The sequence below is a fragment of the Oreochromis aureus genome, linkage group 5, assembly GCF_013358895.1.
Source record: "Oreochromis aureus strain Israel breed Guangdong linkage group 5, ZZ_aureus, whole genome shotgun sequence".
NCBI lineage: Eukaryota > Metazoa > Chordata > Actinopteri > Cichliformes > Cichlidae > Oreochromis > Oreochromis aureus.
Window position 1 is genome coordinate 21,265,549 of NC_052946.1, and position 72,089 is coordinate 21,337,637.

Sequence of the window (72,089 nt, forward strand, 5' to 3'; positions counted from 1 at the left end):
GCTGGCCTGGGAACACCTTGGTGTTCCCCTGGACAAGCTGGAGAAGGTGTCTGGGGAGAGGTAGATCTGGGCTTCTCTGCTTAGGCTGCTGCCCCCCAAGACCCGGCCCCAGATAAGCAGAAGAAGATGGATTGATAGATGGATTTCCACCTAATCAAAATAACAGCACTGTCTCTGGAGCATGAAGATGATGTAAGTAAGTAAACTTTATTTTTACTGCACAGGTCACAAACCACAAAATGCTTTAAAAAAGAAACAGGCAATGAAAAACGTATAAGATAAAAACAACATACATATAACATCATGCAGCTTACACACAGCTTATTTACAGCCTTTGACTGGAAGATCTCAGACAAAACAAAATATTATAGTCCATTTTCAGAAATTAGATTACATTTTTACATACCACACATTATCATTATTGGGATTAAGGATCATATTTGTTTTTTTTAATGTAAATAAATAGGATGATTTCTATTCTTTCTCATTTATTTATTGCTCAGTCATTTTGTTTTTAATTTATATATATATATATTTTCATTGTTTACCCCATAACAGGATCAGTCTGCAGTTTCCCCCTTACAATTAAAAGATAACTACAAAAAATGGGCACATTTGAGCTATTGAGCATTGTTGTGTGATCCGTCTTTTCCCCAGATAATCTTCCAGTATTGCCCAGTTTCAGCTCTGGGTGGGTCTGCTCTTGTGCTATTATTCCCTTGTAGCTGACAGTGCACTGTGGAGAGATCTTTGTAGAACCAGACATTTATCCTGTTGGTCTTTAATTAATTTATTTTTTTTTAACTTATTTGTAGTTTTGCTTCCTTTACACCACCTGATTGGATTTTACATAACAATCAAGATTACTTACATACAAATATTATATTATTATTATTTATATCAAGGCATTGAATAAGAGAGTTGCAATAAGTGTTTGGGAATTCTAGACATTTCAGAGTCCCAAAAGTAACTGGACAATTACAAGGCATCTCATAGGAGGACACAGCACTTGGTGATATCCTTTGGTTACAGAATTCAGTCACTAACAGGTGTTTCAAATAGGTCTTGGAAACAATCCATGTTTATAAAATAATCTATAAGAATTCATTTTGAATCGATGAAAAAAGGGACCACATATAAAAATGACAAGTGTCTTTGTCCAATTATGGGCCTAACTTTATGCTTTGAGAATGACCTTTAAGCCAATTCATGCAGCATAGTCCCTCTTCCTGACTAATTACCCCCAGATTAAAAGGTGGGAAGAAACATCTGCGTGAGTCAAGGAGAGTCAGATAAAGCAACATGAATTGCCAGAGAACAGTGATGGAGAGCTATTTGAAAAACCATTTACCTTCTGTTTCAGCTTGGCAGGCTGTACCTGGACAGCATACCAATCTTATTTCTCATTACAGGTTTTATCGCTGAATACACAATGAAGAGAAAACAAGATATCAATATAATTTTAATTGGTTGTTACACTGTTAAACCACTAAACTACCACAAAATTTGTCTCAACTTCACTTTTTATCCTTAAAGATTATTAGTTGCATAGTCAACACTGTATATTTTGATTAAGTTGATTATCAACCTGCATTCATAAACTGGACAGGTATAACACAGACACCGATCCTTGCATCACCACACTTGCCAATTTGAAAAAGCTACATCCTTAATTTTAAGCCTTACAAGTATCAAAATGACTTTGTAATAAATATGACATATGAATGTATTTTCATGAGATTAGAATTCAATTTGTACTGCCAATATAAAAGCGAAGCTCTCGATTTACTGGTCAATCTATGTCCCCACCCTCACCTATAGTAGCAAGCTTTGGGTAGTGACCAAAAGAAAGAGACTGTGAATACAAGCGGCAGAAATGAACTTTCTCAGAAGGATGGCTGGCCTCTCCCATAGGTGAGGAGATTTGGCATCCGGGTGTAGAGCCGTTACTCCACATCGAAAGGAGCCAGTTCAGTTGGTTCGGGCATCTGACAAGAATGCCTCCTGGCCCCTCCTGTTCTCTGCATGTCCCATGGGGAGGAGGCCCCGGGGCAGATCCAGAAAATGCTGGAGAGATTATATCTCTCAGCTGGCCTGGGAACGACTTGGCGTTCCCAGGCCAAGGATAAGGGGAAGAAGATGGATGGATGGATTGCTGATTTTTTTTTTTTTATCTCTTTAGAGTCTATTTTAAAACCTTCTTTTACTGCTCCAAGTAATGTAGGAGAAGAAGAAGCGTAAGAAGCGTAAGCTTGTGAACATAATAATTGCACTGCAAACTCCATTGCAATTTTCTTTCTGTCATGGATATGACCAGCTGACTTGTGCTACTGGTCTGGGATTAAAAGCACTTTGTGGATTAGCTAATTCAACATGGTATAACCAGATGTCACACAATCTCTATCGGTGATTTCCAACCCCTAGACACCAAAAAGTTAGTATAAAAGACAAAATCTGGTTAATTGGTATCATCACATTAGATATACATTGATGTCTGCTACCCTTTATATAAACTCACACTGACCATAAAAAAAAACATAGCCAGCTCTGTACCTGCTTACCATGATGCATCACTTTAAGTTTGTAATAATAATTATTACAACAATTTGTAATAAATAATCTCCTATCTTTCTCTCCTGTTCTCTCTTTAAATCTATTTCCATCTCTGAGAAGGTCGCACATTAAAGTATTCTGTCTCATGTTTCAGGGACAAGCTGAGCTGAGGAGAAACTGGCAATGCCCAATAAGAATTATTTTGACCTGTGAATTATAAAAAGTTGCTTTAGTCCAAGAATAAAAATGTGATACTTAATAAGAGGTCCCCTATAGACCACAATAGGTCCATTTTAAGGGTTGCTCAACCAACTTCAGTTTCCATTAAAAAAAGAGGGAAAAAAATCAGTCAATTTAGTGGAAGCTAATCAATCAAGGATTAGCTTCCACTAATGATGTCCCCGCAACCAGTAGTCTGACTTAGCTTGATCTTGATTTAGTGTTAATTATCATAAGAAAAAGTACTAATGAACTTGTCTTTTTTTAATCATCAAGATATTTTTAAGCACTCCTAACAGATTTATTATCATGTGCTGGGTCAACTGACAGTTCAAGTCTGTATGTCTGCACTCGATTAGGTTCTCTCTGGAATGATTCAAAGCAGCACTGTAATCCATGTATCTTGGAAGCTTTCATTTTTGTGCCATTTATGTGTATGAATTATTCTTTGTTCCCAGTAGTTTCTTTATCACCCAGTGGTTATCAGAGGGGCTGATCTAAAATACACCGTAGACTCTTGCACATTCAAGAGTTGTAATGGGATTTCCACACTGAGATGCTTGGTAAGCTTAAAAGTGGGCGAACTAATTAAACTAATTGTATCCATGTGTATAAAAAAAGAATTCCGTTCTTCCCTGTGCTGCAAAGGGCAGAACAAAATATAGTGCTGTCATGTTGCATGAGCTGAAATATAATGAGCACCTTGTTGCACAGGCTGCCGCACTGAGCCACTGAGCACGAAGTCTGTGTCCTCATCACAGCTAAGGGTTGACTCACCATATGGTGTTTTTTTTTCTTACCTAAACAGCTTCAAAATGTTTTAGGATAAATTAATCAGTAAACCATATTTCTGTATGCTTTTACTTTAATGTAAAAAATAACAGTAGCAGTAAAGCCAGACAGGTCAAAGTGAGGGAGCTGGAAAAAGAAAGTGTAATATAGTGGTGTCTAGACACACATTAATTTAAGACTTTTGAGTTGAAATATATTGGCTAAATGTGTGACACTAATATATCCCATAGCTTTTAGCTAGAGTACGTTTCAGGTTGATGGCAAAATATAAAATGGAATAAAATAACAGGAATACTGTTAAAATTCATGTAATGCCGCATTCTACTTCCATCCTAATTCTAATTATACAAAGCACATGCTACACTGATATTTATAGTATAGATTGCATTTGAGGTACAGTATCAACCTCCATGGTTTCTGATAAATATGAATTACAGCTGTGCAGAGTTCAGATGGACTCTTGAAACTTCTTCCTTAGAATTTACTTGAGCTCAGTCATGTTTTATTGGAATATCTAGTATGAACATCACTTGAGGTATTGTCACATCATTTCTATAGTTTCGGGCATCATTTATTCCCTAAATCTGTGGCTGTTTATCTGAACTCCAAAGAGTTCCTCCTAAAGGAAACTGGTAGCATGTATATGGACAGCTTCTGATACAGTACAGTAACAAATATATAAAACTATGACACATACATGGTTAAAAGGTTTATCCTCACTGATATACTAGTTGCACTCAATTACTACACCTTGTCTTTTTTTAAATATTGCTTTTTGGCATTTGGCCTTTACTGGATAGAGACATTGGAGACGTACCGGAAAGCAGGGAAGACATGCAGCAAAAGGCCATAGGCCAGAGTCAAACCCAGGCCTCAGCTTTCTAGTTATGCAGCATGTCGTCATCTGCTCACCCGCTGAGCTAAACCATATCAGGATACATTTTCAAACAAAAATATCTAGACCTTGCCAGGTATTAAAATTAGACAAGTGCAACCTTGGATGACAACAACATAACATATTTATATATTAAGGTTAAACCTTATTACATCAGTCGATGGTGCTCTTGCATTGCTGTGGACCTACTAGGGAAACTAGCTAGTAGCTCAACGCATGTGCAATTAAAAATTAACAAGCTCTGAGCTGGGCAAGAAGCAAAGTTTGGTCTCCTTTCTAATAGTCGAAATGTCTATAAAACTTGCTTAGATATATCTAAAGTGTTCTACAGCATTGAGTGTGTAGTGAGGTAGATTTGATAGAGTTTGGCCCAAACATGGTGTCTGTGAACGCATCATGAACCTTCACTCCTCCCTTAGCTTCTAATCAGAGTTGGTTTTAAGGAACAGTTTCAGTCCACTCTGAAGCTCTGGCGACTTGTACTCATTCCCGTTCAAGGTGGCAAAGATCACAGACTGTATTGCAGACTGGATGTATTTCCCCTGTCAATTTGTCACTCTGTATAACTGTTAAAGGGTGGTAAGTAGGATCCTTATGGGTTATCTACCATTTGGCATTTAGTAGGGTGGACCCTGGATGACTGTTTTCCCTCTTTTGTTACGGGCGTCATACTGCTGGTGTCTTGTTGTGTCTTGTTGTAGCCCTGTTGTCATTTTACAAACGTTTATGGACTGGCGTTGACTGACTCCTGGTTTTATGGTCTTTACTCTGAATTGTTTGATAAATTTTAATCATGCTTTTATAAAGAACTGTACCTTAGCGCGTATTTGTTTCGTTTATCTCTTTTACTGATTTGTTTAATAATAATAATGTATACTTTATTGATTGCCATGGGGAGATTCTTCTCTGCATTTTACCCATTCACTCAGTAAAGCAGTGGGCAGCCACCAGTGCGGTGCCCGGGGAGCAATGTGTGGGGACAGTACCTTGCTCAGAGGTACCTCAGGGTAGCTGTTCAGGGGATTCGAACCCCCACCCTTCCGATCATGGGGCAACCGCTTTTTCCTACTGAGCTATCCCTGCCCCTATGTTTTGTTTTATTGTTTGTTTTTTTTAGTGGAGGTGCGGCCGCTTGTTGTGGGGCTAAGTATGTGAGGTGGAATCTTTCCCTGTTCAGCCCTCCCTGGATATTCCCCTCCTTGGACTGTGGTATGCCTCTTTGACTGTGAGAGTGCAGAAGTATGTTGATGACTGGATGCCTGCTCCCTTTCTCCTGGAGCCCAGATCCCCAATCACACAGTTTTGTAAATAAAGTTTTGTTGTGATTTCACTGTAAATAAATGTACACTGACTGTGAAAACCTTCAGTTCTGCATTTGAGTCCACTTCAGTGTACATGACATTAAGAGGAATTCTGTGTTTCAACTAGCATGGTGTACTGGGTGCAAATGTTGAGTGTGAAGACGTTATGTGATTGTAAACTGAGCTGTTTTGTGTTACAACTTTCATATTTTTTATCATCTAGCTACAAATATGTGATTCAACCCAAATTAATCAGGATAAGTCCCACAAATGTGTCCGTCCACATATTGTTTTTGGTCGGATATGGAGGAGAGATTGGTTTATGCCCTCCAGTCCTCCAAGATTCTGACTGAGTGTCACTAGAAGCAGATGGCATATGGACCAACACCAGCATGGGCAGGCCCTAGAGTTTAGTGGACAGCAACCATAAATTCCACTTTATTTGTGTGTAAATGTATGTTAAATTCATTTGAAATCATTTATAATTCATAATTTTTCACTTGTTAAATGTTTTAGTTTATTATGATTTACACTCTGTGCGGGTTAAGCGTTGACTGAATGGATTATTTGTAGCTCAGAAACCAGCTCTGGCTAGTGTAAAATGCTGATTTTGGTCTCTTATCTATTAATCCGCTGAAACCGGTAACACCTCAGTTTGTTTACCTCAGCTGTCAAGTGAGGAGGTGAGGAAGTGAGGAAAGGATGAAATAGAGGAGAGAACAGTGGTGATGAAGAGATACTGAGAAAGAGATAATAAAATATAAATGCATAAGACATCAATGTCTTGGTAACCTCTGCTTGCTAGCGAAAAAGGGTATTCTCCAACTTGTAAATATAATGTTGATGGGGATTGCTTGCTGTCACTAGGTGAATTTGACTGTATAGAGGTACACAACGCTGTAATTCTAACACCTAATATTACCCTTTGGGTAGTATTTGTTTATTCATTAATTGCATGGTATCCAACACACAGTATAGGGAGCCTTGATATATGCTAGACGGTGAATTACTCTCGACTCTGTCACTAACCCTGTCAAACCACTTTAAGCAAATGGACTAAAATAGAAATGATCAGTCAAATGTTTTTTACTTTCCTAAACCTAAACTGGTTAAATTGGTCACTTTCGATTTTTAAGAGTTAATGGTTTTTGTTTTGGTTTTTTTTTTTTAAAAAATGTAAAGAAAACTTTAATCTTTATGTTCTTTGAATAACTCTGCTGTGCTGTTATGTAGATGCATCAAGTCTGAAAAACAACTAAGAAATAAATGAAATTGAGATGCAGCAAGCAGCTCGCGGGGAGAGTTACCTTTCTCTGCTGGTGATCATACCTCATTTTTAAATAATATATTCAAAGAATACATGATATGAATAGTGGAACTTTTGACAAAAAAAAAATAGAAATGAGCTGAGTCCAAGGTACAACTCTGGAATAGATACAAGGGCATATTTTTACTATTGTTGTTCTGTGAAAATGTCATAGTGAGTGTAGGGGAAACTTGCAGAGGAAGGAAAGCTAATGCTGCAATAGCTCTTAAAGGTTAGGTTGTATTCAACATTGGGCATAGCTACCATTTATAAAGGTTAAAACACTTACATTATGAACTAACATGAGTGCCACAGTCAAGGTACATTGATAGCAAAAATAGCCACAAAAACATTAAACTACTTTTGGAATGGATGCTTTAGGGATTCAGACAAACAATAAAATACCACAGTAACACTGCCTGGGGTTTACTTTTCAAAGGGTTACCAAGAGTCCTGTGAAACATCCTGTCCTTTTTTTTCGCATGACTTTGTTGCAAATAAAATATAAAAGTCTGATGTACATTCATTAGAAAACAATAACATACCTCAGGACAACCAAAAGCCTCTATTAGACACTAACTGTTTAATCATTTGATTCAAATTACTTATAGCAATGTTCAAACGATTTGTCTGCAACATTTTGCTGATATCCAAATGTGGAGCTATGTTTGGATGATAGCGTTGGTATTTTGGTGGCAGTCTGGATGTGCTGATAGTGTTAGTGCAGCTGTCCCTTTAATAGTTCTGATACCTGGTGACATCAGGAAGTAGTAAGGTTTGGTGAAGTTTGCACATGGCCAAGGAGACTGCCATGAATCCACATGCATCTGCCCTCAATCCTTCGTCTTTTGGAGCATCGTCTGTATGTGTATTGTTTATTTGATATTTATCTGTAGTTCTGTGGTTGTATTTTGTGACATGACGGAAGTTTAATGTGTAACTTTGATACGTTGTTGAAGCCACATGTTTAGAGCGCGGCTATGCTTATTCTTGCAGTTAAAGTGCTACGCTATGTTGATTTAGATTATTGTAGTATGTAGGTGCAGTGTATATGTAAGATTTAAAGAATATACTTTGTAATTGTAATTGTGTTATGTTTGTTTCAGTTTCACACTTTCTACATCATTAAACCTGTGGACAAAGAGTAATGGTCTTCAGAGTCTTGATGGAAGAAAAGTGTTGAACCTTGCTGCCGGTTCCTCTTCTGTGCAGTGTGAAGAGGGAAAGACAGTACAGTGAAAAGACGTTGGGTTACAGACAAGGTAATACAGTGCACAACAGCTACTGCTATCACGCTACATAGCCTCTACTTGCCTACACTATGGATTCAAAGCCATCGTCAGTGAAGACACGGTCTTACGCTTCTATGTCAACCACACGTTCTCATGGATCGGCTACCAGCGCTGCAGCTGTAAAAGCTAGGGCTAATGCTGAAACAGCAAAGGCACGTTTAGCATTTGCAGAGCAAGAAATGAAGTTAAAAATGGAAAAGGCTCATCTGGAAGCTTCTATAGAAATGCTGACCACAGAAAAGGAAACTGCTGTAGCGAAGGCAGAAGCTTTAGAAGCAGCGGTTGGCGTTAGTGAAGGAAAACACAGTTGCAAACTTCCTCTCATTGCAACATCAGTCGACTCTGCTGAGCGTACAAAAGAGTATGTGGAGAAACAAGCTGAAGTATCAAGAGACATCCAGATGGAATCACAGGAGGATTCACCCTTGCAGGACGAGACACAGCAGCCGCTTCCTGAGGCACCTGTGCATAATACGGTGTGCATGCCACGTCTCAATTCGCTGAGTGATGGTCCCCCCAACGCTGCTATTACTGTCTTTGATACTCCACTGCATCCTCCACGTAAACAAAAGAGCCTCAACCCCTTTGTCACATCAGATGTGAATCGCAACTCAGCTCAACAGACAGAGCACCACTACGGAGTACTCAAAGAAAATGATTATGAAGATTTTCTAAGGTCTTCATGCAGTGTAACTGCACATCAGCCACCCTGGAAGACCAACAGCGCCATGGAAGCTCTTTCCCATCACCCATATGGTAACTCTCAGTGGCCTAGTTACTCCACTGATCCACATGTGACAGACTTTGTCAGATTTCTAGCACGACGTGAGCTCGTTACAAGTGGTCTACTACAATTTAACAGTAGACCAGAAAACTACAGGGCCTGGCGACATTCATTCCAGAATGCGGTGAGAGACTTGAATCTAACAAGTGATGAAGAAATGGATCTTCTTGTCAAATGGCTGGGAAGTGAATCAGCTAAGCATGCAAAGCGCATTAGGTCCATCCACATAAACCAACCAGCTAAAGGGCTGAGCATGATCTGGAACCGACTAGATGCTTCTTACGGTTCATCTGAAGCTATGGAGAAAGCTTTGTTCCAAAAACTGGATAGTTTCCCCAAAATTGGCAATAAAGACTACTCCAAACTCCGGGACCTCAGTGATTTACTGATGGAACTAGATGCCGCCAAGGCTGAGGGAGCTCTGCCTGGTCTTTTGTGTCTTGATACCCCCAGAGGTGTAAATGCAATAGCCCAAAAATTACCATATGGTATACAAGAAAAATGGCTTTCTCATGGACCCAGTTACAAACAATCACATTGTGTAACATTCCCCCCATTCTCAGTGTTCGTTTCCTTCATTTGCCAGCAAGCACAGATGAGGAATGATCCAAGTTTCAACTTTGTTTCTCAAACCGAGAGGGTTAAAATGGAAAAACCTCCTTGGAAAAACAGTAGACAAAGGGAGATTTTAGTCAACAAAACAGAAGTGTCACCTGCTGCTCGCTCAGACAACAGAAACAAAAAGAATGTGGAGGATCCAGATAGGAGATGTCCTATACATAAGAAACCTCACACATTACAAAAGTGTCGTGCCTTTCGAGAGAAACACTTAGAAGAAAGAATGAACTTTCTCAGGGAGAATGGCATCTGTTTTAAGTGTTGCAACTCCTCAGCGCACATCGCGAGGGAATGCCAAAGTATCATTAAGTGCACTGAATGCGACAGTGATAGACACTCATCTGCTCTACATCCAGGTCAGGTACCCTGGGTTAAGAACATAAGCACGCCTTTGGAGCATGGCGGGGAGCAATGTTCCCTCTAAGCTGCGCACGTGCGCAATTGCGCACTGCTGGCACGGTCTCTGCGCACAGAAAATCTGCGTTGCTCAAAAAAAAAATCTAACCTGAATTGAAATTAAAATTAAAACTTCAACAATTCTGTTTTGCAGTGTTAGTCAGTAAGTGACTGGCTGCTCCAGTATGGGATTAGAACGATGCCACCTTATCCCATAGTCCAGCCAATAATGCGATTCACATTCGTATATACGCAGTTAATCAACGTCGTCGGCAGGCTATGACAGCGTCCTTATGTGCTGACACCAGTGTTTTAGCAAGCATGGCGTGGCTGATGTTGAGTGAAGCCACGTTAATGACAACGTGGACAACCATTGGAGATGTGAGCAGGACAGACAGAACAATTGACGGAAAAAGTGTGGACTTTATACCAGTTTTTAAATTGTGTTGATCGGCCACGTAACACCGGAGTTATGATAAAAATATACGCAATGTTTGTTTTTCTTCCTGAATACTACTGTTGTTTATATTTACTGCGGGAAGAAACGTTCAATAAGAAAAAACGCTCGAAAGCACTCTCCGCCTGTGACCAAAACCAAAACCAAAAACACCTCCACCCTTTCCTATTGGTTGAAAAAAGTACCATGTCGACCAATCAAAAAATGATATGGCAAGTTGTTAAGAAACGGGGGGAAGTTTTAGGAGTGATGGCGGTGTTTTGAGATGTGAGATTTGCGATGTTTAGCGTAAATCTTGTGTAGTTAGTGTGTAGTGTAGTCAATAGTTTTGTTGTGTGTGTCAGAACAATGAGGCGACTGCTGAATGTTACAGGTGTTACAGGAGTGATACATCTTCTGTTGTCACGCCTGCAGGTATCAGGCTGTTGTTCTCCTTCATCTCATAGTGAACAGAAATTATTTTTGGAGTGGCACAAATAATTTGTGTGGCATCAAATTTCATCCAGAACAGCTGATTGTGCTGTAAATAGTTTGAAATGTTTATTTTAAAAAAACACCTTGGCTGCATTTAAAAAAAAACAGCTGCAAAAAACTTTGTTTGCCAACCTGAGTTACTTTTTTGAAGACGTAACTATATAAGTAATTGCCCAACATTGGTCATTATATACTGTATTTTGCAGACAGAGAGTTACAGACTCTCTCCCAGACCACAGACTCATAATACAAGTCAGAGCTTTATTTTTTATTTTTTTAAAAAGAAGAAAGTTGTGTTTTCAAAATTCGAGTTCAAGTTATTTTTACTTCCAATAGTGTTAACATACTGCACAGGTCAATGACTACATTTTTGTTTTACATTTTCATTGTAAGTGGGCTAAAGCAGTTAATTAAAAGTAGTCTAACATAAATGTAAATGCTATAATTTGATTATCTTGATAAACCATGTAACTTGGATGGATTCGATGCTGGCGTGACCACAGTGCACACGTCTGATGTCGCTCACAGTGGTCCAAGGGACCGCTCAAGGGGTTTGTGTGTTTGCTCAGACACATGAAAAATTAGAGGGAACATTGGCGGGGAGCCAGAACCCACACAAACTTCAGAAGTTACTGCTCAGTGTACCGAGATCTGTGGAGAGGACCGCACTGTTAAGAACTGCTCCAAGATCTGCCTGGCCAGAGTCTATCCCAAAGGAGAATGTGAAAAGGCCATAAAGGCCTATGTTATTATAGATGAGCAGAGTAATAGATCTTTGGCTCACTCAGATTTCTTTGAGAAGTTTGATTTGCAATGCCCTACTGCATCTTACACACTGAAGACATGCTCTGGTATGACTGAGAACATGGGGAGGATAGCTTCAGGCTTCTGTATAGAGTCAATGGATTGTAAAACAGTTCAGCTACTACCAAGCCTGTTGGAGTGTAATGAGATACCAGACAACAGAGCAGAGATTCCAACACCAAGTGCTGCTCTTCATCATGATCATCTGAAACCAGTTGCTCACCTTATTCCAGAGTTTGAACCTGATGTTCCCATTATGCTCTTACTTGGACGTGACGTCATTAGACTTGATAAGGTTAACAAATACCAGAGGTGGGACCAAGTCATTGTTTTGCAAGTCTCAAGTAAGTCCCAAGTCTTTATCCTCAAGTCACAAGTCAAGTCTCAAGTAAAGTCAAGCAAGTCAGAGTCAAGTCGCAAGTCAAGACAGACAACTTTCAAGTCAAGTCCCAAGTCCGAAACTTTGAATTTCAATCCTTTCAAGTCTTTTTTTTTAACCCTCTGGGGTCCCGGGTATAATTGGCCGTTCTTGACTACTTTTGATTTTACTTCTATATTTCACTTTTAAAATATGTTTTTCTTGCCTTGTTTGGTATCATTATTTACAGCACAACCTCAAATATCTGAAATTTGAGTTATTTTTTCATTTTGGTATACTATATTAGCACAGTTGATCTAAATTCAGACAAAAATTCAGAATCAGAGTAGAAAAAGTTATATTTTTTACATGTTTAACGAATCATTTTCATAACTTGAAATGCAAATACAAATTGTACATTTCTAAAAATTATGCACAAGTTTTGCAAACAACAAAGTTATATGGTACTATTTACCTAAAAATGCAGCCAAGGCCTCAGGCGTTTTTATATAACCATTTAAATCTATTTACAGAACAATCAGGTGTGCTGCATCAAATAAGAAGGCACACAAATTATTTGTGCCAGTCCAAAAATGTAGTTTGTGTTCAGTATAAGACAGAGGAGAACACCACAGGCCTAAACCCTGCAGGTCTGACAACTGGAGGTGCAACAGTCCAGTTTTCTATGTGAGAGACGGCGTTTACACTGGAATCTGCCTTTGACAGATTTTTTAGATCAAATATGAAATTCAGCAGTCTAACCGACGCACAATACAAAACAATAACTACACAACAAACTAACTATAGCCTCCAAACACGCTAAACGTCACTAATGTCTCACATATGAAAACTCTCTCTCTCTCTTTCTTTCGCTCGCCCGCTTTCCATCATGGTGTCACTCCTAAAAACTTCCCTTCTCCCTAAACAACCAAATGTCACATGTTGCCTTATCATTTTTTGATTGGCTGACATGGTAAACTCTAACACCAATAGGGAAGGGGTGTTTTTCTTTTCTTTTTCACTTTCGCAAGTGGAGAGCGTATGCTAGGCTGTCTGTAGAAAACGCTGGTTTTGTCTAGCATCCCTGTTGAGAATAACCTTTGCAAATAAACAACAGCTAATAATATAAGATCAAAGTATTTTATTTGATGTATTGACATAAATGACAGAAGAAAAAGGCCATGTATAGCAGGACTACTCAATTATACACTAAGGTGGGCCAGATTTTCTAACCAAAAAAATTTTTTCCTGGCTCAGACATGCAAAAGTTAAACACGACCATACACTAATTGCAAATTAAACACAGTGATTTTGAATTGTGATGTGATGGTAAAATAAATATTTGTCAGTCTAAACTGGGTTAAATCTACGGGGTTAATGATGGGAGGAGACAGAGAGAGACTGAGTACAGCTACAGAACCCACTTTCTGAAACGGACCCTGCTCACTATTCACCGACAATTCTGAGCTAACAAGTTGCATGTTATTCTTGGATGCGCTTGCAGGACCGGATTTAAAATAGCATGACAAACATATCATACCTGTTAAAGCCAAACAGTATCATCAACGTAGTTCGAAGAACATTTGCTAATAAGATGAAGTTAGCTAAGTCAGCTATTTCATCGTAGCAAAAAAAAAGCACAAAAAAAAAAAGCACCACCTACCATTCTTTATGCAACTTCAAATGTCGGACAAAGTTGGAAGTTGTTCCATCTCCGTCTGTGATTCTCTTCTTGCATGTTTTGCATATTGCATTTCGTTTTTGTTGACTACTTAGTAGTTTATGTACCCGAAAGAAATTACTCTTGGAAGCATTTTTGGCTCGAGCGTTTTTTTTTTTTCAAATCTGGTTAATTTGATTGGCTGTGCTACAGCCCACGCCACATACATACTGAGTGTGGTAAGAATGAATGAATGAATAAAGTGAATTAATGGTCCGCACTTTTATATAATATGTATGTTAAATTTTAGATTTGGGTAAAATATCAAGTCTTTTCAAGTAAACAGGTTCAAGTCCAATTCAAGTCCCAAGTCACTGGTGTAAAAGTCCAAGTCAAGTCACAAGTCTTACAACCTTTTTTTCAAGTCAAGTCTAAAGTCATAAAATTAATGACTCGAGTCCGACTCGAGTCCAAGTCATGTGACTCGAGTCCACACCTCTGACAAATACATCAATGGCCCGCCCGATGCCCCCTATGCTGAGAAACTTGACTTGGGATGGGTGATTGTGGGCAATGTCTGTTTGGGACATGTTCATAAGCGATGCAGTGTGAACACGTACTTCACCAATGCTCTTGAACAGTCTCGTCCTACTATTTTTGAACCATGTCCGAGTGTTCTCCAGGTTAAAGAGAGATACAGTCCCAAACATTCAAAGTGTGCCTATGATGTAGAAGATGCTGGGCTAGGCTTCACAGTGTTCCAGCTTACCCGAGAGGATAACAAACGAGGACCATCCTTTGAAGATCTTGCCTTCATGGCAATAATAAAACGAGAGGCCAAGAAGGATGCCAGTAATAGCTGGGTAGCTCCTTTGCCATTTAGGCAGCCAAGACAACACCTCCCTGATAACAGACAGCAAGCTCTTAACTGCTTCAGCTCCTTCAAATGCAACTTAGCAAAGAAACCTGAGATGTCCCAACATTTCTTCTCATTCATGGGGAAAATATTCGAAAATGGTCATGCTGAAGTTGCTCCTCCTCTCACTCCAAACCAGGAACGATGGTATTTACCCATTTTTGGAGTGTACCACCCAAAGAAGCCTGGCAACATCCATGTTGTTTTTGACTCAAGTGCACAGCATGAGGGAGTGTCTCTGAATGATGTTCTCTTGAAAGGACCTGACCTCAACAACCTACTCCTGGGAGTTCTGATGAGGTTTCGCAAGGATGCCATTGCAGTAACTGCAGACATCAAGCAGATGTTTCATTCCTTTCTTGTGAGAGAAGAAGATCGTAACTTCCTACGGTTCTTCTGGTTCAGAGACAACAGTCCTACACATGATATCATTGAGTACCGCATGACTGTACATGTGTTCGGTAATAGCCCTAGTCCAGCAGTTGCCATTTACTGCCTCAGGCAGTCTGCGATGGATGGAGAACCACATCATGACCCCGAGGTGAAACAATTCGTTTGCCGTGACTTTTATGTTGATGATGCACTTAAATCTTTTTCAAGTGTAAAAAGTGCTGTCTGTCTGTTGAAGAAAACTCAGGATGTTCTGTCAAACTCCAACCTGGGGCTCCACAAAATCGCCTCTAACAGCAAAGAGGTCATGGAGGCTTTCCCACCTGAAGATCGCGCAAATGACTTGAAGGATTTTGATCTGAGCTCAGATATTCTACCTGTACAGCGCAGCTTGGGACTAAATTGGAACTTGGAGTCTGACATGTTTGTTTTTAAAGTCAACAAAGAAGAGAAGCCTTTCACACGCCGAGGCATCCTATCAGTGGTAAATAGCGTGTATGACCCCCTGGGATTTGTGGCTCCAGTGACCATTCAAGGGAAGCACATTCTAAGAGAGCTCACACAACAAAGATGTGACTGGGATTCTCAGCTCCCTGAAGGGATGCAGGAACAATGGAAGTCTTGGCGGGATTCACTGAAAGACCTAAGTGGCGTGAAGATTCCAAGACCCTATACCAAAGCTTTTCTTTCAACAACAAAGACGAGAGAACTGTTTGTCTTTTCTGATGCGTCAACAATGGCTATTGCAGCAGTTGCCTATCTCAGGGTGGTGGACGAAGCAGGGAATACTCATACTGGCTTTGTTATGGGTAAGGCGAAGCTGGCACCTAGACCTGAACACACAATCCCCAGACTTGAGCTTTGTGCAGCTGTACTGGCCGTGGAGTTAGCAGATTTCATATCATCAGACCTTGACATGCGCATCGATGCTATCACCTTCTACACTGATAGCAAAGTAGTGCTCGGATACATAAATAATGAGACAAGACGCTTTTATGTGTATGTCAGCAATTGTATTATGCGCATCAGAAGGTCCTCTCATCCTAAGCAGTGGAAGTATGTGTCTACAGGGGAAAATCCAGCAGACTGTGCGACAAGGTCTGTACCGGCTGCCTTTCTCTCAGATACCTCTTGGCTCACTGGACCTCCTTTTCTGACTGAGCCTATGCAAGATTCTCTAGAACCAGACTCCTTTGAGCTTGTGGATGCAAACATGGACACTGAGATCCGCCCGCAAATCTCTACTTTGCAAACACAGGCTTCTCGCACACTACTTGGGTCCCACCGTTTCTCCAAATTTTCTTCCTGGCAAGCTTTGAAACCATTGCTAATCTCCTTCACATTGTGAACAGCTTTCACACACGTAAGGTCAAAGGGACCATGCAATGCAAGGGGTGGCATTTCTGTCAGAAAGCAGGTACACCTGATCAACTCAGTTTATCAGAGCACGTCATTATTCAAACTGTGCAGGAAGAGGCATATGCTGAAGAGTTGGCCTGTCTCAAAAAGAATAAGGTGATCCCTAAAGGGAGTCCTCTTAGGACCCTGGACCCCTTCACTGACGCACACAATGTCCTCAGAGTTGGTGGTCAGATAAGACATGGAGAGGTTCCTCATGAAGAAAAGAACCCTAAGATCATTCCTTGTAAGCACCATATTGCACAACACGTTCTCACTCCCAACTCGTCAAATGTGTGATGCATGGTCAGGCTCCCTCTGCTTCACTTATCGACGCGCAGGGTACCCCCCTCGCGTCGAGAATTGACGTGCAGGGTCCTCCTATTGAATACTATAGCGCTCCCTAAACGTTGTTTATTGACGACAAGAGATTGCCGCGGAAGAGCTTGTTGTCCGTATATTTATATACTGTATTTCCGAAATCACATTGTAGTGGCGTGTACTGAACACAATATATTATATAATGTAAACAACTACCTGAGAAACATCAGATACAGCAGATAAATTAATTATAGGCCATTACTTTTGTATCGTTTATTGCATTTATGGAGGGAGAGGTGTATGCTGGGTAATGGCACAGCTAGCGACCGGGTGACCCGCTTCGGATGTTCAGTCGATCAGGCGTTATTAGCAGAAATCAGTCCCATAGATGTGGGATCTCCACCTGCTAGATTGTTCAGAAGGTTGTTATCATCCATCCAGATGGAGGATCACTAACAGGAGCGTGGGAAGACTCCAGAATCCACTCTGGCTGGAATCCGGTGGATACAGCAGTGTTTACAGGTAAGGCCATTTAAACGGACAGCATTTATAGAATGACTATTAAAAGTCAGCGAGTGTCAATAATGTTAATGTGGTTATGTTAGTAATACAGCGAGTGCTAATATAACAGCTTTAAGATGCATTTGTAGATATTATTACGTGTTTTACCGTCTTTATGGTGCTAGCTTAAAGTTACGGTATAAACGTTAGCTTATATTGTAGTAAAGCTGTTACTGTTTAAACGATGTTGGGACAGAAATATTAGCTTCTGTGATGACTGATGAAGTTACTAGTTAATAAAGTTTCCAGTAAAGTGATTAATCGCAGCCACAGGTTGACAGTAAATATCTCGATTAGCTTCAATGCATCTGTTATAAATATGTGCAAGTTTCAGTGCTTCGTTTAAACTGTATGATACTTATACTGACCCAGGGTCAGTGTAAAATACAATCCTAGCTGTGTGAACAAAGCCTGGCTCCTTTAATCCTGCATGACAAACCTCAGGATGCAGGTTATTATTACTCTTTCCTGCTGGCACACCTGTCACACCTGAGAGTCAGCTAGAAACTTACAGTGACGTGGACATCATGCAAAGACTGCCAGACTCTGTAATACTGTAAATGATCAGTGACTCAGGTTAACACTAAACTTTAAACAGTCCCTCTGTGTCTCTGTGTGTGCTGAACATCTAGAATCAGATTGAGTCAGGCTGCATCAACTGAATGTGTTATATGTAATTATCAGTATTTTTTAATTCAGGTGTGGGGAAAATACGTAAGATTACAGTGAAGAGATGTACCAGATTAATCCCTGGCCAAAGGTATCGTACTTAAATCAGACTACTGATCCAGCCACATCAGCCTTTTGTGAGGTCTGTTTAAAGTAGACTTAAAATGAACTGCAGGTTCCTGAGAGGTGGACTGTGAGCACAGAAACACGTTCATACATACAGCTGCAGCAAGCTTACATTAATTTTAAATCGATTTGTTACTCTGATGTCTGTCTCTGTGTTAGTCCTCTGACAGACTGGTACCTGTCCAGGTGTGCTCTACCTATGACTACTGGGACAGGCTCTAATAGAAAGTTTCTATTATTCTCATTTAAGGTATTTAAGTGCTTATGCATATGCTTAGTTGTGACACTCTTATAGACTGTTCAGTGAAAGTTTCTAAAACTAGATGAACTTACTTCAGCATCAGCAGTTTGAGAAAACAACTCCCTTTACAGGTGCTGATAAAGCCAAGGGCACAAAACAGCATAACCATTGATCCGTTAGGTTTCATAGCGAGGCGTGTGAAGTGTGGTATGATCAGTTTGTAACTTCCTCCCTCTTTCTTGGAATGCAAAGAGGAGTGGGAGCACCACTTCTGTGGCAGAGCTGACATGACTGTGAACTTAGATGTTTGATGTGTGTTGGCTCTCCTGCGTGCAGTAATAAATAGCTTGATCACAGCAGATTTTATTTACAAAATTCCACAACCCCCCCGACACACACACACACACACACCCTCCCACTGTGAACCTGAATTGAATATTCAGAAGAAAATGAATGGATAGACTGACATTTGTTTAAATACTTCTAGAAATCTGAGCTGTTGGTGTGTCCTTGGATTGTGTGGTAATAATATTAGAGCTAGCAATCTTTCCTACTGAATCTCTACTATGAGTCATGTTACCTGAGATTAATTCTATGTTTACCTGACAGCCTGGAGAAATGTGCTTAACTGCTTACATTTAAGGAGCCTGGTCATATTTAATTGTAATATGAACCAATGATTTTCTGATTGCTGATTCCAAGAGAGTCTTTGTGGAAATCCTGTTTGGCTTTTTGTCATTTTAATTCTCTTTTCCGTTTGCCAGAACAGTTCTCCACAGTCACTGTCCACATGGGTCAGTGGGACCAAGAAGCACTCTGCTAATGTGTGGACTCTGACCAGCAACATCCAGCAAGACCCAGGCAGTGTTTTCTATCTCCCTGCTGGAGTTTTTTGTTTGTGACAGGAGAGTCAGATTTTTGTTGAGGCTGGAGGAACAGCCTCACACTTGCAGAGGTAAGTCAGTTTGTAGAGATCCCTCCCACCCTGGCTTTTATGTGGCAGATTTCATATCTGAAACAGTAATATTTCAGTGACTGCTGCTTATATCACAGGTTAATACATGCTACTGATCCCTGATGGGAGAATCTTCACCTCTGCCAACAAAGAAGCCTGGTGGATGTTTGTTTGCAGTCTGATGATGGGACCTCATGCTCTGCATCTTCAAAGTTTGTCTCTTGCTTATTATTGATACACAGTAATGTGAAGTATGCTTATATCTAGTATAACTGGACCAACCTGGTGCTCTTCATTTATGGAGGCTGTTGAGTCTGAATGTTGGATATTGTGTGTCTCGTGTTCTCTGGGCTTTGTTGTCCTCAGTCTTTTTGCAGGATCAGAAAACAAAACCAGGAGGCACGTAAATGTTTCTTCTCCAATTGGATGATGATAAGACTGTGACATGGGATGCCACCTTTAGTCTTGTGATGAAGCAAAGCTCAGGAAGAAGTGTGATTAAATGGTACTCACATGTGTGCTGCTGAGAAGGATGTACAGGGGCACCTGCAGCCAAATCCAAGCCTCCTCAGGTTAGCTGTAGTTGCAGAATGCTTTAGGACTGAGACAGCTGAGGCATCAAATGTTTGATTAAATGGATGAAAAGAGAAGTTTCTTCCCTATAATTATCATTTTTAAAATCTGTAGCAACTTCAGGTCTGTCAGCGTGCTGAGGTCACAGAAACAAGAAAAGCAGCTTGACACTTTAGAGTGTTGTTTACAGTTTTCTGTCATCATGATCTCCCCTGAAGTTTATCAAGCATTAAGTCCACAATACTGTAATGATGATTCTGACTTTGGTCATGGTGCATATAATATTTTAATAATATACAATTATTTTTGTAATTCATATTTTTATGTTAATCAAAAATTTACTTTGTGAAATTTGTATTTGAGAATGAAGAATCTGACAATATATTTTGGTTCAATATTTAATTCATTCAGATGCAATTGTTAAATGAAAGAAAAAGAAAAATATATTCTAATTTAGCAAACTAATTTATCAAATATATATGTATATTACTTTTAATACATTAATTTCACACCTGTATTGACAATACTATATTGTATTCATACAGAATCAGTTTGGTATCATTGTCTGTCTGTTCACTGATTGCTGAAACTAAGAGCTACTTTGATCTATTTAGATCTAAAGTATCCAAAGTTGAGCTCTAATGTTTCTTCACCCTTGTGTGTGTGATATCTGATTTCCTACATGCTGGCAGAGCAGAGCGGCCATTTGTGCTCACAGATGGTGACGGTGTGGAGAGACGGTGGTGTTTCCTCAGAAGAACTAGCAGAGTCACAAAGGGCACGAGTCCTTCTCACCACCTTGACCTGCTGACTGATGCTCGTCTGCACTGCACAGAGGAAATCAACTGACCGAGGTTTGTCCAGTGCAGTGTTATGAAATGTATATTTGTTTTATGCTTACAGATATGTTTTTCTTGACAGAGGCTCTGCAGAGGTTAGACAAAGCAGAGAAAATATGTGCTTTACATTTTACTGTGATTTACTGGGATATTTGTTGCCTGACGTTTAGCAGGAATGGAGAAATGGAATCAAAGGGAGATGTTTTTGATGTTTTTGTAATGATGTAAGTAAACCTTCAATATTATTTATTTGCTTGGTTATATTAGGAGTGTTTCTGAGTGAGGGAGAGAGGAGTCATCATCCAGGTAAAGTGACGTGGATCAGTGGATACTTGTCTCCCCTTTAAAGAAGATACTCTTAGAAAGAGACGATCCGAGTCATCATAAAATGTTAGTGCTTTCAAATACACAAACATTTTTAAAGGACAAAGACGAACATCCAACTTTGACTGTAACACAAAATAAATCTTTGCATGTGTGTTTTCAAACTCTCAGATGGGAAGCATATCAATTTTGGACTGTCTAACCTGCCGGAGCAGCACTGAATGACCACCACACATGAGCATGTTCCTGCAACATTCAGCAGCTTTGCTTTTGGTAAGTAGAGTTACCCAACTACAGTAACTCTAAACACATGCCATCCATTTCTAACGGCCTGGTTACTTCCTGTCAGTTATTTTAGAAACCATGTGGTCACCTGACCTAACACTGTTTCTTCTTCTTCCCCTTAATGTTGAAGTGTCAAACCAGCTGGAGAGGAAACTACACCAGTGTACTGGGATGTTTCAGCAACACGTGCCAGATGCTGTTCCTTCATGGTGACATCACCAGAGACAGCCCTGCCCACCTCAGGACCTCACCATTGATCATGATGATTATAATAATGACAGCGAAGCGGAACTAAGACTGTAAAATCCATGACCAGAATGTTTAGATGCTTTCTAATTATTAATGAATACTGAGAGCCTCTTTCTGTGTTTTGTCTGTTTTGTTTTTTTTACCTCATTTGTTACTAACAAAGTTCAACAAACTCACACAGTTTACATTCTGTATGTTTCCATCTTTACCAGCCACACTCTTAACTGCAATTAAGAAAACAAACCGTAGAAATCGTTGCTTTTCTCTTTTGTAATTGATGATAATTCAGTGAATATACTGCGCTGCTTCCTTTTGTTTTCGTCTCACATCGCTTTAAGTTTTCAGTGTCCAGTTATTTTTTACTGTTGTTTGAATTCTCTGAATGTTTGACCCTGTAGACTGTTTAATGGACTGCTTGTATTCCTGTTTGTAACCGCCGCCTGTTTTTGACTAAAGATTTGGATTTCTGACTTTAACACAGCCTGCGTGTCCTCCCTTTGTGTCCTCTTCCTCTGTGAATGTGTTGCATGTGTCACAGATTCATTTATTAACAGCTTCCCACAGTGAGTTGCATCAGCATTCATTCACAGCACATTGCAGAAGGATTCAGATCAATACAGTGATCTTATAGTCAGAATTATCCTGACAGAGTGCCACTGTAAATTATCTTTCATCAGGTACATTTTAAAGTTCAGTATTTCAAAGCAGGAGTTATGAAGAATCATACTGGCATTAGGACTGTACCAATATGTACTAACAAAGTCAAAGTTTTTTAATTATGCTAGAATATTGGAAGACAATCAACTTTTAGTGTTTTCTGCATATTAATTATACTGAAATAGAGATGATGACCATAACTGTACAGAAGCACTAAACAACTGACAATCTAACAAACATTATTGGCCTGATCCGTCATGCACAGTGAGTCTGATCCTGTGCTGTGAGAGTATGACAAGCATGTTTCTGGTCAGTTTGGAAGAAATAACATCACAATGTTGATCTTTTTTAAATATTCCTTCTCTTTTACAACATAAACTGTGATCAAAGCTACTTATGTTCACAGCATGTAATAATAGTGACAGTCCAGGGCATTGTGGTCTGTTGAGCTAGGGTTAGGGTTAGCAATTCAGACATATGTAATCAATATTACTCTTGCTGGAACAAACGCCTAGGAATTTGTATTATAATTCATGAAATATTCAAATTCAGTATCAGTCATTTTATATTATAACCACATATCCACCCAGGCTCATGGTGGGGCAGGGCTCTGTCCTGGGATGCTTGAGTGAAAGGTAATGTACACCCTGACCAGGTATCCAGTCTGTCACAGTTGTTTTCAATATTTGGTTCTAAAATATGAGTGAAAACAAAAATCCAACTAGGATTCTTGCGTATGATGGATGAAGTCTGTCTTTGACTGTATTGTCCAGCTGATCCATCAAACCCCAGCAGGTGAACCTTATTCATGACATAACACAGTAACAATGTAAAAATTAAACAGCAACAGTCTAAATCTAAAGTGCATTCTAAACTCCTCTTCAATAAATTATATGGATGTGCAGAGAGTCATTCAGGACTGTAAAACGTGAACTACAGAACCCAGAGTCTTCACCATTAAATCTCTGGTTGCTTCATTTTTCTATCCTATATCAGATACTTTAAAGGTTTTAGTAAAGTTGCATTCTCATGGTGAGGCAAAGTGTTTTATGTGTGTGTGCGTGCGTGTCATGAACGGCTATAAAAGCCCTTTAATTAAAGAACAAAACGGGGTTTGAGTTCGAGTTACGGCAGACTGTCGCTACTTCTAAATGGAACGCAGCCTTCCTACGGCGGACAGCTAATAACAGGAATCGGACGCGCGGTCCACCCTAGTCCACAGCAACCACCATAGCAACCGCCTAGCATGTCTTTAAAAACATATTCTGTCTTCATAACTATCAAAAACGTGAAATGATTTGCAAAGCGTGAAAGTGTTGCAGAGAGCTATGGCGGTATCTTTGGAAGCTGTTTACATAGCTAATAATATACGATGTAACCATGGAGACAGTCAGTCACGTGAGCCAGCGGTGCATGTTTACTACAGTGAATAAGGTGATTGCGTGCACAGCGTCCACACGCTGCAGAGGGTAAAGACATTACTTCAATATTGTTTTATATTTATATATATTTGCCTTCTGTTGACCATCACCTCAGGTTCACCATTACAGTTTCAGCATACAAATGCACACTGTTAAATATGAACACGTTCAAAAAACTCATGTCTCAGAAATAAGCACAGCTGTTCATGTTTGTCATTATAGTTTTATTTGTAAGAAAATTGTGAACTTCATATTGTGTATCAAATCAAAGAACATTTGACAAGTCTGAGTCATTCCTTTGCCCTATGAGAGCTGGAATAAATATATATCCTGACAGTTACAGTTGAAACAGCAGAGACAGGTAGAAATGGGCTCAGATTAATCTTTGCTTAGTCAGATACCTCCTGTGTTCAGTCCATCATATTAAAAACAAACAATAGCACGATCCGTGTGATTTTGCATCCATTTCCAAATCGTAGTCAAGCAGCCCAGTCTCATACATAGGTAACAGAAATGTCTCTAATGTAGACGTGTACAGTGTAGTGTAAGCATTAAAAGATCATAAAGGAAACACTAACATTTATGTGAAACTAATTGTAATAAAAATGAACAGGTGCTTTATAGATTTAAAAGAAAGAATCTGAAAACAACACTTTTTGGTCTAAGTGGTCAAAGTAGAAAACAGAACTGATGTTCAAGAACAAAACGTAGCTGCACTAATATTACACATCTCCATTGTTGTGGTGAACAATGTTGCTTTTAAAACCACATGCAGTGTGTGACCATGACTGTCCACTGAGACCATGAACGCCACTTCGCTGAAGCATTCTTCTCCTTCTTCTTCTTCTTGCCATCAGAATGGAAGCAGACAGAGCACGAGCTGCTTTGATCTACAGAAAGGAAAAAGCAGAACATCTGAGCTGAAACCATTAAGACAGAAACAATCGTTCAATGCAGTGTCTCACATACAAGCTAAATATAGTTAAAACACAGTGTCAGGGAACTCCAGTGTGGGAACTAGCGGCTTTAGGTTTGTAGTCATTTAACTTTCATCCATCCATCCATTTAATTCAGGAGGAAGAAATGTCAGGTTGGTGCAGGCTGGCATTTGCTCCCATGCTGTCTTTAACTAAATGACTTGGTTCATTTTATGGCTGGGCTGTATGTGGGGTTATATCATGTTATTTGGGCAGGAGTACCTGTCCCCTGTTAGGCTTAGAAAGTTTCTCCAAGGGTTTCTCCATAAGCAGAGCTTCTAACTGTTATAGCTTTTAGCACATCTGTAGCTGTGCAGGCTGACAGGTTTTTGATGGCTCTTTTTTACCCCACACTGGTTGTGAGTGTGTAAATAGCCCCACTAGTTCTTTTGGGTTGCAGTTTACTTGGGAGGAAGGGGTGGGTCTGCCAGGACTAGATGAATAACAATTATCTGGGATACATAAATTTCATAATGCATGCAGACATCTCTATCAATTAAACCTGGTCTGAGTGCTGCCATTTTTACATTCAGTTATTTCTCTTAGAAATGTTGGATCTAAATAATGAATGTGTTACAGTTAAACTGAACTGGTCAGTGTAAATGGCTCATTGGGACAAAGAAACCTTTAAATTAAATACCATCACCTGATATCGAGTGTCAAACAATATCAAAGCTGTAAAAGCTGTTTACAGTCAGAATGTATAAAAACTATGATTGTAAATAAATTCAAACTAGTGAGCTTTTCTCTTTGTGCTGAATATCAACACTGTGACTTCTTAGACAGTAGGCTTTACTTCAGCACAGTTGTAGAAGCCGTCACTCCAAATGTCTTTTGATAACAAGAAAAAAATACCTTTTCAGTATACGGCCTGAAGTTCTTCTCCAAACATCTTCTGCCATCGGCTTTGTCTGCTGGTTTGAAGACAATAAACCACAAAAAGATGATTTAGTCACTTTGTCTGCATCATGCAGCTCGAATGTGTCGTGTAACGATGTTGAATAGCCGTCGTTATCCCTCTGCTGTGTCTGTAGGATTGTACTGTACAGCATCTCATTGATATGTGAGGAATGCTCACATATCAAGCGCTTTGGGTGCCTTGAACAGCCCTATATAAATCCAATCCATTAATGCTAATGTAACACGATGACAGACGTCTGGTCTTACATCATTAAAATATAAAGGGCAGGAGATATTTAGATATTTTTATATTTATATTATATTTTATAGCTGACAGATATTACTAAATAGATAGAATTTACTAAATAGCTGGATGAACATGAAAAATATGTCCATAATCACAAATGACCATGAGAGCCAGTAGAATTAATTCAACTGGACACTCAAAAGACGATCCTTAAATGCTCTTTAAGTGGCAGAACAAACAAACAAACAGTTAATCGCTTACTTGAGATGAAATCTGCTCAGCTACTTTGAAAACAGCTTCTAACTGGTTCCTCCTTTAACAGGATGACTTCTCAGGGTTAAGGCCATCATGCAGTCCAGCAACCTTTATGGTTCTGCTTTGATTCACCAGGAACTATTAGGGAAACCTTTCAGCGCCTCCTGTGAAAGACACAGGCATAAACACACAAACATTTATTAACATGTTCCACAGTCTTCCAGTTTGATTTTCTCATCCTGTGGACAACAACGTACAGAGATGCAGGTATATTGTTAACTTTTGTAAGGTTTCTTTACTGAACACATTCAGCTGCAGCTCCACTGTGATCCTGAACTGGATAAGCACTTAAGAAAGTGTGTCAATAAATGGACAAACATCAACTTACTATATTTATCCAAACAGACTGGACCAATAATGCTTCACTGAGTTAGAGACTTTAACAGTCTCTTCTATGTAAGAATGTCTCGTGCTGATGGACCTGCAAACTTGACAACAAAGGTTTTTCAGACTACATGTAGCTGTCCTCTATGTCAGCTAACACATTTACATTCATGTCACACTTATTTCTGCTTTCCCATTTTTATCATTATTACTTACATTTTGATTAGATACCTTGAGTTTGTAAATGATCAGATTACATAATTGGATTACAATTCAATACAATTCATGTATCCAATTCAAGGTCGGGAGGATGAAGCCTATCCCAGCTGATACAGGACAAAGACAGGCTGCCAGTTATCGCAGGGCTAAGACAATACGTGTAACAGAAAATCCACTTAAATGTTTGATATTTCTAATAATAATCATAATTATGACTATTAATTAAAATATTATTTAAAGGTTTCTTTATAAATACATTTCGATTTTTTTTATAACCCCTATTCTGACCTCTGACCTCAGTGACCAGGCTGTGTCCTCACTGCAGCTCCCTCTTCACACTGACAAATGAAACTTCTGTGGAAGAAAAATCTGGAATTTTTTTATTTCCAATCCACTTAAACTATTAAGGATTAAGCAACAGTGCTCATCTTTGCTCTTCTGAAATCTGTGTTAAACAACAACAAACATAAATTAGTAACAAAAATACAGCTGAGTAGAAGCTTTACACACCACCAGCAGCCATAATGCTAAATTTTAATCTTCAAATGTTTCTGAGCCGTCTTCAACTTGCTTTTAACACAGAAAAGTACCACAGTCAATGCAGCCTGACTCAATCCTAGATGTTCAGCACACACAGAGACACAGAGGGACTGTTTAAAGTTTAGTGTTAACCTGAGTCACTGATCATTTACAGTATTACAGAGTCTGGCAGTCTTTGCATGATGTCCATGTCACTGTAAGTTTCTAGCTGACTCTCAGGTGTGACAGGTGTGCCAGCAGGAAAGAGTAATAATAACCTGCATCCTGAGGTTTGTCATGCAGGATTAAAGGAGCCAGGCTTTGTTCACACAGCTAGGATTGTATTTTACACTGACCCTGGGTCAGTATAAGTATCATACAGTTTAAACGAAGCACTGAAACTTGCACATATTTATTACAGATGCATTGAAGCTAATCGAGATATTTACTGTCAACCTGTGGCTGCGATTAATCACTTTACTGGAAACTTTATTAACTAGTAACTTCATCAGTCATGACAGAAGCTAATATTTCTGTCCCAACATCGTTTAAACAGTAACAGCTTTACTACAATATAAGCTAACGTTTATACTGTAACTTTAAGCTAGCACCATAAAGACGGTAAAACACGTAATAATATCTACAAATGCATCTTAAAGCTGTTATATTAGCACTCGCTGTATTACTAACATAACCACATTAACATTATTGACACTCGCTGACTTTTAATAGTCATTCTATAAATGCCGTCCGTTTAAATGGCCTTACCTGTAAACACTGCTGTATCCACGGATTCCAGCCAGAGTGGATTCTGGAGTCTTCCACGCTCCTGTTAGTGATCCTCCATCTGGATGGATGATAACAACCTTCTGAACAATCTAGCAGGTGGAGATGGCCCATATCTATGGGACTGATTTCTGCTAATAACGCCTGATCGACTGAACATCCGAAGCGGGTCACCCGGTCGCTAGCTGTGCCATTACCCAGCATACACCTCTCCCTCCATAAATGCAATAAACGATACAAAAGTAATGGCCTATAATTAATTTATCTGCTGTATCTGATGTTTCTCAGGTAGTTGTTTACATTATATAATATATTGTGTTCAGTACACGTCACTACAATGTGATTTCGGAAATACATAAATATAAATATACGGACAACAAGCTCTTCCGCGGCAATCTCTTGTCGTCAATAAACAACGTTTAGGGAGCGCTATAGTATTCAATAGGAGGACCCTGCACGTCAATTCTCGACGCGAGGGGGGTACCCTGCGCGTCGATAAGTGAAGCAGAGGGAGCCTGACCATGCGTCACACATTTGACGAATTGGGGGTGAGAACGTGTTGTATTGCAACATTGCTGGTCAGACATTTCCATGAACAAACCCTGCACCAGGGACGCCACTTCACAGAGGGTGCCATCCGTGCAGCAGGCTACTGGATAATAGGTATGAAGAGATTGGTGAGCACTGTCATCCACCATTGTGTCACATGTCGAAAGCCTCCCTGAACAACAAAAGATGGCTGACCTGCCATCAGATCGCCTCTCTATGGAACCCCCATTTACCTCCGTTGGACTGGACGTGTTTGGCCCGTGGAGTGTTGTTGCACGGCGTACAAGAGGTGGTCTCGCCCATAGTAAGAGATGGGCAGTTATATTCACTTGTATGGCCATTAGAGCAGTCCACATAGAGGTCATAGTATCTCTGGACACCTCATGCTTCATCAATGCCCTCAGGAGGTTTCTAGCTATTCGAGGTCCTGTGAAAGAAATACGTTCGGACAGAGGCACAAACTTCGGGGGTGCGTCAGCTGAATTAAAGATTCCATCCAATATTGACTCCACATCTGTTGAGAAGTGCCTAGCAGGAAAAGGCTGTGCATGGGTCTTCAACTCTCCACATGCGTCTCACATGGGTGGCACATGGGAGAGGATGATAGGAATAGCCAAAAGAATTCTCGATTCAATGTTCCTGCAACTTGAGACATCAAATTTGACACATGAGGGCCTTACTACGCTGATGGCAGAAGTGGTGGCAATTATTAATGCCAGGCCTCTCATACCAGTATCTACTGATCCAAGTGACCCAGTTCTACTCGCCCCAGCCACTCTCCTAACTCAGAAGATGGGTACTCCATCAGCTCCACCTGAAGACTCCAATGTCAAAGATATATGTAAACAACAATGGCGTCAGGTGCAGCATCTGGCCCAGACTTTCTGGAGCAAATGGAGACGACAGTATCTTTCTTCACTGCAGCCAAGAAGAAAGTGGCAGGACAGTCAACCCAATCTGGAGCCTGGGAGCATTGTACTTCTCAGAGATCAGCAGCTCAAGAGAAATGAATGGCCTCTTGGAGTAATCACCCAAGTCTTCCCTAGCCAGGACAATAAGGTCCGCACAGCGAAGGTGAAGGCAACCAGGCAAGACGGGACAAAAGTATTTTTGAGACCTGTGTCAGAGCTCATTCTTTTGTTACATCCAAATAAAGACTGAACTGTTACTCTATATGTATATACATATATAACCATGTATAACTGTTCTGTATTGTATGTTAGTAGTGGCATTCTATCATGCCGGGCGGGGAGTGTGCTGATAGTGTTAGTGCAGCTGTCCCTTTAATAGTTCTGATACCTGGTGACATCACAGGAAGCAGGAAGTAGTAAGGTTTAGTGACGTTTGCACATGGCCAAGGAGACTGCCATGAATCCACATTCATCTGCCCTCAATCCTTCGTCTTTTGGAGCATCGTCTGTATGTGTATTGTTTATTTGATATTTATCTGTAGTTCTGTGGTTGTATTTTGTGACATGACGGAAGTTTAATGTGTAACTTTGATACGTTGTTGAAGCCACATGTTTAGAGTGCGGCTATGCTTATTCTTGCAGTTAAAGTGCTACGCTATTGTGACCAAGTGGTCGGCGGGGTTATAAAAGAAATAATAAAATGACAACGCCACCTGAGGGGGAATTCTAGCCCCCAGGAAAAATGAACTTTAAAAATGAAATGTAATTAAAACAACAACATTTGCACAGGTTCAGGGATGCACACTGAGGCCGACTCAAATATTAACACAATTTTATTTATTAATGTAAAATAAAAACAAAACACTGAGAGTGCACTGAATGTCTAAAACGGTGTCCCAAATTACAATAAAAATAAACACACAACTGGGACTTACCAGCAGCGGTGGACCAAAAGAAAACCACACAAAAAAACCTACTATAGTCTATTCACCTGGTGCTGTACAACAAAAGAAGTGTGGAAAGCGACCCGCCACCTAAGGTCCCACGGCCGCTGGTAGATCCTCAGTTCGCTGAAATAAAAGCACAAGACATACACATTAAATGGATAAAAACAGGGGACATAAAACAGGCTCTCTATATACTAAAAAAAGAAATTAAAGAAAAACGGAGATCTGCAATAAAACACACCCACATACACACCACAGAGCACCGATTAGAAGTACTTGTACTCTGCGAGCCAGCCCACAGCTGGTGCTGGTTCCGATTGTCCGTAGCCCCACTCAGTCTCGCACAGCTCTCCACAACTGGGAGAAAAGGGAGAGGCAGTACCAGTTTTGTAACACCAGCCCAATATGCAGCTGAGGATCGCCCGACCCGCCGCGAAAGCTGGAGTGGAAACGATAGTCCAAAAGGGGCTTAGCGTGAGACCCAAAGCCCCCAGGGGCGAGGTAAGCAGCAGGAACAAAACTGGACAACCAACAGATCGGAACACAAGATAAAACAAGGCAAGACAAGACAGCAGCTAGGCAGGCGTCTCAACTCTTCGCTTAAAATCAGGCAGTTGATCCCTGAGAGGTGCGGCAGCAATCAAATCCTACAAACAAAAAAAAAAGGCAAAGATAACCTTAATCTTCTCTACTTTAAAAATACTAGCAGCTATAATATAAGCGGCTTACCCCAAGACTGGAGGCACTGTACTGCACGGTGGACGCAACTCACGCGTCTCTCCACCACGGCTACAGTAAAAAAAGGAAACAGCCGCGCTGTAGCGGGCCGCAAAAATATGACTACTAAGATAAGATAAGATAAGATGGCCTTTATTAGTCCCACAGGTGGGAAATTTGTTTTGTTACAGCAAAAGTGCAAAGTTATGTAGCAGAAATTAGAAAACACTGGAATGCAATAAAATAAAATAAAATAAAATACTATGTACAATAGAATAAAATAGAATAGAATAATATATACAATAGAATAAAATAGAAATACAAATACTATATACAACTGAGTAGGAAAATACAAAAACACAACTTCGTCAGAAGAAGAATTGCACATATAGCAGTCTTATTGCACATGTGTGGGTTTGTGTGTTTGATCAGCTGCAAAAGTCTTTATTGTAGAGTCTGACAGCAGTGGGGAGGAAAGACCTGCGAAATCTCTCCGTCCCACACCGTAAGTGCCGCAGTCTCCCACTGAAGGAGCTGCTCAGTGCCTTCACAGTCTCATGCATGGGGTGGGAGATGTTGTCCATCAGGGATGACAGCTTAGCCACCATTCTCCTGTCACTCACCACCTCCACTGGATCCAGAGGGCCTCCCAGAACAGAGCTGGCCCTTCGGATCAGCCTGTTCAGTCTCTTCCTGTCCCCGGCAGAGATGCTGCCTCCCAGCAGACCACACCATAAAAATGGCTGAGGCCACCACAGAGTCATAGAAGGTCTTCAGGAGTGGGCCCTCCACTCCAAACGACCTGAGTCTCCGCAGCAGGTACAGCCTGCTCTGCCCTTTCCTGTAGAGGGCGTCTGAGTTATGAGTCCAGTCCAGTTTGTTGTTCAGATGAACACCAAGGTACCTGTAGCTGTCCACAGCCTTGATGTCCATACCTTGGATGTTCAGTGGTTGCAGTGGAGGATGCTTGTGCCTGCGGAAGTCTACCACCAGCTCCTTGGTTTTACTGGCATTGATCTGGAGGTAGTTCAGCTGGCACCAGTCCACTAGTTACCGACTTTGAGAAAAATCAGAGGTCAGAAGGAGGCCTACCTGTAGCAGTCACACGATCCGATCGTAAAATTAACCGATAGGCCAGCATTTACTGCTGTGTCGCACCAGAAGCTCGGGAGGAATGATCCAACAAAAAAACCCGGCTTCCCTTTATACAGGTAAACACCACCCTGTAATCAATATACAGGTGGGTTCCTAATTAACATAGTTGCGCAGCGAGAGCGAGCGCAGGAGAGAGCGAGCGCAGGAGAGAGCGAGCGAGAGAGAAATGAAAGGCGAGTAGCCCATCCGGCTACACTATGTTGATTTAGGTTATTGTAGTATGTAGGTGTTAGGGTTCAAATATTAAGGAGGGATACAGGAGGAAATCCAAATAACAACACTGATCTGGCCGGGTGGAGTCAAACGATGATTTTTAATGAACACGCGTGGGGAGATGTACACTGCACAACATCAGCTGTAGATCTCCGCCCAATAACTACACAGGAATGATTTTATAACATCAGGGTATATTTACCGACGCCCCCTCATACATCATCCGATACAATACATGCATAAGTTAAAACCACAAATGTTCTGTTGACAACTTGTGACACAGTTAAAAAAGAACATTGTCTTCACGGCAGGTGCTTCCTGTCGCTGCCGGACGCCCGCTTGTCGTCTGGAACATCAGGCCCACATTCTGCAACAAACTGTTCTTTTGCAGGCACAAAATGCAGTCACAAGCAAAATATGATTAAACTTTCACCTATAAATGAGTCTATCTACTGTGTGTGTGTGTCTCGACCTTAAATGCTCCCTGGTTAATTTCACTTTCACAAGCATGCTCAAAAACCTGCGTTTCCTGTCAACCTGCAACCTAGTCTTTCACACTGAAGTCTGGGGCCTCCCCCATACAAACCAGCATATAAACATTTAAGCTTATGAAAAGCATTCAAAAGCATTTACGATTATAAATTCAACTCAACAGTTTAAAGTGGTTATAACTGCACCTGTAATAAAGGCTAATTGGGTGCCAATATGCCTAAACATCAGTAAAATATTTCCCTGATCGCCACACTGATATGTAAGATTTAAAGAATATACTTTGTAATTGTAATTGTGTTATGTTTGTTTCAGTTTCACACTTTCTACATCATTAAACCTGTGGACAAAGAGTAATGGTCTTCAGAGTCTTGATGGAAGAAAAGTGTTGAACCTTGCTGCCGGTTCCTCTTCTGTGCAGTGTGAAGAGGGAAAGACAGTACACTGGATTTTTGGAGCCAAACATTCTTGTTTTTGGATGAGAAGGTTGAGCACCAGGTTATCAGCAAATGTCAGCAAGCTGTATCCAAAAACTGCATGGGTGCACAGATAATAATAATAATAATGTTTTTTCTCTCCTACATACAGATGGATCACTGGATAGATAACAGTAACATTTTTATTAACACAACAAACAAATGAAAAAATCTAGAGGTTGAAGGTATTGTTGAATAGTTGAGTTTTGAGGAGCTTTTAGATGAGTCCAGTGATGGAGTATTGTGGTGCTCAGATGGAAGAGAATTCAGAGGGTGGTGGCTGCTACACTGAAATCTCTTTTCACAAGTATATGGAGGTTGGTGCAAGGGATAGAAAGTAAACCCATGACTGGGGAGTGGGGAGACCTGTGGATTTTGTCAAATCTTTTAGGGGTGACATGGTATCTCAAACTCAGCACTGATACCCAGGAAATTACTTGATACTTGATATAATTTTTAATACTATGGAGAAGTTTTACAATACCCAACCTCTAACTATTAGAAGTGTTATGGAAAAAAAAAAGAACTTTGCATAAAGTGTGATATTTATGGAAGGGAAATAAAAAATAAGGAACACATTTTAATCAATTATTGTAAAAGCAGAAAAGTTAAAGTTTATTATCTTATTACAGCAGCCTCTCTCTGATCCACCGTTCACACTGTTCCACCTCAGCCTGCAGCTTGTCACTTCCTCAGCTCTCTCTTTAGGCCAGATTCTTTGTCTGCTCTGCTCAAGATTTCACTTTTTGATTTCTCAGATTAGTTCTTCACACTCAGAACTCTCTGCTCAGTTCAGATACGGTTTTCCCGCTGCTCAGCACAGCCAGCAACCTAGCAAGTTCTCCATCTGACCGTAATCTACTCTGTTATGGTTCAATATCCCATTTACGACTCATTCAGCCAGTAATAATTAACAATAATTAATTAAATAGTAATTATTAATATCTAAATACCGTGTGCTAGCCATTATGTTTATTAAAACAGATGGCAAATATTTAAAAAGCTTACGTTAATGTTAAGCTAGTTTATGTTAAGCTAGCCAGGTTATGATAACTGTTTATTACGTCAATGCTGTTGAAACAGGAGCTTTACTTACCTTTTTAAATTAATTCTAAAGAGTCGTTCAGCGCAATGAACATTCACTACTTTAGCTGGGGAGGGACGAGCTGTGTGCTGCTATGGTGCTGTGTGAAGTTGTGTCAGCTGGATGGGGCAAAGACAGCACTGTTGGTATTGATACTGCTGGAAAGTAGTATCTTTATTTGTTATTAATTTTTAGTATTGATTAATATCTGAGAATCTACTCTTTTGACAATCATAATCTCTGCTAGGCAAACAAAGTCAATGTTCCTGTTACTAATGATACCATGCATCCAAGCATCAGTAGTGCTTTATTACTGATGTTGTTAACAGGCACTCAGGCACTGACAGATGTTCTGTTGGGAAGGTATGGAGAAAATAGTGCTGTTGATGCTAGCCAGATTGCTCAATATACTCCCATTAGGTTTGTTTGATGTCATCGTTGCCTACTGAAATGCCTGTAGCCAGGCTGAGCTAGCAGCTGTTTGGCTGCTAGCTAGCAGAACAGCGACACACAGGCATTAGCCAATCGATGAGGAAGCTGAGATACACAGGTACTTGTATAACATCACTATACAGTGACATGTAGCATCAAAAAGGTCCAACGCATGTCAGACTACTCAGCATGGAAACTTTTAGATTGACTCACTTTTTGAGTCAGACTGAATTGGCTACCAGAACAACTGATGGTAGGCAGTTATTTTTTCAGCTCCAGAGGTTGCTGCTATAGGTGATCCATGATAACAGATAACTTGTGCATTTGTTTTTTCCTAAGTCTAATCATGATGTCACTGTCACAATGACATAATAATGAATATTTGTCACAGTGACATGATGGAGCATCACCTGAGTTATTGATGTAGTGCAGAAGTGAACAAAGAACATGCAGAAACCTGGGAGAGCTAAAGCTTGATTTAGACTTTGCAGGAAATCTATGTCCTAACTTACGTAATAACTGCAAAATCCTTTTATCCCTACACCGCAACTTTCCATGGCATTTAAGTCATGGAAAGTTGAAACAGGTAAATAGACTAGCCAAGCACCAGCGAACAAATGCAAACACGCAAACAGGGAAAGACTGAAGGGGAGAAAAGAGAACAAAACAAAGAAGCGTTGTCACTGATGGCAACCAGGAACCATAGCACCCTCTGCTTTTAAAAAAAGTTTAAACAAATTATTTTTGGCAGTTTTAAAAAAAATAAACAGGGAGCTTTTTTTCAGGGAAAGGGCTCTAAAACACATTGTGCTATGTGGCTAGAAGCCAATGGTGAGTAAGTATGCAGTTAGCACTATGAATTGTGGGGATTTGAGGAAACCAAAATCTTGGAAAACTTTCTTTTGAAATTTCCAAATTACTTATTGAGAAACAAATAAGCAATTTACAAATTGCTAGAACTAGAACAAGAAAGTAGCCATTAGACACTGGAGCTGCAAAAAACTGAATGGTAAGAAAATAGTATTCTATAATGTATACCTTGATTTCAGTTACACAGACAAGTCGTCTTGAATTTTAAACAGGGAAAAACACTTTTTACTGTTGCAGATTCCGTTTTGCCTGGATTCTGCAAATTTGTGACAGTAATCATAATTTGTTGAGCAGATTTGTTTTTATAAAAATGGTGAAATGGGCTTCAGAGGTTAGTCAGCATTTGTTCTTTAATTGCAGTTTAAAAGATTTAAAATGGACAAAGAAAACTTTGCAACTTACTGTAGGAATAGGAAACAAAAGAATCCCAAAGGTAGTGGGAAGATCTAGGGGATGACTTTTTAAATGCATACTAAGTTTAGAGGAAAACTAAACAAAAACTAAAACTGCTACACATATAAGTTATCTTTATCATTGTATATATATTGAAAAACTAGAGAAAATCTATAAGTTTGGGGCTATATTCAACACTCGATTACACACGTAATCAACTTCAGTTCCTGGTGGAGACCAAAAATGGACATGAACAAAGTGCTTTTGGATTTTTATTTGAACAGTTTATCATTCATTAAGTAGATATAGCCAGTGTGCAGTATGTAGTCACACGTAAAATTCACAATCCAAACTCTTTTTTGCATGAAGCAAACATGCACTCTTGAATGGCAATAAACTTCCACTTTAAAATACTTTGTAGCCTCTTGACTTTGTACCACTATCAGTCAGAGGGTGAAAGAAACAGACATTATGATTCTAACAGGGAAACCTTGTGAAACACATACACATGTTTTGAATCCTTAAGATTGAGAATTCAGGGACATTTCTGACATCTTCTATGGATTTTAAAGTTTCAGAATGTTAAACTTCTTGTAACTCTCAAAGACAAAAAGTGTTACATATGCACAGCAGAAACAAAAGACCATAAATAAGCCCTACAAATACATGCACAAGTCCAACCAGCATATTTTATATTTTTAATCACACTCGGTAATATCCTAACTAAAGCTTAGAAGAGGTATGATGTTTCCAAAAATCTTATATTCAGCATTTAACCCCACTATTAACCCCACAGCAGTAATAACAGCAAGCTGTATGGGTGCAGCAACTTCCAACAGTTCCAGTGACTCCTTGAGAAAGATTTAGATGGTCATAGGAAAGTAGCTGAGCTGTTATTTTGTGGTCTGTAAACAATCATTCATTAGTATGTTATTATTTATTTGTTTTTTTTTGTAAACATGCAGCACAATTTCTAAAGGATTAAACTGATCTTGGCTTTGTTGTTAACCTGGTTTTAGAACGCTGGTTTGAGCGCGGAGTCAAGGAGGCCATTTACGTGAAAAGGGAAAGACCATCTCTGAATCGAGGAGGAGGCCTAAGGGTACATCTTTCGCCATCTTACAATGCTGTGATTGCAGCCATTCCCCAACTCTCTGTGAATGGTACTCATGGCCATTGATCAGTGTTCTTTCATCAGTGGGTTTTGGTCAGTGATTGTTGATCAATGGTCATGGGAATTTGCATAATTATGATTAAGGAACTGACCTCACAGCCCATTGTTCCTTCAGTGGGCTGGTTTCAGTCATTATGCAAATGTACTGTTTATAAGGTTTGGGGAAACCTGCAGTCAGCTGAGACTGAAGAATTCAATTCAATTCAATTCAATTCAATTCAATTCAATTTTATTTATATAGCGCCAAATCACAACAAAAGTCGCCTCAAGGCGCTTTATATTGTACAGTAGATAGCACAATAATAAATACAGAGAAAAACCCAACAATCATATGACCCCTATGAGCAAGCACTTTGGCGACAGTGGGAAGGAAAAACTCCCTTTTAACAGGAAGAAACCTCCGGCAGAACCAGGCTCAGGGAGGCGGCCATCTGCTGCGACCGGTTGGGGTGAAAGAAGGAAAACAGGATGAAAGACATGCTGTGGAAGAGAGACAGAGATTAATAACAGATATGATTCGATGCAGAGAGGTCTATTAGCACATAGTGAGTGAGAAAGGTGACTGGAAGGAAAAACTCAATGCATCATGGGAATCCCGGCAGCTCACGTCTATTGCAGCATGACTAAGGGAGGATTCAGGGTCACCTGGTCCAGCCCTAACTATATGCTTTAGCAAAAGGAAAGTTTTAAGCCTAATCTTGAAAGTAGAGATAGTGTCTGTCTCCCGAATCCAAACTGGAAGTTGGTTCCACAGAAGAGGGGCCTGAAAACTGAAGGCTCTGCCTCCCATTCTACTTTTAAATACTCTAGGAACAACAAGTAGGCCTGCAGTGCAAGAGCGAAGTGCTCTAATAGGGTGATATGGTACTACAAGGTCATTAAGATAAGATGGGGCCTGATTATTTAAGACCTTGTATGTGAGGAGCAGGATTTTGAATTCAATTCTGGATTTAACAGGAAGCCAATGAAGGAAGCCAAAACAGGAGAAATATGCTCTCTCTTTCTAGTCCCTGTCAGTACTCTTGCTGCAGCATTTTGGATTAGCTGAAGGCTTTTCAGCGAGTTTTTAGGACATCCTGATAATAGTGAATTACAGTAGTCCAGCCTGGAAGTAATAAATGCATGAACTAGTTTTTCAGCATCACTCTGAGACAGGATATTTCTAATTTTAGAGATGTTGCGCAAATGGAAGAAAGCAGTCTTACATATTTGTTTAATATGTGCGTTGAAGGACATGTCCTGGTCAAAAATGACTCAAGGTTTCTCACAGTGTTACTGGAGGCCAAGGTAATGCCATCCAGAGTAAGAATCTGCTTAGATACCATATTTCTAAGATTTTCAGGGCCGAGTACAATAACCTCAGTTTTATCTGAATTAAGAAGCAGAAAGTTAGCGGCCATCTAGGTCTTTATGTCTTTAAGACATTCCTGCAGTTTAACTAATTGGTGTGTGTTACCTGGCTTCATGGATAGATAGAGCTGCGTGTCATCTGCATAGCAGTGAAAATTTATGCTATGTCTTCTAATGATGTTGCCTAGGGAAGCATGTATAATGTAAATAGAATTGGTCCTAGCACTGAACCCTGTGGAACACCATAATTGACCTTAGTGTCTGAAGAGGACTCTCCATTTACATGTACAAATTGGAGTCTATTAGATAGATATGATACAAACCACTGCAGTGCAGTACCTGTAATACCTACAGCATGTTCTAATCGCTCTAATAGGATATTATGGTCAACAGTATCGAATGCTGCACTGAGGTCTAGCAGGACAAGCACAGAGATGAGTCCACTGTCAGAGGCCATAAGAAGATCATTTGTAACCTTCACTAAAGCTGTTTCTGTGCTGTGATGAGCTCTGAAACCTGACTGAAACGCTTCAAATAAGCCATTCCTCTGCAGATGATCAGTTAGCTGTTTGACAACTACTCTTTCAAGGATTTTTGATATGAAAGGAAGGTTGGAGATTGGCCTATAATTAGCTAAGACAGCTGGGTCTAGAGATGGCTTTTTGAGTAAAGGTTTAACTACAGCCACCTTGAAGGCCTGTGGTACATAGCCGATTATTAGAGATAGGTTGATCATATTTAAGATTGAAGCATTAATTAATGGCAGGACTTCTTTGAGCAGTTTTGTAGGAATGGGGTCTAAAAGACACGTTGATGGTTTGGAGGAAGTAATTATTGAAGTTAACTCAGAAAGATCAATTGGAGAAAAGAGTCTAACTTAACATTGATGGTACTAAGAGTAGCTGTAGATGATATTACATCTGTGGGATGATTATTGGTAATTTTTCTCTAATGATAAAAATTTTATTTGTGAAGAAGTTCATGAAGTCATTACTAGTTAACGTTAAAGGGATGGTTGGCTCAGTAGAGCTCTGACTTTTTGTCAGCCTGGCTACAGTGCTGAAGAGAAACCTGGGGTTGTTCTTATTTTCTTCAATCAGTGACGAATAGTAAGATGTTCTGGCTTTGCGGAGGGCTTTCTTATAAAGCAGCAAACTATTTCTCCAGGCTAAATGATGATCCTCTAAATTTGTGACACGCCATTTCCTCTCCAGCTTACGAGTTATCTGCTTTAGGCTACGTGTTTGAGAATTATACCACGGAGTCAGGGACTTTGGATTTGAGGCCTTAGTTTTCACAGGAGCTACAGTATCCAGAGTCGCATGCGTAGTGAGGAGGTAAAATTATTAACAAGATAATCGACCTCTGTTGGAGTAGCGTTCAGATAGCTGCTCTGCTCTATGTTGGTACAGGGCATTGAAGATGATAACAGTGGGTGGATTATATTCTTAAACTTAGTTACAGCACTTTCAGAAAGACATCTACTTTGATAAAGTCTACTCTCCACTGCTGTGTAATCAATTATTGTAAATGTAAATGTTATCAGGAAATGATCAGACAGCAGAGGGTTTTCAGGAAACACTGTTAAATGTTCAGTTTCTATGCCATATGTTAAAACAAGATCTAGAGTGTGATTAAAGTGGTGGGTGGGTTCTTTTACATTTTGAGAGAAGCCAATTGAGTCTAATAACAGATTAAATGCCATGTTGAGGCTGTCATTTTTAGCATCTACATGGATGTTAAAATCACCCACAATAATTATTTTATCTGAGCTGAGCACTAAATCAGATAAAAGTCTGAGAAATCAGAGAGAAACTCTGTGTAAGGCCCAGGTGGACGATAGATGATAACAAGTAAGACTGGTTTCTGAGTTTTACAGCTGGGGTGGACGAGGCTAAGCATCAGGCTTTCAAATGAATTAAAAGTCTGTCTTGGTCTTTCGTTAATTAATAGGCTGGTGTGAAAAATTGCTGCCACACCCCCTCGGCCTGTGCTTCGAGATTTCTGGTAGTTAGAATGACTCGGGGTGTTGATTCATTTAAACTAACATACTCATCCGGCTGCAACCAGGTTTCTGTAAGGCAGAGTAAATCGATTTGTTGATCAATTATTAAGTCATGTACTAACAGAGACTTGGAGGAGAGAGACCTAATATTTAATAATCCACATTTCACTGTTTTACTCTTTGGTTCAGATGTGGATACTGTATTGTTCTTTCTTTGTGATTTTTATGTTTAAGTTGTTTATTGCTGGTTTTGGTTTGTTTTTTTGTCTTTTGGGAGCTGACACAGTCTCAATGGAGATGGGTTTTGGGGGTAGCAGGAGGAGAGAAGCTGCAGAGAGGCGTGTAAGACTGCAACTCTGCTTCCTGGTCCCAACTCTGGATAGTCATATTTTGGGGGTTTAATAAATTTGTCCATATTTCTAGAAATGAGAGCTGCTCCATCCAAAGTGGGATGGATGCCGTCTCTCCTAACAAGACCAGGTTTCCTCCAGAAGGTTTGCCAATTATCTATGAAGCCCACATCGTTTCTGGGACACCACTCAGACAGCCAGCAATTTAAGGAGAACATGCGGCTAAACATGTCACTCCTGGTCTGATTGGGAGGGACCAGAGAAAACTACAGAGTCCGACATTGTTTTGGCAAAGTTACACACCGATTCAATATTGATTTTAGTGACCTCCGATTGGCGTAACCGGGTGTCATTACTGCCGACGTGAATTATGATCTTACTGTATTTACGTTTACCCTTAGCCAGCAGTTTTAAATTTCCTTCAATGTCGCCTGCTCTGGCCCCTGGAAGACAATTGACTATGGTTGCCGGTGTCTCTAGCTTCACATGTCTGAGAACAGAATCACCAATTACCAGAGTTTGACCCGGCGGGTGTGTCACCGAGTGGGGAAAAAGCGGTTGAACACATGAACAGGTTGGTGGTGTACCTGGGGCTTCAGTTTAAGACTATGCTTCCTCCTCACCGTCACCCAGCCGCCCTCTTTCCCCAGCTGCTTGGGGTCTGCCGGGGAACAGCTAGCGGGCCTACGCTATCTTCGGCTGCACCAGCTACAGGGGCCTGGCTAGCTATGGGTGAATGAAGGGTGCGGCCGAGTCTCCAATTCAGTAATCCTGGCCTCCAGAGCTGCAAATATGCTACATTTATTACAGGTATCATTACTGCTAAAGGAGGCCGAGGAGTAACTAAACATCTGACACAATGAGCAGGAAAGTGCAGGAGGGACAGGTGAAGTAGCCATGGTGCTAACGAGTCGGCTACGAGCTAAGCTAAGCTAGCGAAACAGTAAAGAGACAGTGAGTGAATACTTTGGCTATAAATTAGGTAGTGAGTACACAGAAAGGGTGATTCAGATGAAGCACGTTAAGATTATACTATGAAAAAGGGATGTATCAAAAGATTTAAATTAAATTGCTAAGCAGAAAAGCTACTCAGAAACACCACTGTGTTTGAGCAGGAACAGGAAGTGCTTCTGTCACTTGGATGAGTGACGAAACGTTTCTCCCACAAAACGCTACGTCCAGATGAACAGATTCAACTTTTGGAGATAACCTGGTTTTAGTCCCCCTGAAATGCCCTGTTTCTGAGATAAAAGCTTTTGGCTCTACAGCAGCGACAAAGACATCAAGGAGGAATGAAGAGACAATGGGATGAAGCTGTGAACAGATTTGGTCAACATTCATTACAGAGATATTCCTTCTTTCAACAGATGACTCTGCAATCCCCATGCCCAACTCATACCTTATCAAGATGAGAGTGAGAGACTGAAAGAGAAGTGGAGCAGGGGGAGGAGAGAGAGAAGGAGAAGAAGAAACTCTAATTAAACTACACCAGCTCCTAATTTAATATTGTGTGGTTTAATTAGGAAAATTATCACTGAAGCTAAATCCATCTGTGCAGATGCTCCATCAGAGGCTTTGTGTAGAGTGGACAGCAGTAGGAGAGTAGGCTGGCGATAGGGGCAGGTCTTAAGAGTCAGCCATTTACTGCTCAAATATAATTTCCTCCCATTGCCCAGAATTGTCATTTTCATTAAAGCAAATTGAAAAATATGAAGCAATAAAAGGACAGCTTGTTCTAGAGATGAGGGCCTGACAAGAAGTGAGTGGCAGAAGGTGAGGTGGCACAGGAGAAAGTGAGGAATTCTCTGGGATAATTCAAAATGAATTAGGATCACTACTATCAAATAATAAGAGGAGAAATCCAACCTGAGGTGAGGCAGGGCCATTAGAATATAGGCATTATGAATGAATGATGTCTACAGCAGTTTGAGTGCTAACATCAGAACAACAATTACACCCTCCACCACATACCCCAACCAGGGGGCCCTGCCGGGGCCACATCTGGCCAAACCTACCTCCTACTTGGGGCGCGGGCAGGAAACAATGGCAGCTGTCTTCTCCGCCTGTGGACGCACCTGTACCACCCCCCAAGTGGTACTCCAGATTCCATACCTCTCTCCATCTAACTGCAGACTTCTTTGAGTTGGCCGTGAGCCTCACCTGCCTTAGGGATTCCACGATCGCAGCCACCCACTGCATATGCTCCTCCCAGGTGTTATTGTGGATGACCACATCCTCCAGGTAGGTGGCAGCATATGCAGTGTGTGGCCACAGGACCCAGTCCATGAGGCACTGGAAAGTGGCACGGGCTTCAAACAAGACGAACGGAAGAGTGACAAATTGGTACAAACCATACGGAGTGGAGAAGACTGTCTTTTCCTTGGACTCCACAGACAACGGAATTTCCCACTGTCACGCCAGGCTCAATCTCAAAATCCAAATAGATTTAATGCCAAATAATTCATGCAGATCCCTTACTGTGCAAGAGATAAACGACATGCCCTGGTCAGTCAGTATCTCTTTCGTGATACTGACTCGGGAGATGACCTGAAACAGCGCCTGCTCCACACTATTTGTAGAAATTGTGTGCAGCTGCACTGCACACACTGCACTCGAGATATCGCGTTACATAATCCACTCGAACTAAGCTATACCTAACTAAGCGATATCCATGTGCACTCCGGTGAAATGTATGTATAATAGGGATGTATAATAGATTTTTGAGAAATGTATAGATAATCAATGATAATTGCCTAAAATACATAGAGACATATATACATGTACTATAGTCATTATTGTAGAGTTATTGTCTCCTTCCTTTGGCTCTCCTTTTTTTTTAACAGTAGTTGTAATATGCAATCATAGAAAAGGGTGATCAAACAAGGTGCAGGAAGTATTGCTGTAACAGGTGGTAAAATTTTTCTAGATGCACAAAAATAGCATGTGCTACCAGCTCCTCTTCACCCTCAGAACAAAGAAGATTTGATGGAGAGATGGGCTGGAGAATTCAACAGCTTTTACTGCAAAGTTCTGAACTGAAGAGATGCTTTGCACATGTGTGGGAGAGAAATATAAGGATTGGATGTTGTTCTTTCTTTGTAACCACAACAGAAAGTGTATCCTGGCAACTTCAAACCTGTGCAACAAAAGGTCATGCTGGATACACAGGAGTGATTCACCACCATAAATTTTAAATAAATCATCCCAGTGATACTGTATAGTTACCAGCATGTTTTTCATCTTTTCATCAACAGCAACAAATAGCTATTCTTTTCCAAATCAAGGCCATTAGCTGGCTTTTTTCCTTTTTTTTTTTATTTTAATTTTTTTTAATTCTTAATCCCCTGCTGAATTTGGCTCACTTACAAAGAAATGAACAGTCTCTAATTTGGGGGGTAATTTCATTTAAATGGAGAGTGACAGAATATCAACCAAAAATCCAGAGAAAAAATAAAAACACATTCCATAAAAGTTGAAAATTTATTTGCATGTCATTGAATAAAACAGAGTATTTGATGCCCTATAGCCCTGGCAGAATTCTGGCTCTCACACACTGGATGTGAGCCCATGTAGCACAGTCAATTAATCAGTCAATCAATTACAGATACTGATTTTCAACTGTGTATGTGTTTAAAGCCCATCCATCCACTGAATCAATTTCTTGCATTCCAACCTCTCTCTAACCACCATATTAAAGACCAAAGAGCTGTCAAAGTATGTCAGCAAGAAAGACTACCATTAGTAATAATGATAGATTGGAATGATTTGCCTTCTCTTAATCATTTAGACGGGTCTGCAAATGTGGCTTCTTCTTGCTCAAGAAGTCTTTGGAATAAATGGTTTGGTGAAGGTTTTTTATAAAGAAGTTGGCCAAATTCCTTCCTGAGATTTGCACAAACTTTGTAAATTGGTAACTACAAGAAATGTCTTACAGTAGTAATTTGCATGCCAACAATGGTTTCTCCACAAAGTACAAAGTCATGTTTTTCTTTTGCTATTTCCTTCAGATATTCTGTCTTTCTCTATTAAAATGAAACTACCATAAAAATTAGAGACTGGTCATGTCTTTGTCAGTAAGCAAATTTACAAATTCAAAATGGGAACAAATAATTATTTACCACACAATATCCATTAAATCTTTTGAGGGAATTTGTCATTCTTTGAACCAACACATACCTCCATCAGCTGATGCAGTGGACTGTGATTAATGGCTTTAATAAATGGGGAAAGTTGACCAACCTCAGACCCTAAGATTCTACGTGTGCCTAGTGAGAAATACCAAAAATAGGACACAACAGGACACAATTTTTACTGGTACATTTTACACCACAATCATAAATGTCATAAATAATAATAATAATAATAATGATAATAATACAATGCATCTTGGAGCCTGGACTCTTAGAGTTGTTAAATCAGAGAACTGGAGCAGTAAATACCTATAATCCTCCACTCCTCAGAAAATGTCCTGCCTACATGCTGTAGATTATCATATGCAAAAAAAGTATTATAAAAGTGATTTGCAGGACAGTGCCTCGAATTAAAATAAATGCACATTTCCACAAGTAATTACATTAAAATAGGGACATGCCACTTATCCATCCATATATATTAAAATAATTGTTACAGTGGGACCCTTTTTTTGTCATTCAAGCAAATAAAACAATCACATATACGGTGGGTAAATAAATGGTAAATTGCTTTTGTTATCTCCCAGCAAATAATGATATTTGTATGCTTTCAAAATGTTGATAGCAGTTTTGTTAAATAAGCTAATTGGAATTCTGATTGGTTGAAGGTTTGCTGCTCATCTTGCACAAGATTGGTGAAATTGCAAAAGATTGAATATAGGCCACAAATAAATACAAATGAGATTATTATGGTCCAAAAGTCAAGTTTCTGTGCTCTGGGCAGTATGATAGTTTGCAGTATGCAGGCACACCTGAATCAAATGTAACAAACAATGAAAAGTGCAGTCCTTCTCTCCCAGAAGAAATAAAACCTGAACACACTGCATAAAAGCATTAAATAAGTTTTATGACAGATACCTCTGAAAACTTATTCCAGCACGGATTTGCCATCTCCTTTCATTGCATTTATGAGGTATAACATGTTCTGTTAAATACAATTTTATATATTGTTTCTCCTCCTACTTGAATATCCTGCCTTATGTTTGCTTGTATCTTTTGCCTTTGGGCCATCTGGAGTGGCTTCTAGCATCCTGATCACTTTAACAATGTGTGTCTAGACAATGTTCACTATTATGAAAGACCTGCAAGTTGTCAATGGTCATGATTTTTCTTCTCTCTGGGTGGTGGGAGAGTGGGAGCTTTAGTCACTGTACCACATCTGAAATCCCAATAAGGTGACCCGCCATGGATTTTTCTGTCCTCCATTGATGTCTCAAAGGCTGCATTTCTCTTCTCACCATCAATGCTGAAATAAAGAAGGGATGAGAAAAGCTACTGTCAGTCTAACCTGCACTTCTGGCCCACAAATATGGGTGACCCCAGGTGAAATTGCCTACAGTACTTGTGGCTGACATGACCTCTCAGATTTCTCTTTGTATAAAATGTCTCTCAAGTTAAAACAAAATGATTTCTTACTGTGTCTACAGACACTGAGATTAAGCACTTAGTCATACTTATAACTCACAAGGTTAGACATGGAAAAGTATTCCATTTCTTAAAACTTAGTCTTTATTAATAAAATAGAATATGGAGTATGCAGACAATAATACACTTTGGTGCCTGCATCAGCAGTGTATTGTGTGTAATGATTTGCAGTACTCCTCAAAGTTGGCCATGGGACTTTCAAAGAGAAAAATATTATTGTTAACATTTAAATAAATAAATGAATTTCAGTTCATTAGTTATACACAAGATATAGGAATACAGAGATCTAGGAAAAAAACATGGTTTAGAAAGCTGAGCTAAATGAACAACATTTCTGTGGAATGATGTATAACACTTTTCACTGATCACGTCCTTCTTAACACCTGGGAATACATTATGATAGCACTGCCATCAATTTTAACAAACCTTCTCCACACTTGGTTTTTGTTGATATTGTCAATCAGGTGATAATTTTAAAGTATAATAAATATCATTGTTGTTATTGACCAATAGGCATTACAAAATCAAACTACATTTTGTTTGTGTTCCTAATGAAATGGCTGGTGAGCGTACACTTACAATATATGATCAAAACCGCAAACCCTTCTGTGGTGTTAGCTTCAAATGCAGTCACTTGAGCCTGACAGGTTAGTGTTGGCTTTGGAAAAAACAATATTTAAGGTCAGTTTACCTAAAAGAAACTGAACTTGTAACCAAGCTTTTAGTGTATCACTTAGTTCTCAGCAGCAGTTGGATATTGCTGATTGTCAGATGTGAAAGCTCTTTAACAAGCAGGTTAATGGACTACAGTTGTATTAAAACATTTATAATTTTATTCAGCTGTTGGTTCAAAGGTGGATAATTAACTTTCAAGCTTTACTTACATCAAGTTTTTCTGGCAACATTGATTAGAAGTTTCCAAAATGCTCAGTATGGAGAAATAATTAATTTTCCTGAAATATTCTACTGACAAAATGTCTACAGTGTTTTTTATTTCTAAATTGTGACTGTATGTGCAGTAACTTAATTCACTTTGACGTGAAAAATTAGGCAGCTCTTTAAAACAGAACGGTCATTAGTCCTGAATACAGATTGATTAAAATTACTATGACATAATTCAGTATGCATGACTTCATCACAGAGTGACCTTCAGTATGTACTGACCTTCGGCATGCATTGAAGTGGTTTGCAGCCCAGTCAGCACCTCCAAGTACCACAGTTCTCTGCCAGAAAACACTGGAATGCTCCCTCTAGGTTGGGGAAGAGAGGCTCCCCCAAGTGAGAGGACCCTGGAGTAAACCCAGAATCTGCTGAAGAGATTATGTATCTCAGCTGGCCTGCGGGCACCTGAGGATACCCAGGAATGGCTGGGAGAAGGATGTCTGAAATAGCCTCCTTAGTCTGCTGCCACTACAACCCAAGTTGTGGATAAGTGAAAGAGGATTTTTACAAACCACCATAGTATTCAGATGACGTGGTATAGATTAGAGATTAGAGTAGTAATTAGTTAATTTCAAACCATATTTTCCGAAAATTAAATTAGCTATCAGCAGTGAAGTCTGGTGACAATCTGTACATAAAAACATCTTGATCAGTATGTGATCTGAAATCGAAATCGTCACAGCTTCAGGAAGTCTTCAAGTAACAGATTTGTTGCTCACAGCTCCCACACACAAATGCTGTCTCTTGTGCACAGAGGTAACTGCTCCAGCAGCATGCAGAGATATGAAGTTAATTAAACTGCCAATCCCAGTGAGAACAACCTATACCTGAGTTAAAACAGAGAAACTATAGAGGGTGAAGCATGTATACAAAACACACACACACACATACATACAGTTGCGAAGAACCAATCATCCAACACATAGGAAGACCACATTTACTCTTAGTTTTTATTCTGTTTACCAGTCATGAACAGAACTTCCTTATTTGACCTTTGACCCTAAAGTAAGTAATAGATTTCAGGTGGGGAAGGTGAAATAAAATCAATGCTTATATTAAACCTTGCAAGCAAATAACACTAGTCTATCAAAATGTCAGCATAGAAACAATGCAACAGTGCCAGCTTTGATGGCACATATTGACAAATGCAGCTGGTCATGTGTGGACAAAAACGTGATAGAGCAGTGCTGGTATTAACTTGAGAGATATTCTCTGGTGGCTCATTCAGCAACAGTGTTTTTTCAAAGGCTGCTTCTCAGCGGAGCACACTGAACAAAAAGAGAAGCAAAATATGCACAAGCAATGCAAAGGGAATTCAAATTTTCACCCCAAATGTGATCTGCTTTTGTTGAAATGAAATCAGTGTGATCGCTCTATTTCTCAACATAAATGAAAGATTTCTTGCAGTGTTGGAAGCATGAAGGACTCGACAGTGTCAGTTTGTCTCCACTGTGACATCTTAATCTCTAGTAAGATAAAAACACAATACTGCTCAGAGTTTCTCTGCCTTTTATCAAAAGAAAAATATGTGGACAATTTCCCCAAGGGCCATGAATATACAGATAGATAATAGGACACTACTTGCCATTATTCTGTCTTTGAAGAGTCAAACTCCACTCATACAGAACTGAGATTAACTTGTGCCATTTTGTGATTTTTTTTTTTATCATTGTTGTGCTCATCTGTTTCTGTGTAATATTTAATTTTTCTAATCTATAAATGGGACTAGATTTCATAGACAAGTAACTTGAAACTTAATCTTTAAAGGTTTGGGGTTTTTAGGTAAATTAAACCCATGGATGGATTACTAAACAGGCAGAGTATACACAGCAGTCCACAAATCTTTTTTTTTAGTGTATGTTCACAGGAAAATGCAATTTCTCCACAACTGTACCATAGTAACTTTGTATAAGAAACCCACCGGCAACTGGCCAACATCACGAGGTTGGTCCCCAGTGCAAATTGGGAATTGTAATATCTTGCCGCTGGAAAACATTTTAGAACAGTACCACTCTTGTCTTCATGTCTTCAGTCTATTAATTCATAGTGCTGGGCTCTAACCACAGCATTAGCTTTAAGTTATACAGCAATAAAGAAATGGCAAGAAGTATAATATTGATTTTCATCAGTGAAAGCCAGTGCTAGAGCTGAGTTTATTAAATACTTTTAAACTGTGGGCCCTGGTGTGTTAGTGTTTTTAAACGCCTCTCTCATACACAACATAACCTGGAGCCCATTCCCATGACCATACACCATCAATGCTAATATTTATTTCTTAAAACTTCACATTAAAGCTTGTTTCCCTGAAACAAACTCATGAATAACAAAGCATATGCACTCTTTTCAAAGGGTAACCACAACACGGGGTGAGAAAAGCAAGAGTCCCTGTAGCAAAATGCTAATCATCTCCCACTGCTGTAACCTTCTCCCCTCATCCCCCACCATTCCCCTGCTTTGCTTGACTCTCCTGATTTCATTCTCCTCCTTTGTCTCCAAGTGTTCATGAAGAAGGAAGCACACATCTGTAACTTCCTACATATTCATTTCTGTTTCACACTTCCTTTTTGAAAAATAATGGAGTTTAAGGCCAGAGGGGGAACAGGGTCTTGTAAATATGTAAGGAGTTTGTTTGGGGGTGAAGTACATGCAGTCTCTGTGGTTTGAAAGAGACCACATCCTGTACCTGCCCCTGTGGCAGGTCAAAATGAACATGAATCCGGCACCCTCGTAAAAAAATGACAGTCATATCAAATCATGTTGAATGTTTTAAGTAAATACAGGAGTAGCCTGAAGTCTATTCTATTATTATTTATTTTGTATTATTCTGTTATCATTTATTCATTCAGTTGTATCTACCAATCCATCTAACCGTGCATGTCAATATTGGCAAAAAATACAAGGTAAAGCTGGGGCATTGGCTAATAAACCAAAAGAAACTAAAATCCCTTACCTAACAAATGTATCAGTTGTAGGTTCATATTATATTTTATACAAAGGTCCAGCATATTTTCATCATAGGTCATCTCATTAGACTTCCTTTGTGTCTTGTCAAGAAAGCGGTCACAGCTGTTCAAAACACCACAAGGCTGGACAGAGCCATGAGTACTCAAACTGTGCTTATTGAACGCAATATGGATAATATCTTGGAGAAGCTCACGGCTCTGCAAAGGGAATTGGATAGACCTGGGGACCCACTGGGGATCAGTTGTGAAATTACATTCAGTCTGTTCGCACTAACCCTAAACCAAACAACCATCAACTCTTCCGGCAACCCCGTCGGCATCTGGACGGCTTCAAGGCCGAAGCCGGATGGAACAACTAATTCTTCTCCCTGATTACGGGAATGTATTTTGACTCTGTCCACATCCTTCAAGGTCACCTGAGTCGACTGGAGGACTGTTGACGTTTGCTTACAACTGGGTGAAAGGACACTCTCTCTTCAGTTGATACAGGATACACACACACACGTACTCAGACACAGATATACAATCACACACACACACACACACACACACACACACACACACACACACCCGCCCCCAAACACCTCAGATGCACAGCCTTTATGTTGTAACGTGTGAAAATTCATGTGCTTTCTGTGCTGAGGTCTTTTTTTCTCTGTTTTCAAACTGTTCTCCTCTAGAAGACCATTTCTTTTTTATCATCCTCCTCCCTCATGTATTTTGCATTTCATTGTTTTCCAAAGCTACCTGTTCTGACCCAATGTGATGTTTGCATAATGTATGGATGGTCGGAAGTGGTGACAAATAAAGGCTTATTCATTCAATTATTCATTATCAACAAGGCCATTGCATGTTGGTGTTTTGATGCAAAGGCTATATAAGAGATATCCAAAGTAAATATTAGTGCCGGGGAACCTAAGTCTCAGTTTTATCAGTCAGGACTTTGTTCTCAGTGTTTAGGCACTTAAAACTACTTGGTTATGGTTATGAAAAGATTGTGGTTGGCATGTCAAGCCATGAACCCAGTTGTTCATGGCTTGACATGCCAGCAGCTTCAACAAAGCAGTATTATTGCCTCAATTTTATTGCCTCAAAGCTCAATATAATATGGGGTAATGACCCCGCAGTATTAAAGAGCAAAACCCAGCAAAAACAGGAGAAGCAGCAGACAACTATTTAATATTTATTAATAAAATGCATTCAAAGCCACAAATTTAATGATGGTGATAGAAGCAAACTGTCTTTAAAAAAATGAATGATCACAAGGCAGAGACACATACAGTATAACTGCTTATCAAAACTGAAGCACAACTTTCTCATACGGTCTGTCCACATAGCAGGCCATATTATTTATAACAGATGACTTCATTGAAAGGCTCCAAAAGGCTCCAACCATACAAATACAACTCACACCTCTCAATTATTTAGATTTTGCTTGCAAGAAACCACACTTCATTATAATTTTTCTGGTCTTGTGCATTAGCTTCATAGGCTCTAACGCTTTCAAAATGAACTTGTCATTGGTTTGCATTTTAGAAATTATATTTGAACGTTTAACTGCAAAAACATCTGTCAAAAAAGATAATCTAAAGCCTTTGATTGCATTTACGTGCTATAGAAAACATTTTCTTAACTGCAAAAATATATAAATAATCTCAATTACAGTCAAAGGTGAAAGTCAAATAAACAACAACCTTCAGGTCAGGAGCTCAAGAGTTTTACTGGCCCATGTACATTTTTATTGGCTTGTGAAAAATACCTATTTTCATCTTTTAAAATATTACATATAATATAATATTCAAATTGATTAATAGATATAATATTTTACTTTCAATCTGAAAAATGTTATAAAAGCCTTGAAATAAACATTGTCCATGCCCACCTTTAGACTCACCCCTCTTTGCTGCAGGCATTGCTTCAATGTAAAATAGGATGACTGCCATCAACCTTCACCAAGCTGTTTAATTTAACCAGTCAGATATCAGACTAAGTTAACAGTTTATCTGTGTATTTTGATGTAGCCTTACTTCTGTAGCTCTACCGCAGATTTTTGTCTGTGTAAAACAAACAGTGGTGGATGGCGCAGCTACAAAGTTCATTTTCTTCATGGCAGAGATTGTTGATCACTTGGTTTAACAAAAGACTCTCGCTAGTTTTGCCATTAAAGGTTTTAATGGTAATTACAAGAATAGCACTGCTGTTTTGGATGCTAGAAACATGTTTTGTTTTGTTTTTTTTGCTCTAAATGAGCTCATTGTCTCTGTAACGGCTCTGCCTCTTTGCTCTACATGGTGGGTAAACAGACTCCGGCTCCACATTAAACTATGTCAATGTGCCAGGGTTTAATATTGTCAAACGCTTTATCTACATGCTGCTTAGAGGTCAGTGTCGGCACTATGAACGGGCCAGGCCTGTTCAATTATCTTACTGTCCCTCCTCAATTTAAATCCCTCACTGACAAAAGAAATGTGAAATACATTTACAGCTATAGGGCTAACCTTTCTTTAGCCAATTAAAATTTGATCATCCTATCAATTTTATTACATGGTGACCTTGTAGTTAGGTAGCGGTGTCAAGTGGGTAAAACTAATGTGGAGATTTTCTTGGTGGTAGGGAAGGCTAGCTCAGATGCTAAATGCAATGTGTACAAAGTGTATTGCTCAGTATATAAAATGGATATCAAAAAGTGGTTTGGAGTGTCCATGTCAGGAATACACTGCAGCAGTAACACCAAGGCAGGTTAATGATTCAGCTAACAATAATGCCGCAATTACTGCACCTAACCCTAAGAACCAGCTAAGCTGCAGCAATGAAGGTAGCATTAGCATCCTGGATGACACGAGTGCCGGTGGGGTTAAGCAGCTAATGGACAGATACATTTTCCAGATGATTTAGGAATGGATGGACCTGTGCAAGTCTGACTTGAGAAATATCCTCACATCTCTTGAGTACTACTAAGAGGTTATTTGTGTTATTTGTATTTATGTATGCATGGTATCATAATGGAGACTGGCTTGAATATTCCATCAAGAGGATGCTTCTTTTTAGTCAAAATGTGATCCAGCTTTCACTACCAAAGGATTCACAGAGTGGAAACACGAAATAGAAACCAATAAGGGACATAACAGACACAAGACTTTTAAGGAACATTTGGCCTGTTTTAGTTTGTGGAAAGAAAAGAAGCAACGTGTAGAAAAAGGGAAACAAATCTCTGCACTAGTTCATTAAGATCAGCTCCAAAAAATCGCTACTTCAAATCAGTTGCCTGTAGGGGGAAAATTGGATGCTTTTGATGACATGTCAGAAGTGGGGAGCGGACTTTTCCTATCTGTAGTTGACTTCAACATAAGGAAAGACCCCTGTTTGGCCCAAATTTCCTTAGTTATTTATTTTGTCACTGAAGAAACAGTGGAAATAATGGAACAACTAGTTGTAATGGCCACCGCAATCTCAAGTGATGCGCAGTCCATTACTGATGTCATTCTGTCTGAAGTGACAAAGGCAGGCCTGAGCCTGACCAGGATTTAAAGTCAAGTATACGATGGAGCCTCCATGATGTCTGGAAGGCATGGCAGTGTCCAGCAGCTCTTGCAAGACAAACTTGGCCGTGAGGTACCATATGTGCACCGAACCTTTAATTGCATCCTGTTGTTGTCTGCGTGTTGTCAGCTAAGCAAGCGTTCAGTGACTCTCTACAACTCTACAACTGTCTGCGCATTACACAGGTAAAAAAATAAAAGGTTTGCTGGACCAAAAGTGGTCAGGACTTAGCAAATGCTGTAACTGTGGAATCAGAAAGCATTGTTGCAAAACAGTATGTCTCCAAACTCAAAAATATAAACATACAAGAAAGAAACAGACAGAAGAAAAAAACCTTCTGTCCGAACAGAAACATACTCAAGGCCGTGCCGGTGTGTTGTTGGCTCTTAAACTGTGTGTCACATTTGTAACGTCTACCTCCATGCGCAAAAACTCATTCTTCTGTGTTAAGGAGAACACCCACAGTCCTCGGGTATCAGCACCCCGAATGAAGTTCATTGTCGTACAGACCTTACCATAGTCTCCAGATTGGAACTCAGTCAAAGGAAAGACCAGATTCTGATCTGAAAGTGGGAAACCATTGACTCGAAACTGGTTGTTACAAAAGGGTCCGGTTGAAAGGAAGTTGGACAACCTGGGAACCATCATCTACAGCTATGGTGCCGAGAGGTTTGGGGTAAAGAACAAGACTCACAGACAGCAGAAAGGCCTTTTAAACCAGTTAAAGTCTGGGAGATAGCAGGAAATTGACAGATTATTGAAAGAGAGAATACAACTGAGGAAACAGTGGAGGAAGGCCTATGAGACAGAAAGGGAGGGACTGGGAAGCCGGGGGCTCTTCAACTGGTGGGGGGCTGTTACATCTTGCAGGAGGTCTCCTCTCCAGGAACTCACTCTGCAGGAGGGGAGATATAGGAGAGGTGGAGGAAGAACTCAGCCAGTGTCTATTGTCTTGTGTAGTCTGGAAGATGAGTGGATGACTGGGTGGGTGCAGTTTTCTCTGTGGTGGGGTCGGGTGGTCTGTCCCAGGCTCTGTGGGGCCGGGCGGCACTGCTGAACTGGGCCCCGGTCCGGATGGGCCTGAGCCCCTTTCCTGGTAGGTTGCAGAGTATGGGGTGCCTATTGGGGCCACTTGCCCTCCCTTCCTTCCCTCCCCATCTCCAGCTGCCTCCCTCTTCCCACTCCACCACAAACACCCACACATGCAGGGCCTTGGGGTAAGGTGTGTCATCACCAGGGTGCAGGGAGGCATCCCCCTCTGTCCCCTTCTGGCTGCCTGTGCCTCAATTTTATCCCACAACTTAGACATTCACATTACTCACACTCTCATAACACATACATATAGGACCTTGGGGTGGGCACGCTACACGGCATCCAGAAGACCATCAGGGTGTACAACCTCACCCCCTGGCGTCATTGCCCACCTCTCAATTTTAAATACATGTAGACATTGAGGGCTATCAGGAGGGGCTATTCGCACCTGCTGCTCTCTGGCAGGTAGCTCCATGCCCTCCTGGATTTTAAATGCACCTCAGAACACACATGCATCAACACTACATATGAGCGGCGGAGGGAGGTTTGGAGTCTTCACCAGTGTTGGTCAAGTTACTTGAAAAAAGTAATCAGTAACTAATTACTGATTACTTCCCAAAAAGTAATCCTGTTACTTTACTGATTACTTATTTTCAAAAGTAATTAATTACTTAGTTACTTTTTAAAAACACGATTTACAACTTGAATAGATGATAAAGCAATAGATCTTTCAGCCCAATTCTACTTTTTCTGCATAATCCATCATACAAAATGTAATCAAATGGAAAAGTCTCCTTTTAAAGCTTGTTTTATTAGTTTTAATATTTTAACTTTATGCATCAAGCAAAAATTTAATTATATGCAACATTCTCTGACTGGAAGAAATTTGTTTAACATTTAAACCTATTTTCTGCACATTCCAGCACATAAAATAAAATATTTTTTGTGTTTACACTCACTCTTTCAAATAGATGCAAGTAAAACACAGCAGAAAATAAATAAAATCAAAGACTAGCGGTTCTGTTGCTCTATTTTCACCTGTAAAGCAGGAGTGGGGTAGGCGGAGGTTTACCCTGGTGCAGGTGTGCCGCAGCGGTCAGTGGAAGAATCATGAGTTTCTCTGTGAGTTTCGTGGTAGCGCACTCAGTGCTTGCTTGGAAGTTTAGGGGTTTTTCGCTGTAAAAGAAGTTTTCTTCCCACGCACAACGGACACTAATGTTTTTGTCACTTTTATGGAATCAAACTCAAAGTAAGGTCAGTACTTCCACGCTTTAAACGCTGCACGCTCATACTCTCTCCTGCACTCGATATATTATCCATTGTTGATCTGCACACAGCTGTTGTCATGAATGTCGCACTCGCTTAAGTCACTGTCATGAGACATTCTCGCAAAAAAATCACGGTTTTAGTAACGCAGTAACGCAGCGTTCCTACGGGAAAGTAACGGTAATCTAATTACCATTTTTGCAATAATAATCCCTTACTTTACTCGTTACTTGAAAAAAGTAATCCGATTACAGTAACGCGTTACAAGTAGACATGGCACGATACCACTTTTTTATGTCCGATACCGATACCGATATCATAAATTTGGATATCTGCCGATACCGATATGAATCTGATATTGTTTGTTTTTTAATCAATAAAACTGTTTTTAAAAATATGTTGCTGCATTTTGTATAAGTTCATACTCAAGTTTAAATAACCAACAACACTAAAGCTATTCTGTTATACCTGTGTGTAAAAAATATACTGCACCCAAAATATTTCATAGTTCAGCAACACTGATCAATCTAATAAACCTTACCTAACTTAAACCTACTCCATCCTTCCTATTCTGGTATTTTAAAGAGTACTTAGCAGAAATATTAAGCAACCTAACTAATAGGGTTGCAAACTCCCAGCAAAAAAAAAAAAAAAAAAAAAAATAGGGAACCACCCCCACCCTCCACCTCATGATATCGATGTAATCAACTTTAATTTGATGCAGGGTGAAAAAAAATGCACAGAAACAAATTATTTTTCAAGAATAATTAAATAGATTCAACATCTTTCTTCAACAGAACTGCAGACTGCACAGATGGTACCTTCCCAAAGGAAAAAGTACTATAGCTACTAGGGTATATAGACTTAAGAGTTACTATATATAGTAATGGACTTCTATACATTTTACATCAGATTAAAACTTTGGGTGTAAGATTCAGATAATTATTTATTAAAAGCTAGACATTTTAAATGAGAATAAGAAAGAAAAGTATGTCTTTGTGCCCCTTTTCCCTGTTCATGCCCTATCGGCCCCCTGGCTACACTTTGCTAGATCCGCCCCTGCACAGTTATCAGCCGTCAGCTACGTAGAAAAGGATCCTGGTGTAGAAAGTAATATTAAATAAATTCTAACAACAGCTTATCAAGCTTAAACGTGCTGCTGTTGTTCAGCCGCTGGTTTCCTCTTTCTGGCGCAAAGTGGGCCAAAAACAAAGAAGAGAAACGGACTTGCGACAGAAAAGCCGATCAGCTGATCATTAAGCAGTTTCAGATTGAAGTAGCAGCAGCAGAGGGGAGAGAGAGGCAGTCGCTCCATATATCGGTTGTTAAGCTTAACATGGGAATGCTTTACAAACATTCAGAGATGAACTTACACACTTGCTTTACTTTCTCTGGGATAACTTCCTCGGAGATGAAATACTGGTTTGGGAGGCTACAAATACACACAGCCGCTCTATCACATGACGCATACTGCTGCAACGTGCTACGGTTATGAGCCGAGTTATGCCGTGTTGCAAGTTTTGTGAGATGCTTTTTGATATTTAATGGATTGGATTACATTTTTATTTTTTCGCGATATCCGATCCAGTAATTTAGGTCAGTATCGGACCGATACCGATACGTAATATCGGATCGGTCCATCTCTAGTTACAAGTAACGCGTTACTGCCCATCTCTGGTCTTCACACACCCCGTTCTCTGTTGCCTGTTGGGGCGGGGGCTGGGAGGAGGAGTTGGCCATCCGATTGTGGTCTGGAATGTGGGGCCTCCCTGCTGCTGCGGAGTTGGGGCGGTCTGCTTCTCTCCACCCCAGGGAAAAGGGTAACACCACCTGGGTCTGGATGCAGTTTCCTCCTCCAGGAGCAAGGGTACCTAGACCTGGGGTATAGAGTACGCTCGGGGAGTATGATTGTGTCTACAGTGTCTATTTATGTCTGTCTCCACGTTGGGTGAGTGCTGAGTAATTGCATATGAGAGCATGAGGGTTGGAATTGATGTTTGCATCTGTGTGTGCCTGTTTGTTTGTGTCTATATGTCAGGTTGGGTATCAGACGCCACCTCTCTGGGGACATCTCAGGCCCTCCATGGTATGGAGGCTCATCTCCCCACCACTTCCCCTGCCAGTGGCAGACGCCCTCAGACATCGGTTCATTGGTGGTTCTTTGTGTCCGGGATGGCCGGCCAGGTACGCACCAGCTCACTCCTGGTGGCTGCTTGTCGGGGCCTGGAGCCTGGGGCTCGCTGGGCCCCTTGTGGGGGGGTGCCCTTGGCCTCTCGGCCTGGGGCTCGGTCACTCTGGCACAGCTGGCTGCCGGGCGGAGCTCATGGGCACGTCACTGCAACTCCCCGGCTTCTGCTCCGTGGCTGCTGAGTGACCCCTCATCTGGGGCTCCCCTCAGCTCTTTCCAGGATAGTGGCACGGTTGCCCCTCCGTTGGTCTTCCTTGGTCTCTTGTGTTCTGGGGGCCTCTGGATGTCTGGAGCCTTGATCTCCTCCATACCTGCTTCATGCCCTGGAGGACGGGGCTATGGCTCCCCACACCCTCTAGCAGATCATTACATGAAGGAACCTGTTAAATACAAGCGCTCATGCTCACAGGTGTACACACAGGTACTCACACACACAAACTACACCCTTTTTGGCTCCTACCTCAAAGCACACTGTGCGCTGTCGATCTTACGTGCTGCACAATAATATTCAATATTTAGTATTTACTGTTATATTCACATAGATCATCGCGATGATGTTGTTTATTATATTGCTGTCTTTTTTTTTTTTTTGCTTGTTTTCTTTTTCTTTCTCAACAGGTGATCCAAGTGATTGATATATGTATTTTTGTCTGTTTGTTTTGTTGGTTTTTGGTTTTTTGCCCTTTATCACAGTTCCTCTTCACCGCTGTTTTTCTTTTCCTGTTTCTTTCTCCCTTTTCTTTTCCCCAGTAAAAAAAAAAAAAACGGAGGGACTTACTGCCCTACAGGAGGAAATAAAGCAACAGCTTACTAAGCTGCGAAGAGCAGAGCACCTCAGACGACAACGTGAAGAAGAAAGGACAGACAAGGACCCTTTTCTAGCAACCCATACAACTTTGTTAAGGACCTTTTTGTCAAAGAGAAGACTGGGTGCCTCAAAATGCCCATAAAAGACCTGGAAGATCATCTGAGGAAAACTTACTCTGAGGATCGAAGGCATGAGCCAGTTACCATTCCAAGTGACATGCCACCTTTCCAGGCACCTGAACACCAAAGACCACCCACATGGAGTGAAGTGGAAAAGGTAGTGAAGCAGGCAAGAGCAGCATCGGCCCCAGGACCCAATGTCATTTCATATAGGCTCTATAAAACACCCCACAAGTCCTCAAATACCTGTGGAAGCTGATGAAGGTAGCATGGCAGAAAGGAGTGATTCCAAAGGCTTGGCGAAGAGCAGGAGGTATTCTGATCCCTAAGGAAAAGAACTCCTTATCCATTAGCCAGTATTGCCAGATCAGCCTGCTGAACATAGAGGAAAGATCTTCTTCAGTGTCTTGGCCCAAAGACTATCTACTTTCTTGCAAAGAAACAACTATGTTGACACATAAGTACAGAAGGCCAGCATCTGGGATCGGCATTGGGATGTCTGGAGCATGCCAGCGTCATCTGGCACCAGATTCAAACTGACGAGAAAGAACGAAGAGACCTTCATGTGGTCTTTTTAGACCTTGTCTCACGCCTTTGGGTCAGTTCCAAGATGAAATCTTGTGGATGGCCTTCAACTATTTCAGTGTACCAAACCACATCACAGGACTGGTCAAGACCTACTTTCAGGATTTACAGTTTTGTGTGACAGCTGAGAACACCACCACAGCCTGGCAGCACCTGGGAATTGGAGTTATGGCAGGCTGCATGATTTGCCCTTCCTACATGGATGACATGACCATCATTATAACAAAAAAAAAACATGTACTAGGCGATTGCTACAGAAGCTCCAGTAAAACATCGAATTTTCAAGAATGGAGTTTAAGCCAAGCAAATCTTGCAGCATCTCCAACATAAAAGGAAAACTGACAGCCGAGCAATTCTATATCAGTGGAGAACCAATTCCAACAGTCTTAGAGAAGTCCATCAAGAGCCTGGGATGGTGGTATAATGCAGACCTCAATGATACATGGCAACTTGAACAACGAAGGCAGAACATGGCTAATGACCTCAGGCGGATTAACAACACTGCTGAAGCTCTGGTACTTCCAGTTTGGGTTGTTACCCAGACTACTGTGGCCATTGACAATGTACAAGGTCTTGCTCAATCATGCCAATCGACTAGAGAGGCTAGTGAGCTCTTATGTTAAGAAGTGGCTTGGACTTCCCAAATTCCTCAGCAGCGTTGGACTCTACAGCAACGGGATATTGTCATTGCCTATCCCTAGCCTGGTAGAGGGTGTGCAAAAGTGAGGCTTGAGATGTTACTCATGGACTGCCAGGACCCCATAGTGAGAGGTGCTGCTCTCACCCCTAGCAACGGGAAGAAGTGTCCAACATGTCCAACAGCGCAGAGGAGGATTTGGTCTTGAAGCAGTAACACCTCTGTGGCCACAGGCATCTGTAACCGAAAGCCGAAAAATGGTGGTGGAGGAGGTGCGTCGACAGGAGGAAACAGTAAGACATGCCAGAGCTGCAGCACTGGCCAAGCAGGGTCACTGGATGAACTGGGAGAGTGTTGAAAAGAGGAAACTCACATGGAGTGAAATCTGGGGAATGGAGTCTAATAGACTAAGTTTCATCATCCGAGTGACATAAGATGTGCTGCCTTCCCCAATAAATCTGCAGCTGTGGTTTGGAAAGGACCCATCTTGCCCCCTGTGTACAGTCCCAGGTTGTAGGACTAGCCTTACTCCAGGCAGATACACACAGAGACACAATCAGGTCCTCAGGTGTCTAGCCGAGAAAGTTGAGTGCAAGAGAAAATCCATCAACGCTCAACCTTTCACGAACCAAGAGGAGCATCAGTATTCATCAGCATTTGTCCGTGAGGGGGACAAGCCGAGGACTAGCCCTTCAACCCCAGACCTGGGCCCGCTGAAGGTTGCCAGGGACTGGCAGATGCAAGTGGACTTGGATCAGAGGCTAATTTTTCCCACAGAGATCATAACAACTACTCTGCGACCAGACCTCGTTCTTTGGTCTAACTCCCGAAAACTTGTGTACGTAATTGAGCTGACGGTACCATGCGGGGATGCAATTGAGGAAGCATTTGAGCGTAAGAAGCTGCAGTATGCCAACTTGGCAGCTGAGGCAGAGGACAGAGGCTGGAAGATCAAGGTGCGCCCAGTGGAAATGGGTTGCAGGGGCGTTGTTGCCAGTACAACAGCAAAACTGCTTAGAGAGATTGGAATCAGAGGACAGGGGCAACGGCAGGCTATAAGAGAATTAGCTAACACTGCTGAGAGGACCAGTCACTGGCTGTGGCTAAATAGGGCTGACATCACTTGGGCAGCTAAGGCAGTCAGCTAACCGCGAGACAGACTGATCAACCCGTGGTGGGCCTGTCTCAGTAGAGTGCGTCAAAAGGGTAGAAAAGCTAACACTAGAAATTTTGCTGGTTGACTGATACAGCTGTCTTAGAGTCTCCTGGGGGCCGTGCAGTTAACCTCATGGTAGTGAAACCTAAAGAAGGAATGAAAGAAAAAAAAAGAAAAGGAAAAATGTTCCGCTCTTCTCCCCTCTCTTCTTCTTCCCTTTTCTGGGAGGCAGTGGGGAGGTAGAACGTACAGCCCGATCCAGCGGGGAGGTGTGGGATACCAGATCAGGTCCCCCTTCCGGCTCTCCTCTCTGCTCTCTCCTATCTCTTTTGGACCTCAAGAGAAATAACAATTTAACATAAACCAGTGACACACTCCGGGGCCTGATCAACCCTGCAACCTGGCAGGGCCTCCTTGGATGAAGGTGTCTAGTGACACCTGATAAAGCCAAGGTCCACTACTGACGATGTGTCCCAAATTTTAATATGATAATCTAGATCAGATCTCTAATCCCTAAACCTAACCAAGGAAGGTAAAAAAAAAAAAAAGGCAGATTAGCTTGGGTAAAAGACCGAAACACCCTGTGAAATTGAGGCACACAACGATGTGTCCTGCTGGTAAAATTTCTGGGCTGCCTTTCCTCATAACAGCCATTCCTCAAGACTTTCTCCATTTGAAGCAATGCATTATCAGGGATTGTAATATCTAGTCCTTTTACTGTGTCAGTGGAAAATTGTACTTAGTAGTCAGTATAATCTTTTAATGATATAAGTTTCCATATATGCTTAGAGATGTATAATTGATTGTGTAGTGATAGGATGTGTGATCTTTAGTAGGCTTTGTGTGCATTCCAGGGTGTTCTGGTATTCAAACCCACATCCTGGGAGCATGGGAGAGGTCATACCTTGTCTTATTGTTTTATGGTAGGATAAACGTATCTATGTCTGTTTTAGGCTAAGTGCTTTTTGTTTAGATGAACTGTTGGACTTCCAGACCAGCAGGTTTAGGGAAGTCGTTTATGGGGTCACACACACACACACACACACACACACACACACACACACACACACACACACACACACACACACACACACACACACCCACACCTAAACATCCACATTCCAATGTAAAGCACAAACACCCACTGATGTATAAATAAAGGCCAGGGCAGTTTCAGAGCGCGTGTCACAGAGCGCGTGTCACAGAGCCCTGCTCTGTGCTGCCCTTGTATACAAGTAAAACTGTGTTTCTCCTCTTTGATTCTCAACTGAAGAAGTGTTTTAGAATAATTCTCCTGACATACTGAATCTATGTTGTAAGCTATAATAGTTGCATAGCCATTAAGAATCAAATCAGCTTATAAAAAATTGCTGATTTTTCTCGCTCTGCTTGCTTTTTACTTTCCTTGAGGCTCTGGAACGCCACTCCGCACACTACATAAACTCTTGCAAGTCTAGAAAAGTCACTGTTGGACAAAAGATGTCAACTCACTGGAAAATATTTTGGTTTTCCAATATATTAGTAATTTTCATTGTCATTTATACTAATCATGCTGAACTTTAATCATACTTTAGACCAGTGGTTCCCAAAGTGGGAGCAGAGCCATTGCAGGGGGGGCCCGGTGAATTATATAAAAAAAAAATGCTTGGACACTGCTAACATAATGGACAGGTTTTTGACAGGGCACCCACACAAACGCAAAGCAGAGGATGAAGCATCGCCAAATATGTTTCCAAACAAGCTTCCTTCCAAGCCAAAGTCTAGAAAATATGATGAAGCATATTTGCCTTTGGCTTCACCTGCACAACGGTGGTGCCAAGGTAGGTATCCATCCATCCATCCATCCATCCGTCCATTTTCTTCCGCTTATCCGGGGCCAGGTCGCGGGGGCAGCAGCCCAAGCAGAGAAGCCCAGACCTCCCTCTCCCCATCCACCTCCTCCAGCCTGTCTGGGGGAACACCCAGGCATTCCCAGGTCAGCCGAGAGATATAATCTCTCCAGCGTGGGTCTGCCCCGGGGCCTCGTCCCAGTGGGACATGCCTGGAACGTCTCACCCAGAAGGGGCCCAGGAGGCATCCTTGTCAGATGCCCGAGCCACCTAAACTGGCTCCTTTCAATGTGAAGCAGCAGCGGCTCTACTCTGAGCCCCTCCCGAATGGCTGAACTTCTCACCCTATCTCTAAGGGAGAGGCCAGCCACCCTTCAGAGGAAGCCCATTTCCGCCGCTTGTATCCGCGATCTCGTTATTTTGGTCACAAGTGAAAGGCAGAGCCCATCACCCACCAGGAACAAGTCCGACTTATTCCCCGCTATGCAGACCAAGCTCTTGCAATGGTTGTATAAGCACTGAATGGCCCGTAGCAATGGGCCAGACACCCTATACTCCCGGAGCACCCCCCACAGGACCCCCCCAAGGGACACGGTCGAATGCCTTCTCCAAGTCCACAAAACACATGTAGACTGGTTGGACAAACTTCCATGCACCCTCAAGTATCCTTATGAGGATGAAGAGTTGATCCAGTGTTCCACGACCAGGACGAAAACCGCATTGTTCCTCCTGTATCCGAGGTTCGACTATCGGCAATGGAGATGCTGAACATGGTCCATTCGGACTCAATATCCCCAGTCTCCCTCGGAATCTGTTGAAGCTCTGCCGGAGGTGTGAGTTGAAGATCTCGTAGACCGGGGCCTCTGCTAGGTGTTCCCAGCACACCCTCACTGCACGTTTAGGCATGCCAAGTCTGTCCAGCAGCCTCCCCCGCCACCTGATCCAACTCACCACCAGGTGGTGGTGAGCACCAGCTCAGCCCCTCTCTTTACCCGAGTGTCCAAAACATATGGCCTTAGGTCTGGTGATGCGATAACAAAATCAATCATCGACCTGTGGCCTAGAGTGTCCTGGTGCCACATGCACTTATGGAAACTCTTATGTTCGAACATGGTGTTCGTTATGGCCAAACTGTGGTTTGCACAGAAGTCCAATAACAAAAGTGGCGATCGTGGCTCAAGAGTTTGGAGTCCACCTTGTAATCGGAAGGTTGCCGGTTCGAGCCCCGGCTCGGACAGTCTCGGTCGTTGTGTCCTTGGGCAAGACACTTCACCTACCGCGTACTGGTGTTGGCCAGAAGGGCTGATGGCGCGATATGGGAGCCTCGCTTCTGTCAGTCTGCCCCAGGGCAGCTGTGGCTACAACTGTAGCTTGCCTCCACCAGTGTGTGAATGTGTGTATGAATGGGTGGATGACTGGGTATGTAAAGCGCTTTGGGGTCCTTAGGCGGGGCTAGTAAAAGCGCTATACAAATACAGGCCATTTACCATTTACCATTTACCAAAACACCGCTCGAGTTCAGATCCAGGAGGCTGTTCCTCCCAATCACGCTCCTCCTGGTCTCGCTGTCATTGCCCAGTATGACAACAGAGTCCCCAGGAGGAGCACCCTCCAGTACCCCACCCAGGGACTCCAAGAAGGCTGGGTACTCTGAAGCGCCACTCGGCGCATAAGCGCAGACAACCGTCAGGACCCGTTTCCCAACCTGGAGGTGAAGGGAACAAACCCTCTCATCCACTGGGAGAAACCCCAACATACCGGCAGCAAGCCAAGGGGATACCAAGATACCCGACCCAGCTCGCCGCCTCTCACCAGGGGCAACTCCAGACTGAGACAGAGTCCAGCCCCTCTCCAGGAGGCTGGTTCCAGAGCCCCAGCCATGCGTTGAGGTGAGCCGGTACCTCTCAACCTCACGCACCAACTCAGGCTCTTTCCCCACCAGAGAGGTGATATTCCATCGGTCCGCCAGGACCTCCGCTCCTGGCCGCCACCCGGTTCACAATGCACCCGACCCCTAAGATGCAAAAACTGTAGGCCCCAGCAAAAAAAGTTTGGGAACCAAAACCAAACAACCTGTTTTCCTTCTCATTCTATTTGTGCTTTGGCTTTGGAAATTGTTTTTTACTTATCTTTTCCTCTCAGGCAATGTCCAGTGTGTCCAGGCCCTTGGGCGGGACCTGTTCCCAGATCTCCTGTATGGCCAAGCCAAACCTCCAGCTGCCCATACCTTGTCCTCACCAACGGGCAGGAGCCAGTGGAGTGTGGTTATGAGGAGGAGGACGTGGACTCCGGTTCACTTTCTACTTCAAAGTTGCAACCTGTACTGAGGACAGCCTCTGGCGAGCCCCCCAGGGACATACTCTAATTGACCTTGAGTTAAGATGGTTTTTCTCAGTGTGCATGCTGTATTTATTTCTGAATCTCTTTATTAGCAGCTACACACCAGTGTAATTTCATACAACTTATTTGTCCTTATTATTTCTCATTTTAATGCTACCTAGTGGAGTATGCGTTAAGGTCCTGATATAAAATTTGTTGTCTAAGCCCGACAAGGTACTGTAAAGGTACTGTAAATTTAACTGTAAAAACGAAAAATTAGAAAACTGTAAATATCGATCATTTTGGTTTATATTTAACTCTATCCAAAGCTCGGGTGATATTATATTAAAGCAGTTAATATAACACAGGGTGGAGGTAAGGGCTAAATAGACAGTTTCACTAAACACAGATGATTATATTAAAAAATTATTTCAGGGTTAAATGGATAAGAGGATGGAGAAAAAATATATTTTTACAATATTTACTAATGCACAGTTTATAAGCTAAAGTTAAATTTGTGATATAACATCACATATGGACAGTAGTTCCTATCCAGTTCTTTCATGTCTCCCTGACTTTTGTCAATAACACAAACAAAACACCCCCACTCTCATTCTGAAATTGATTGTTATCTGTCTTAGATAAGCATGGAAATTAAAGTTTTATGATACTAAATTACTAATCATGTGAGGTAAAATTCAAATATTATTAGGACAAGAAGGAGCAAAACTTTGGACCTATATCAAATGGCTTATTTATACCACATTCAGGTTAACATTAATTGATGTTGGTCAGAGTCAATCCAAATTAACTGACCATCCATTGCAACCTGGACAAGACATGGGTTGGAGACAACCTGGCTTTAATGACCGTTGTTGCATTTTGGGAATAAGAATATATGCTCTAGTTTACATAATTTTCAATGGGAATACAAGAGTTTTATCAGTTTAAAACATTTTTCTACTAAGTAGAAAATGCCAGCTTGTTCCTTAGTTGAATGTAGCTCAGGAGTTAGAGCAGGTCACCTACTAACTGGAAGGCTGGTGGTTTGATCCTGGCTGCTCCCACCTGCATGCAAAACATCTTTGGGTAAGATACTAACCCCAAATTATTCTGCAATGCATCCACTGGCATATGAATGTGTTAACCTTAGCTAGAAAGCACTTAAGAAAAATTGCTTGTATGAATGGATGAATGAGGCATGTTGTATAAAGTGCTTTGAGTGCTCAGGTAGAGTACCATATACGAACCAGACCATTTACTATTTAGATTAAGATTGGTAGGTAAAAAAAATTTTCTATTTCAGATTAAAGGTTGACATGTGTAAACGTTGGCTCATAACAGTCTAATCGTCACTGTGGTAGCTCGAGAACAATGGACAATGGTCCCACTCAGCACTGAAGAGTACCTGCTGAGTACTACTCAGCAGGTACTCTTCACTGCTGCCACAAACAAATATGCTATAGTGTCAGATTTTCATAGGTAATAACCAGGAAGAACAACATTACAAATGAGTATATATAGTAGGTCAACTGAGATTGATCAGTGTGGAGATAAATTTAGAAAGGCAAGATTGAGATACTTTGTCCAATTCTATCCCTCCTCTGCACATGTACAAAGGATGTCAAATATGGAGCTGCGAGGAAGGAGGAAAAGAGTGAGCCAGGAGAAGAGGTTTATGGATGTGATGAAGGAGGACTACAGAATGTTAGCATAAGAGGAGTATGCTAGGGTAGGGTGAGATGGAGGAAGATGGTCCTCTGTGTTGACCCCTAAAGCAGAAAAAAAGATGAAGTGTTGAGAACAGTCCATGATTTTTGGACTGATATTATGTTTCCTAAAAGTTGAAAGTATGTTATGGTAAATTCAAACTGGAAGACCAAGATTCATGTCTATCCCTGCAGTGTTGGTCAAGTTACTTGAAAAAAAGTAATCAGTTACTAATTACTGATTACCTCCCCAAAAAGTAATCCCGTTACTTTACTGATTACTTATTTTCAAAAGTAATTAATTACTTAGTTTCTTAGTTACTTAGTTACTTTTTAAAAACACAATTTACAACCTGAATAGGTGATAAAGCGATAGATCTTTCAGCCCAATTCTACTTTTTCTGCATAATCCATCATACAAAATGTAATCAAATGGAAAAGTCTCTTCATAAAACTTGTTGTATTAGTTTTTAACTTTATCTCCAAAAGTTGAATCTGTTCATCTGGACGTAACGTTTTGTGGGAGAAACGTTTCGTCACTCATCCAAGTGACTTCTTCAGTCTCAGCTGACTGCAGGTTTCCCCAAACCTTATAAACAGTACATTTGCATAATGACTGAAACCAGCCCACTGAAGGAACAATGGGCTGTGAGGTCAGTTCCTTAATCATAATTATGCAAATTCCCATGACCATTGATCAACAATCACTGACCAAAACCCACTGATGAAAGAACACTGATCAATGGCCATGAGTACCATTCACAGAGAGTTGGGGAATGGCTGCAATCACAGCATTGTAAGATGGCGAAAAGATGTACCCTTAGGCCCCTCCTCGATTCAGAGATGGTCTTTCCTTTTCACGTAAATGGCCTCCTTGACTCCGCGCTCAAACCAGCGTTCTTCCCTGTCCAGGATGTGTACATCCTCATCGTTGAAAGAATGTCCACTGGCCTGTAGGTGTAAATAAACTGCAGAGTCCTGGCCTGATGAGGTTGCTCTTCTGTGTTGTGCCATCCGCTTCGCTAGAGGTTGTTTGGTTTCCCGATGTATAAATCCTGGCAATCCTCCTGGCACTTAATAGCGTACACTATGTTACTCTGTTTGTGTCGGGGACCCGATCCTTGGGGTGGACCAGTTTTTGGCGCAGCGTATTTTGGGGTTTAAAAGCCACAGAGACCCGGAACTGATGATTAAGGAACTGACCTCACAGCCCATTGTTCCTTCAGTGGGCTGGTTTCAGTCATTATGCAAATGTACTGTTTATAAGGTTTGGGGAAACCTGCAGTCAGCTGAGACTGAAGAAGTCACTTGGATGAGTGTGAAACGTTTCTCCCACAAAACGCTACATCCAGATGAACAGATTCAACTTTTGGAGATTTACTTTCCTGGATGATTGAGAATGCATCAAGACCTTTTAACTTTATGCATCAAGCAAAAATTAAATTATATGCAACATTCTCTGACTGGAAGAAATTTGTTTAACATTTAAACCTATTTTCTGCACATTCCAGCACATAAAATAAAATATTTTTTGTGTTTACACTCACTCTTTCAAATAGATGCAAGTAAAACACAGCAGAAAATAAATAAAGTCAAAGACTAGTTGCTCTATTTTCACCTGTAAAGCAGGATTGGGGTAGGTGGAGGTTTACCCTGGTGCAGGTGTGCCGCAGCGGTCAGTTGAAGACTCCGCGAGTTTCTCTGTGAGTTTCGTGGTAGCGCACTCAGTGCTTGCTTGGAAGTTTAGGGGTTTTTCGCTGTAAAAGAAGTTTTCTTCCACGCACAACGGACACTAATGTTTTTGTCACTTTTTATGGAATCAAACTCAAAATAAGGTCAGTACTTCCACGCTTTAAACGCTGCATGCTCATACTCTCTCCCGCACTCGATTATCCATTGTTGATCTGCAGACAGCTGTTGTCACGAACGTTGCACTCGCTTACGTCACTGTCATGAGACATTCTCGCAAAAAAGTCACGGTTTTAGTAACGCAGTAACGCAGCGTTCCTACGGGAAAGTAACGGTAATCTAATTACCGTTTTTGCAATAGTAATCCCTTACATTACTCGTTACTTGAAAAAAGTAATCGGATTACAGTAACGCGTTACAAGTAACGCGTTACTGCCCATCTCTGATCCCCTGTTTGCTGCCCTCAAAGCTTAGGGTATAGGAAAGTGGTCTTTGTTGATACAACTAAAAGATTTATGATTTCAGTACAGCCTCTCTGACGGATGATTTGAATGATCAAATTTTAGGGGCAGCAGTCCCTTTGCTACAACGGCCTTGATATAATGGATACTGGGGAACAGTTTAAAAATGTCAACGATTTATGTCCCACTAAAGTAGAGGTAAACTCTTTTTCTCTGCTAATAAAAAAGGGCACTGATTCTCATTCAGCCTGCCTATTGACATCTCAATTTTGTGGCTATGTGTGACACTTAAATGTGTCCTTTCTGTAACAGTGCAAAGTGGATATAAAAACACGTCACTGAGGTGTCATTATGGCTTGGTGATTTCTTCTGTAAACAGTTCCTCAAAGTGTTTGCAGGGTGAAGATGGAACACTATGGGTTAAGGAGGATACCACTTCCTCCTCCAATTGGAAATAATCTTCCTCCTTCAATGAATCCTGTGTCCATCTCTTTGCCCACAATCCTCTAAATCTCTGCAGTGTCGTGGATGCTTTGATACAGCCAGCTGAGAGGCTAAGATTCTGGCAAAAGCCAGGGTAGTTTGGGCTATAAATGAATTCTATAGAACCATATAGCTTGAAGAGCTGTAGAACAGCCAAAATCGTACTTACTTGCTGTGTGGCTGTACATGGGTGTGTATAGTTAAGCATGCATATGTTATGAATGCATGTATTTGTGAGTGTGTGGGTTACTCCCACTGTCTGTACATGTATGAGTTTGGAGCATCAGCAGAATGCTATTATTGTAATGAAAGCTTGCCCCTGGAACTTCAGAAGCACATGACTGCCACCAATTGTTAAGAAGTTGCTACTACAGGAGGATTGTTGACAGCTCTAAAAAAGACAAATTTTATTCTTGAAGTTAACAAAGGCTGTTTCTTGAAACACATGAAAGTTTTTAGTCAGAGGGCTTTTTATTTGGGTTTTATTGTTTTTCTTTGCCATCATTTTGAATCCAGTCCTCAAAGGTTGATGATTCTATTCTACAATGTACATCACAGTGGCATGTGGTGTCCCTTACAGAAAGGCAATCAGAGACAATTGCTACCGCTCCACCCCAATACATACACAAACAAAAACAACTTCCTCCACTATTTACCAATTTATCAACATAAAATGGATCAGATTGTTCTGTCTGTCCGTACTCTACATAGACATCTTCACCTTTCTGCACTCCTTCCTGGCTGAAGAATTGTAAAATATTACTACTAACATACTTAAATGAATATATACTGTATTACCAAAATTAATTATTCTTAACTGACAATGACAGATGGTGGACAAACATTCCAAACCATTCATTTAGGAAAAGAAGCAATAAAACACAATTAAAACATCTCACTAGACCTAAAACCGTATTACTGAAAAATTGTGCATAAAATATCAAAAGTAAAAATAAATGTTCTGCAGAAAGATTTTCCCCATCAGTGTTAAATAGGGGGTGTAGAGTTGATTTCAGTTTATTTATGCCTAATGTTCAGCATCATATTCTATAAATCACATGTTTGTAGTGGCTGCATCTTGATTTTTCAAAAAGTATTAAAATATTAATAGACATGAATTTAAAAAAGCTGAATTAAAAAACCTCCTCTGTCACTATATAAAAGGAGAGAGTCATTAGTTCCCCGCAGTAGGAAATCGGCCATGATCATTTGAGTCCCTATGGACCACCTTGAACTTAACCCTCTGGGGTCCAGGGTATAATTGGCCGTTTTTGATTACTTTTGATTATACCTCTATATTTCACCTTTATAAACTGTTTATCTTGCCTTGTTTGGTATCATTATTTTCAGCACAACCTCAAATGTCTGAAATTGGAGTTATTTTTTCATTTTGACATACTATATTAGCACAATTGATCTAAATTCAGACAAAAGTTATATTTTTACTGTAAAAACCACAAACATGTTTAACAAATCATTTTCATAACTTGAAATGCAAATAGAAATGATACA

At 40.8% G+C, this 72,089-nt stretch overlaps 2 long non-coding RNA genes across 2 annotated transcripts; one reads left to right on the forward strand and one right to left on the reverse strand.

Moving 5' to 3' along the window:
* The first annotated feature begins 18,083 nt into the window (after positions 1 to 18,083).
* On the forward strand, positions 18,084 to 21,784 carry LOC116311813. The gene is made up of 8 exons (XR_005613052.1): positions 18,084 to 18,255; positions 18,450 to 18,540; positions 19,296 to 19,486; positions 19,585 to 20,058; positions 20,752 to 20,913; positions 21,166 to 21,288; positions 21,394 to 21,495; positions 21,638 to 21,784. It is a non-coding gene; the product is annotated as an uncharacterized LOC116311813 (long non-coding RNA).
* A 3,899-nt stretch (positions 21,785 to 25,683) lies between these two features.
* On the reverse strand, positions 25,684 to 27,142 carry LOC120440186. Its single transcript, XR_005613053.1, has 3 exons — positions 27,105 to 27,142; positions 26,220 to 26,377; positions 25,684 to 25,725 (listed from the first exon to the last, which is right to left on the reverse strand). It is a non-coding gene; the product is annotated as an uncharacterized LOC120440186 (long non-coding RNA).
* Positions 27,143 to 72,089: the final 44,947 nt, after the last annotated feature.